Source organism: Hydractinia symbiolongicarpus, chromosome 7 (genome assembly GCF_029227915.1).
Source record: "Hydractinia symbiolongicarpus strain clone_291-10 chromosome 7, HSymV2.1, whole genome shotgun sequence".
Lineage (NCBI taxonomy): Eukaryota > Metazoa > Cnidaria > Hydrozoa > Anthoathecata > Hydractiniidae > Hydractinia > Hydractinia symbiolongicarpus.
The window spans coordinates 5,675,852-5,747,940 of NC_079881.1; the positions used below are offsets into that span (position 1 = coordinate 5,675,852).

General features: G+C 33.2%; 4 protein-coding genes across 5 annotated transcripts; 3 read left to right on the forward strand and 1 right to left on the reverse strand.

Moving 5' to 3' along the window:
* Positions 1–6,598: 6,598 nt before the first annotated feature.
* Positions 6,599–11,844, forward strand: LOC130649303 (mucin-2-like). Its single transcript, XM_057455562.1, has 10 exons — positions 6,599–6,684; positions 7,268–7,405; positions 7,593–7,728; positions 8,320–8,405; positions 8,657–8,761; positions 9,278–9,324; positions 9,435–10,596; positions 10,730–10,909; positions 11,075–11,173; positions 11,320–11,844. Exons 3-10 carry the CDS (start codon positions 7,643–7,645, stop codon positions 11,490–11,492), a joined length of 1,938 nt encoding a protein of 645 aa, XP_057311545.1. The 5' UTR covers positions 6,599–6,684; positions 7,268–7,405; positions 7,593–7,642; the 3' UTR covers positions 11,493–11,844.
* A 4,019-nt stretch (positions 11,845–15,863) lies between these two features.
* Positions 15,864–25,695, reverse strand: LOC130649228 (uncharacterized). 2 transcript variants are annotated; one of them, XM_057455479.1, is made up of 4 exons: positions 25,313–25,695; positions 24,553–25,071; positions 20,090–21,004; positions 15,864–18,453 (listed from the first exon to the last, which is right to left on the reverse strand). In XM_057455479.1, exons 3-4 carry the CDS (start codon positions 20,970–20,972, stop codon positions 16,112–16,114), a joined length of 3,225 nt encoding a protein of 1,074 aa, XP_057311462.1. In that variant the 5' UTR covers positions 20,973–21,004; positions 24,553–25,071; positions 25,313–25,695; the 3' UTR covers positions 15,864–16,111. The 2 variants fall into 2 exon arrangements, with proteins under 2 accessions (XP_057311462.1, XP_057311463.1); XM_057455480.1 differs by lacking the exon at positions 24,553–25,071.
* Positions 25,696–35,046: 9,351 nt separating this feature from the next.
* On the forward strand, positions 35,047–38,258 carry LOC130648439 (uncharacterized). Its single transcript, XM_057454491.1, has 5 exons — positions 35,047–35,424; positions 35,842–36,053; positions 36,955–37,066; positions 37,481–37,610; positions 37,727–38,258. Exons 1-5 carry the CDS (start codon positions 35,058–35,060, stop codon positions 38,256–38,258), a joined length of 1,353 nt encoding a protein of 450 aa, XP_057310474.1. The 5' UTR covers positions 35,047–35,057.
* A 9,304-nt stretch (positions 38,259–47,562) lies between these two features.
* LOC130649202 (cAMP-regulated phosphoprotein 21-like) lies at positions 47,563–51,309 on the forward strand. Its single transcript, XM_057455448.1, has 4 exons — positions 47,563–48,329; positions 48,716–48,830; positions 50,203–50,413; positions 50,663–51,309. The coding sequence occupies exons 1-4, from the start codon at positions 48,279–48,281 to the stop codon at positions 51,216–51,218; spliced, it is 933 nt and encodes a 310-aa protein (XP_057311431.1). The 5' UTR covers positions 47,563–48,278; the 3' UTR covers positions 51,219–51,309.
* Positions 51,310–72,089: the final 20,780 nt, after the last annotated feature.

Here is a 72,089-nt window from a genome sequence, read left to right on the forward strand (position 1 = left end):
TGCCCTCTGCTCTAAAATCGCAGATTTTAATAAATATTACTTGAATTTAATTACAGAGATTATTTTCCTTAGGGTATTTACAATGTTTAGTCTAGTCTATCCTCGCCTAACAAGAAACCGTCACCTAAATCACTCACTTTTGACCCTGCAACCTCTCCTTTAACTACTAGGTTCATCACAAAGAATTGTCTAGGTTTTTTTTCATACTGTTACACCAACGTTTGTGATTTATGGGGTAAATAGTTCTTCCACTATATTTTAACACAGAGCTTTTCACTTTCAGCACTTTCTTTTGTTAGACTTCTTTGTAAGCGGAGTCAGAAGCAACATACCTAGTTGAATTATTTTGCCACTACCGATAATTATGTGCTCTGTTGTAAGAGCTTGTTCAACTATTCCAAGGAGACTCCTGCTGCTTTGTCTTATAAAATTCATGACGTTTCAAACGTTGGTTTAGACAAGACCTAAACATCAGCATTTTTTTTAAATTCCCGTTGTTTAGAACAATTTGAAACGGTAAAGCTGGGAATGACGGAACAAGATAAAAACCTTGAAAAATAAAAAGATATCCCTATCTTAACTTATATTACGACTTATCTGTTCAGTCGATAATGTTACACCAGGATATGTCGCAATCAACGTGAAATGTCGCAATAAACAGTAAATGTCGCAACGTCGCCGGTAAATTTTGTGTATCGAACATTGAAATCAACAGTAAATGTCGCACAGAAATTCACAATTAACAGTAAATGTCGCAATTGTCGCATGCTTTCAAACTTTTGATTAAATAACATTAATTTAAATATCACTTGACTAAGAAAGAATAAACCACCTGCAATATATTTGCTTTTTTGTGGCATCATATTATCTTTACTATTTAATCACTGATTTTCTTGTTGTTTTTTTTTTGAAAAACACGGAAAATATTGGGAAATACATCTTTCAAGGCACAAATCTCAGAATCAACTTCTTAAAGTTCTAAAAAACTTTGTACTAAAGTTAAATATGTATTTGCAATGTCAGCTGCTGTAAGAGTGTTAAAAACAAATAACAGAACAAAACCGCATGAAGTTATTTATCTACTAAGGTTATTTTAAAATACCAAATTACGCTATTTTTGTTAAACCAACGCCCCTTAAATTTCATTGATTGTTCTATCAACGTCTTTATAATGTTTGATTGTGCTTCTGCTGTACGACATGAACACCTTGTTTTTTTTAAAAATATTCTTTACATAGCCACGACTTGTTCACAAATTTTTTTTTGCTAAGGACATCGCTTGCATCGTTATTTAGGTTCGTAATCCTTACTTTTAAACCTCTAAAGTACTTTCTTCAGGCTTCCTTCCGGGCTTGGAAACGGTCTTGATTAATCAATCATACCAGCTTGAAGGCTTTCTTTTCACTTCCAATCAGGTCTTCACCTTCTACTGCAACCCTAAACGCACCTACAAATTCTGAAGTTGGTAATATACTCTCTTGACTTACTAGCTTTTGCTACCCAACGAAGTCAACCAATCTAAGCAATATTCGAGATCTTTTTACTGAATAATGGGAACGCTATGTTTTTATCTGATCAAATATTCTCTGGTGAGCTATATTGATACTAAATTTTATGTATGTTAGTAAGAGTGAAGGTAGAATGATAACATCGGTACATGCATTCGTTATTTTCTTTTCTGGCGGTATCAAATCGACGTTTTTAAGGATGTGGTTTAAGTAAAACCTGCATTTTTATCCTGTGTAAATTTGTAATTTTGAGTTATTATATTACGTTCATAAATTTATTCTGATGACATTTTGAAATTAAAAATTACCATTGTGACGACCTCAAACAATTATTGAAAATCTTGAAGGTATTTTCCGAATGATTCAACAATGGATTTACTGCACTTCATGGCGTAATCGACAAATTAACCTTTATTGGTTTGCCAATTACAACGTAAAGACGGAAAATTTAAATACGTCATTGCAACACGCGATCTTAGTGGTTGACTTTTATCCTTGTCCATAGTTACAATGTCATGATCTACTACATATTTTTGCTACATCATAGAAATTGCTATGATAAATAGAAATTTAATACTATGATGTTCTGTGGCAATTATCAGTCACTGTGCCAGCATGATTTCATGACAAAGAGTTTAGCAAAGTTGGAGTTTTGATGCCTCACGTAGCCACCGATAAGAAGGCTACAATGGTGGACAAAAAGTAACATGGCCAATAGAATCAAATGGTCAATGTGCACACTTAAGCCGAGCGTTTAATGTCTTCTGGTGGAATTCTCTAGCGCTCCCACACGACGAAGTTATCCACTTCGGGACCCAAGATGGTAACGAAATTAGAAAAAATAGGTCTAACGTCAGCAACATTTAGCACATTTTAAGAGCATGGATTTAATCAAACATCCGCTGTAAACATTGGCAAGTGAACTTTTAAAAATTCAAAATTCTCCACTCTAACATAGAAACAGCCATGTAATCACTTGAGTTAATAGTGAGTTGCAATGATGTGTTTCACATTGTTACCCAACATATCGACAATACCTCCCAACATATAGGTAGAAAATTAACTATGTTTTAATCTCACCCTATAGTGATGACTCTTACTACTTAACTTGAGGAACAACACACATTCCACATACGCATAATGATACTCAACTGTATTTTCCTGTTAAACAAATCTGTTGACAGTCAATATATGACAGCAGATGATCCGGATGTAGTAAATTCAAGCAATACTACTGTGACGTTGCAACTTTGTAATTAAGAGCTGGATTCGATTAGAGGCACGACTGATGAATTTTTTTTGTGTAAGTGATATCCCCTTGAGAATTAAAAAATGGACATTCGAACGTTATTTCCCGAAACCTGAATTTTAAATGCTCATAATGTTCATATAAATATCATGTTCTGGTAAACTTATTGCATAAACAGATCAAATTCAGCATGGTTTAATTAAAATTTATTTTAATGTAACAACACGTTTACAGGAAGCAAATTGATTGGTGCAGAATGTTAAACACGTGACTTTCATCTTTAAAAATGTTAAGCGCATGATATTACAATTAAAGTCAGGATGTTATCAAATGAAGACTATTTTTATTTCAAAAGCATTATAAGTTTGATAAACAAAGATGGCACCATTGTTGTCGGAACAATCTAAAAATAAAGTTGGTCGTGTCTACATAATTATTTTCAAAAATCCGGAATGTACTGTAACATTTGTACCATCGGAACCTTTTTTTAAATAAATCTATTGAAGTTACGTTTGCATATTTTTCCATTAAATTTCTGTTTTACCCGCTATAGAATCTAAGACCTGGGATATGAAAATTATTTTTCTATTGCGCAGTAACTAATATTTTTTGAAGATTTTAAGAACTGTTGCAAAATCAAAAAAATAACTTTGCCAATAATCTTTGACAACTGTCATCAGGGCCTTAGCTTGAAATTAACTAGTGCTTCATTGTTTATATTTTTCTTTCTATTTTTCTTTCTAATTTTCTTTCATTGCTATATACTTGTGTTTATCATTATTTGCATATCTTATTAACTAATTACCATGCTATATTAACTATTATTTATACATGTTATAAATATTTATACAGGATAGCCATTTCAGTGTTGGAAACACTGTTATCAATGCGGGTCCTGTGTTTGGAATGTATACATTAGATTAACACCGCCACTCCTTTCCCAATTTCCCTTACACAGCACTTGCTAAACATGGTCGTGCTGTGGACCGGACCACGGAACTTGTGATTACGAAGCGAAATCCATAACCATAAGGCCACACGACACAAAGAGTTTTACTGTAATTGTTAATAGTAATAATCGAATCTAATAATCTCCCTTTTTATGCCTCTATTCTAGACCAGAATAATAATTGAATTTAGTCGTATCTGCTGTAAAAATGCAGGGAGATTTAAAAATAACACGTCGCAAATATTAAATTTTTTGCCTTGAAAACTTGTTCGTTTCGGGACCTACAGCTATGCACTGTGACTAATTTAGGTGAAGGTAATTTGCTTATGCAAAATTTATTTGAAGAACATGCAAGAATGACGGGGGGAGGGGGGGGGAGGTGGAGTTTGGGATATAAAGAAACTACTTTTAGACTGCTTTTTTCGCCTACCCAATATGCTCAAACACTTCTCATTTTCGAGGCTACCAACGAGAATACACACCTTTGTTCAGTACAGTTACCTTCTCAACAGCCTTAATTGCGTCGTAATTAGACGATACAAGACAGGAAAGTCGTGGGAATTCTCAATGGCTATACGCCACAGTACCGTTTACTGCTTTTTTTATACCAGTCATAATATATTTAGAGCAAAAAAAGGATTTAATAATTGACATGCATGTATCTAAGATTTTTTTTAATTTAGCATCCTCCAGATGGAATTCTAAGAAAGTTTTCCATGTGTTTTAAATACATAAAAATTGCTCCAGGTGGATGTTCAAGGAATGAGAAAATGGAGATTATAATTAGAAAAAATACAAGGGCGCAAAACCTATAAGTTTAAATTGGAATTCGATAAAAGGACCAATTTCCTAATTCCATAATTTATACAAAACGTACAACGAATAGTCCCAATAAAATTTTTATTGCTAAGCAACCGTACTGTGTTGCACTGTGATTGGTCACATTAGTAACAAAAAACCAACTGTTTCCTTACGTAACCCTATTGAGAATAGTTAAAATCAGAATAATTTCGACACAGTTTGCAAAGTCAAAACTAATTCACCATCATTAAAACATATCCATCAAAGCAAATTTCCGGTGCGGTTATTAAAGTATCTCATTTTTTGAAATTCAATGACGATTTTTAAATTCCCGCAATCATCAAAAAATGCGCCATCATTCCCCTAAAAAGGTCATGCTTAATTCCTCCTTAAAATAATTTTTGAGTCATACAGGATAATAAATATGAAAAGCTTCTGTGGATTCTATCATTGATTGTATTACCTCGTTTTAGTGGTGTGTTAACGAAGTTCCTCCTTACAGTTATGACACCGTGGTAGACCTTATAAACGGAGTTGATTTTATGACTTTCGGATAGCTTCTGTGGCAGCACGTTTGTGATTTTTTAAAAATTCTGTAAGGATACTTGTATCTGCGTAAAGCATTGTAAACGTTTTAATGTAAGAATGTTTGTGTTAGTCTTCTGGTACTATTTAAAGTGTTTGTACTATAGAAAAACTTCAAAAAAGAAACACGTATGAGGAGTTTAATTTATATGCATTGTTCTGAAATCATTTGGTTCAGATGGTAACTTTATAAAAATAAAGTTTTATTAAAAATGACAGCTTCAGTGTAGTAATTTGTCCTGTTAATTTTTCTTTTTTAGTTGAATAATAATGTTCTTAAAAATTGTAACCTTGCTTTGTCTGGCTTTAGTCCATGACATTAAATGTTATTCGCAGGGAGCGACTAAATCCGAAGCAACAGGTATATTAATTGTTTTTATTTGTTTGTGTTTCCAAATACCTATTCAGTGAGTGACATAAATAAACACTAGAAACTGCTTCACTAGCTAGTTCATCTTCCTTCATTCTTTCATTTCCTAACTTTCTATCGATTTCTTAATTTTCCGGGTTTTTTATTGTGCAATGATCATCAAACTTAAGTTGCAAATCAGTTGTGCAAGGATCCTCTTTGAACATTTTGCAACACAGTTTTACAAACAAACGTTCAAAATCCCTAAGGCTGTTAAAACAAGGCCATTACAAAAGAATTGGAAATTATTCTTATATTACTTGAGATACTACTTACTACTACTTACTTTTGATACTAAAAATATGATGTGTGACAAATATTGCAATTATAAGAATTCTAAATGCAAAATTTATTATGCTTACATATTGTTTGGTTGTCATGGCAAGAAGAAGTTAATTAAAACAACATTTTGTATCAAGGCATAAGCCCATGCGGTAATGCGATTGAATTAACGTACCATATGTGCTGTAAAAAATAAGATGACTCAAATGAAACGTTTGCGTCAATCGGTAATTAACAAGCATTAAAATGATTCATCTAAACCTTGCAAAATGAATAATGTTACTTCTTCTAAAAGGTTTCTTGACACTTTTTCCTCTTTGTGTACTGTTTAAATGATGAAGCGTAGGAAGCAGAAACGAAAAATGGATTAATTTGCGATGTCGGAAATGACGGAAATGACAAAAGTGAAGTTGTGTCTCCATATCAGGTCAAGAGGGCGTTTGACAGTAGATATACAATAATTTCTTTAACTTAAGACGCATGTAATTAAGGCGATGATTAACATCTTTTATTCGAAACCCCCTGATTAAATCAAAAAAAGTCCTGCGTTGGAAGATTCGTTTTTAACATATTCGAACCATCCTTCATTCCAACATGATGGCAAATCAACTACGAATCAGTTAAACTTTGGGAGTAAAAAAAGCGTGCCTTGGTATCATGTTGATTTAGTCTTCGTGTCAAGAATATTTGTCAATGGCTTATCATCTGTCTAGTATTAGCTGACGTCAAATACGGTACAGCCGTTGTTGAAAAATTGCCAGCGTCTTATGAATTATTTTGAAGTTCTAGACAGTCCTTGTAATCTAGTAAAAAAATGTTTGGTTGCATAAAATTTTCTTTTCCACAGACTTCCAAAGACCGCTCTCCTCACTCTCCGAAGAAGAAATCAATGACCGGAATGGTAAATTACTTGATAAATTTATTTATAACCCTATTCCTGTCAGTGTTTTGACTGTAAATCTTATGGAGTTAATTAATTTGTTTGATTTTTTCCTCCTAAAATCTAATTAGCAAAAGTAATCCAAAAAATATCTTAACAATATAGGATCAATTTTTGACCTTGGATTAAGCTCTTAAATGGCGAAAGTAGGGTCAAGATTTTGAACTCATTTTAAAATTACATCAAGCCAATTATATATCGTTGCTTGCAATCCACTTGGATATTAGGAAAATGACATTTTTTATTCTCAAAAACTAATTCAATTATGTTTAATGAGATTAACTGATCATTTAAAAATTGTTATCTGTTGACCCTCCTCATAAAATTGATGTCGTCAACAGAACGCCTTGTTTGATGTGAATTTATCAATAGATAAAACTACCACAGACATGTAAATTGACTGTGAAATCCAATCTGCATCAGAATTTACATGGGACTCAATATATAAAAATTAACTGGATTTTCAAATATTGTTGACGTACTCTGTTTTGTCAATCTCATTTATACAACTTCGTCAGTTTTATTTATTTAAAAAATATTATAGGATACCATGGAAACGAAGCAGTTTTTGATGACAAATCTGATGGAAAACGACAACGCCGTGGGATAGGACGTGATGTAACACTATGGCCGAAAGATGGAAATGGAGAACTGCATATTCCCTATACAATAGATCCAAGTAGTAAGTTGTTACTTATATTAACACAACAAGCAAACGTCGATTAAGTTAGCACCACACTTAAATCATAAGAGTTTTTATGCACAAATAAAATATGAATCAGATGACACATTTGTATATCAACTCAAAGATTAAAAAAAACCCACTATACTCTTCATACACAATTCTTAATAAGTTATTATATTTTCAGTTACTAGAAATGCACAATACCATACAAGAATTCTCGGCTTCATCAAACAAATGAATTCGTTTATCAAATGCAACTCGGACGTATGGAGACCAAGAACAAACGAACAATCTTATGTCAACTTTCAGATACACGCTGGGTAAGTTTATTGTTTTATATCATTTACGTGTCATTACCCCCTGACTGTATTTAATCATGATTCCAGCTAGATATATGTAGGGCATTTGCTTGTTGGTGGTAATAGTTGATTTGAGGTCATTTAGTCTAAATAGAGTCATAACACCATATTTACAGCGAGATATATAGGATACCTATCGATTTGATTTTAATAACGTTCTTTCCAAATAGGTATAGACCACAAATTTTATAATTTTTATGTTTTTACTAAGGATGCTGTGAAAAGCCTTATTCTCTTTACAAAACATAAGTGCTATTTTTTATATAGGTGTTGCACTATGAACATAGATTTATAAAAAGGAAACATTTTTTTTCTGATTAAATTATACTTGTCCTGGAGAATTAGGCAAATTTAAGTAAAAAGATTAAAAAAATTCAAAGAATAGCAAAAATCTGTACTACAATATTCCAAAGTATCACCCACTTGAATGTAATAACAAGTACAATATTGCAGCATCACTGCCAAAAATGCTTTAATTATCGGAGGTAGAATCACGAATGAATACAAAAAAATAGAACTAACATTGCATTTAAGTATTTCATTAAAATTTAGGTGTTCAAGCTGGGTTGGATTAGTTCACCAGTCTGTCCAACCACAATATCTTCGTCTGTCCGATGGTTGTATAATGTTCAACAACGGTACGTAACTTAAGAGTTAAAATTTACAGTGTAAAAAAATACAAACCTTACCTGAGGAGACCTAATCTGGCAAATATTTTGGAATGTATAACTAAATTCTTAAATAATTTTTGATCATGGCAATACATAATCAGTCTACTGATACTTCAAAAAACTTGTAACATGATCCATCAAAATAAACCAATGATAACAAAGACTAACAAACATCTTTGCTTCATCTCTCTTCGACAAAATGTCATTTTTCTTTTTAGGCAGTGTTCTTCATGAAATGATGCATGCCATGGGTTTTTATCACGAACATGCTAGAGAGGATCGTGATCGATATATTCGTGTCAATACAAATAACATTCGTGATGGTGAGTTCAAAGAATAGATATTCCTCACAGTTTAACGAAGCAGCCGAAGTAATACAGTTTAACCTGTTACCACGGCAAGTCGAGTATCGAGAAAGCAAAACTGTATGATTTCGATGTCCCATTAAATCTAATATCACACATCTCCAGCAATTTTCAAAGTTGAAATATTTTGCATTTCGTTATCCTTTGTCTTAATGCGCAAATTTAAGTCTTTTTATCCGTTTTCTTCGCCTTATCGGAGCGTGTAAATTCTTTTTTTGGCTATCAAAGTGTGTTTTAACGAATATAATAAACGGTAGAGAGATGAAAATATAAACTCTGAATAAACTTTGCTTTAACACCACGCGCAAATATAAATCATTATTTGTACCATTGTAATTAACACATCTGTCGTCTAACAGTAAGAATGACTTAATAAAAGCATTCTCCTTGTCCTTTTTTTGACAATAGATTTATTTCCTCTTCATTTCTTCTGACTGAGTGTATTATTACTAACTTTTTACCTTGTTTATTTAGGTGCATTAGATAATTTTGCAAAACTTGGTACTAATAGTCTTGGATCGGTATGTCTAATCTTAAAATTTCTACACTTGCCTTTTCCTTTTTTCTTTCTGCGACTGTGTTTAAGAAAATACAAGTCATTTTGAATAAAATTATCATGGTTTTTGTTTAGCCTTATGATTACGGCTCAGTAATGCATTATGGTGAATTTACTTTTACAAAAAATAATCTGCCGACGTTAACAAAACTGGATACAAGTGATACACAAAGGATTGGTCAACGTGATGGGCTGTCTGAGCAAGATAAATTGCAAATAAATTTATTGTATAAATGTAATAATGACGAAGTACTGAAAACCACAACATCAACGACAACAAAACGTCCTACAACTACCACGACAACAACAACTCCAACAACAACAATGACAACAACGACAACAACAAAAAGTCCTACAACTACCATGACAACAACAACTCCAACTACCACGACAACAACAACTCCAACAACGACAACAACAAAAAGTCCTACAACTACCACGACAACAACAACAACAACTCCAACAACGACAACAAAACGTCCTACAACTACCACGACAACAACAACTCCGACAACAACGACAACAACGACAACGACAACTCCAACTCCAACGACAACAAAACGTCCTACAACTACCACGACAACAACAACTCCAACAACAACTCCAACAACAACAACTCCAACAACAACATCAACGACAACAAAACTTCCTACAACTACCACGACAACAACAACTCCAACAACGACAACAAAAACTCCTACAACTACCACAACATCCACAACTCCAACAACGACAACAACGACAACTCCAACAACCACTCCAACAACAACAACAACAACGACAACTCCAACAATAACAACAACGACAACGACAACTCTAACGACAACAAGAACTCCAACAACGACGGCAAAAAGTCCTACAGCTACCACGACAACAACAACTCCAACAACGACAACAACAACTCCAACTACCACGACAACAACAACTCCAACAACAACGACAACGACAACTCCAACGACAAAAAAACGTCCTACAGCTACCACGACAACAACAACTCCAGCAACGACAACAACAAAAAGTCCTACAACTACCACGACAACAACAACTCCAACAACAACAACAACAACAAAACGTCGCACAAGTACCACAACATCCACAACTCCAACAATAACGACAACAAAAAGTCCTGCAACTATCACCACTTCAACAACAACGAAAATAACGACAGTAAAAAGTCCTGCAATTACAACTACAACTGTAGTTCCTGTCAAAACTGAAAAGATCCCGTTTATTCAGTGTAAGCTATAACTTCTCTCGAAATCGTTTGCTTGTTGCATCCTTTCTTTATCACATGTCTTATTTTGTGTGCAAAAGGAGGATAAACCCGTTCCTTATTACGAAATGAATTTAGTTTTCTTTTTATGGTGTAGGTCGAGGAAATATTATTGCTGACGCAGTATGTGAGAAAAACGGACCAGGTCTGATGGCTTTTCCAACTGACAATGGTTATTTTATCAACTGTGTTGGAAAAATGGCTTGGTCGTGTCAAATGTGTCCAGGAGGAACCGTGTTTAGTAACAAATGTGAAAGATGCGTCGATGTATTTGATGGTAAGTATCACTTAATATTTGCTTGATAGCATTTGATATTTCAATCCAGGACAAAAAAGTCAATAATCAAAATAATATTTTATTCAACATTTTTAAATTGCCAACTTCAACATTATATTCTCGCTTGTTCAAACTTAATCTAAAATTTATTTACAATATATTCAGTTGATTGCCCGGTTGTTCCTAAATCTACCACCACCACCACCAAAACATCAACGACTACAACTTCGACAACAACAACAACGACAAAATCACCACCAGTTTGTAAGTATATCCTTCAATTCTACCTACTCAGGGACGTGTAAAATTATATAGCATTTTACTCCAGAAAAAAATCCTTTTACTTACAGAATTTGCACTTTTCACAAGCTAGTATACTAAATACTCAAATGCGCTATTTTGCCTTCCAGGTCCAACAAATCTATGCAAAGCTGACAGCAAAGTGAGAACGGCGAATCCAAACAACAGTCACCAATTTATTATTTGCTTATCTGGCATATCCTTTGGATGTCAAATGTGTCCACACAATTTAGTCTTTAACGATAGGATTGGTGTGTGCGATTTCTCAAGTAACGTTTTGTAAAAAATGTCTATTGGGCGGCTTGCAAGTAATTTAGACATCTACAGTGTTGTGAAAACGCACTGTGGTACACCCACAATAATAACCTGAAGTTTCTTATTGAGGTTTCGAATTCTGGTTACCTACTTTTTTTCTATGAAATTCAATCAACACTTCTTTTCCACATAGTTTTTTCTCCTGTTTATCGTTTTGGCATTCCTGTTCGACGGGTAATTTTGTCTTCTTATTCAAAAGCTTCATAATCCGTCTTTTAATGATTAATTGTTGTTTTCACAAGAAGGATATGTTACTTTGTATATAGTTTATTTTTGGTTTTGTTTTTTTATTATTTGAAGAAATATATTTATTTATAAGACACTTTTTATTTTTTTACTTCTTTGGATTCCTTAAAAAGTTATAAAATATTAACTTTTCTGTTTAATTTAGCCTAACTTTTTACAGCCTACAGTCATACAATCGCCGCTTTGTTTACCATTCTGCAAATTAAGGGACTGTGTTCTCAAGGCATTTACCGAGAGGAAATAGTGATGGGCGTAAATAGCTGAGTTAAGTTGGATCACTTGGATCTTATAATACGTAAAAAACACGTATAATACGTGAAAAACACGTATAATACGTGTTTTTTCTAAAAAATCTAGCTAGAATGGCATCTAGTTATTTATTGTTGAGACCTGTTAACGCAATTGGCAAATATTAACAATTAACTTTCTCAAATTTTAGTTTCTTAAACATTGTTTGTGCCAGAAATTTTCAATTCTTATGCCGCTAAAGTTAAGTGTTCTCAGCCTCCAACAGTGATAGTAGCACAAATTTTGCGTGTTCGTGTAAGTACAGTGGTAGAACAACAGTGGTAGAATATGAGCACCCGGCTCTTATATATTATTCAGTAGGTGAAACAATATCTCTGGAGGAAGATATAACTTAGACCGAGCGGGATTTAAACCAGCGACCATCTGGATTGCGCGCCACTGTTCTGCAAACTGAATTATAAATCAATAAATAATTGGACGTAAAAAAGGTCTTAAAGGGTCAAGCCAAACAAACAACTTTCATAATGGCTGTCCTCCATCTACAGTCGACGCTCAACATATGGAACTCTCAGAAGACTGACCAAAAAGTTTAAGATATTGAAAGTGCAAGATAAAGGATAGTCGAGATATCGAGCGTCGAAGGCCTTTAAAGTTAGAGATAGCGTAATACCCGTACCTTTTTATGAAAGTTTACGTTTTTATTAGGTTTTTTAGCTGAAAACGAGGAACAGAAAAAAAGACAGAATATATGGATAATAATATGTATGTGTTTCTAAATTTATAACATTACATTTCTCAGCCAACGTTCTCACCTTCATAGCCATTTTTGACATAAAGAGGATTTCAAGAATCGCTAATTGTGAACATTGCAAAGATTGTAAAGTCTGTTTTATGTATCACCGAATTTTATATAATTGAATGTTTTTGTTCGAAATATAGGGGAAAAGATCGAGCTAACTTGAGAAGACGGAGTCGAAGATATGGAACCAACAGATTGCAATGGCTGAGGATACGGGAAAAAGTTGGAGACAACAAAAGTTCGAAAAAACGGGTATTCAAGATATTGAGCTTCGATTGTATTCACAAAATAAATATGTTGGTTAAAGAATGCTGATTAGTTACTTTATAATAGTCTTCTCCGTGATTGTTTTATTATCTGCACGTTGTTAAATTAAATTCATTAAGTCGCGACTGGATCTTTGAAAAAAATCAGCTAACAACAACCTCGTCCCCAGGGCATCATGTATTTTTTGTGACATCTGGAAGGCGATACGAACATGGTAATGGCGGAGGCTGATGCGATATGAAACCTGATTGGCGTGGATGTGTGACATAATTATTACCTCACAAAAAACGTTCAGCGAGGCGTCGGAGCGGCGAGTCAGGGTCGAACAGAAAAGCTGTTTGTAATAATATTGCAGAAGAGCTGTAGCATGTTTTTTTCCAAAGTAAAATGTAGCTAGCTAAGACACTTACCTAGCAAACTATCAAGATGAGACTAAATGGAACTTGTAGAGTTCTATTTAGTCTCATCTTGTAATAGAACTTGCTTCCAAGTGCTGAGGTTTAATTTGCAGCTTTATGCAGAGAATGACATTAGAAAAAATTACTAGTTGAGAGACCTAATCTCGCCCATGTCTTTTATACACAAAATAATTTTTGACAAAAAGTCGAAAATTTTTTATACAAAATATGTATCACATGTTTTAATGTATTTATATCTGCTTGTGGTTAGCAAGCATGTTTTATTACTTTATATGTTTGGTTGCCATAAAAAATATAAAAAGCCAGTTGGTTAACCGTCAGAGCCATTTTATCATTAAAGGCACATTCATCCTGCTTAATTTAAGAATTTTAAAAGTGCAATAACTTCATTAAAAAAATAAAGTTATTGACTTGAAACATAAAATAAGACATAAAAGTAATTTTATATTAGGCATAAAAATATTACACAGGTATTTTAAGGAAGAGTAAAAACCTATAAATTTTAAGCATGTAATGAAAAATAAAAAACGATTTTTGGTAAAATGATTCTTGCTTGGTATTTGGACACGCTTTAAAGAAATCTTAGACAAATTGATCACAATCATATTTTAAGTCGCTCTTTGATTGTGCACTCAACCTGGCATCTGGTTCAATCCAGGATCCACTAACAATAGTGGTAGAAATTGAACAGCTCACCACTGTGATAGATCATTTTAAGACTCTTAATTTTAATTACAAGGCAGTAAGCATCAAGAAATCACAAAATAAGTCTAAAACGAGTAGTATAGCGTTCTTTTCGTTTGTGAGAGCATAATAATTTTGAGTAAGATACAGGTTCAGATATTGTAACCTTACAAATAGGTCAGATAAAATTCACCTAAGTTTGTGCCAGTCAATTATGTCACTAAACAAAAACTTTGCTGCTGGTACGGTTGTTTGCCAATACTTTTTAAACTATAAAATTCATGATTTATTTGACAAATTAAATTCCGTCAGTCATTTGGTGGATTTTTGGGAATGTCAAGGCCACAAAATGTAAAAGCAAAGATGAGAAGTCTCCTAAAGTAAATACCTTTTTGAGGCCATTTTTTCACCAACATAAAAGATTTCCTCCAGCTTTTTGGACTCTATAGCAGTTGTTAAATGTAACTGCAAGCAGTGAGTTCACAATACGCCAATTTACAGTTTCAGTTAACCACTGTTTAAAAAAAATCATTCCTTTGTTACAAAGCTTTTATTTAGAATTGAAAAAAGAAAGAAAACTGTTATGATGAATTAAAAAAATATTTTTTATATAAAGAATTAGCCAAGATACTAAACCGTCTTTACTTTCTAAGGGGCAACTTTGAGGTTCATTCAACAAAATCTTGAAAATTTTTGAGTTTGAAAATGTTTGAGTTTGAGCCTTAATGAAGTTGGTTACATAAATTTTAAATATCTATTTACTAATAGCCGTATTTTTCTGCCTGTTTAAAAGGGATACGGATATTCGTGTTATATTTCCGCATTTTTTTTTTTAGAAAACTGGGCGTTGTTTAATTAAAAACCTCATTATTTGTTAAAAAAAATTATAAAAAAATTTAATTATGTAAATTTATTAATTTCATCATAATAAATAAACTTAGTGATTAAAATAAATGCATTATTATTTTAATACGCCATTTCTAACATGTGAAAATTATAAAAGGGTGATCCAGCTCCTTGAAGAAGAATTAATGTAAATAGTGGAATTTAATCTCTTGAAAAAAAATTACAAAAGATTTGGAATCAGAAAGTATAGAGATTTTAAAGAACGAAAAATCGTGATGAATTTGCGGACACTATTTCTAAAACTATTTAAAGGAGATACGAAGTTTCGCTAATATCTAAAGAAAACCATCTTAATTTGCCAGACAATTTGCAATACAACAAACAACGCCTTTTAAAATTGGATGATAATTTGGAAGAATTATTTTAACGAAAACCGAATAAAAAAGATTTAAAAAATGTGAAAATCACCCAACTCAATTTATCACATAGCAAACTTTAGTGGACAGGTCCTAAGTCTCTCTCTAATATAAATTATTCAATTGGCCTAGAAATATCAGCAAAATATTGGTAAATATATGTTTGTACGAATATGTGACACAGCTGTTGAAATGCAAACGGACTGGTACTGTTAGAAAGTCTATGAGTATCAAGCGAACGCGGTCGTTTATCGAGAACTACATAGGCTTAGGTAATTTAACATGGTGTACCTGGAGAATGTCTTCATACAAACAGATGCTCATCCATTAAACTTAGTGCCTGTATAGAAAATTGCGTTTAAAGATGTGCAAAAAACAAAATAATACTGTTATTGGAGTCAAAAGTGACGACATTGTGCTGGATTGATATTTTCATATACTTTCTTCAAAACTTTATTCCTTAGATCCACATCTCTGCTTATCAACATGACTACAAGTTAACGAAGAGATGTGTAATAAGTAGCTATACAACCGATGAAATATATTTCAACACTGTTACATAGATGTCAGCATTTTCTTTAAAAAATAAATAAATAACTGTTTAATGTGTGCTTCACAAATCACGTAAATAATTCCTTGGGCCATTCAAGTACCAATTGAATTAGGTTAAAAGACAAAAAGGAAACTTTTCATTGATTTCATTAATCAATCGGTTCATTTCTCTTTTTTTGACCTGAGAGGAAGTTAACATTGATTTAAATTCTATACTGTCAACACCATACTTCCACTTGTTTTCTTTCGTAGATGTAAGCAAAATATCATACTTTAAAGCACAATCAAAAATCATTTCGTGACAAGATATTCGTGCATCGTTATTAATCTTTACCAGTTCTTTAAACGCTTCGTTTAATCTATTTAAAAGCAATAAAATCAACCCTTTTAAAAAAATGGGAATATGTAAGAGATCACTCTTCGATTCTCCAGCTACATCAATTGCAATATTAATTTCTTTTAAAGCATTTTTATAGTCTCCTTTAACAATGTAAATTCTTCCAATGTTCATCAAAATACAAACTCTTTGATAATTCAGATTATACTCTGTAGCAATTTTGTTACTTTTAACAAGTACATTGAGACTCTCCTCGTAGTTTTTCTGACACCAAAAAATGCGTGCTTTAAGAAGAGTATAGTTGATATACAAGACGTTGGACTGTTTTATATTCATTTCTTTGATAAGAGTTTCTATCTCAACCTCTATACTAGAAGCTCGAGTACTGTTTTTTAGTTTACATGATATGTCAGCTTTGACAGTTAAGATGTCCAGAAGAAATGCTTTTCGGGCGTCAGTAGATTCTCTCGCAATTCGTTCTAATTTTTTAATAATGTCTAAAGCAGCTGTGAATTCTCCTAGCAGATCTAATATCTTCATTCTCCTCATTAAAATATCAACATACTTAAATCCATCCTGTTCAAGCTTATAACTTGCCATATCTTCTTCGATGCTTCTAAACATATTTTCACCTTTTTTCTTATCACCACATTTCAAATGGATTTCAGCATAATTTAACTTCCAAACAAGCACAAGAAGTTTCTTTTTTTTCAACACCCTCTTGAAATTAATTAATCCTTGTTCTAATAAATCAATAGCAGCTTTTTTGTTACCATCGAAAAAAAAATTACACTTAATTTGGTTCAGCAATAATAAGCTAAAAACATCTTTAATGTCACGGGTATATTCTGGTGAAAGAATAACGCTAACCAATTCTTTTAAAAATTTATATTCTCCGCGATTTTTTGCAACGTTGAAAACGATTAGGAGATCAAAGAATACACCTTGATTCCACAAATGTTTCACGTGTATGAACCAGATGTTTTCTTCATCGTTATCCCATGGAAATGAATTTTCGGATGCTTTCTCCAAAATATTACATAAATGTTTTTGAACAACTGCACTGTTTTTATTTGACTGTTCTTTTTCAGAATAAAATTTTAATACTTTTTGAACCAATTTATGCATAGTAACAACGGTAGCTTGAGTTACATCACTTTTCTTCTTCGATATGAGAGAATATTCACACAACATTTCCACAATCTCATTCAAATCAATTTCATCCTCTATATTTTCATCGAATAAAAATGTTTTTGTATTAATAAATGTTCCATCCATATGAGACATCATATTAATAACATCTTTTGCCATTTCATGTTTATACAACTTCAGCTTTTCCAAAGCCATCTGCCATACTGTTAACAATGTTTTGTCATAAATCGCTTCCCCACATTTTGTCAAGTTAACATTTAAAAGCTGTGTTCTGTTTTTCCTAAACGCATCGAGGTATGTTTTTGTAGAGACGGAATTTCTTTTTATATAGCTTACAGCTTGCTGCATTGCTAAAGGAAGATGTTGTAGTTCGGTAATAAGGTCTTCTACAACTTCATTCTCCGACTCGTCAACAAATTGAAAAAAATTAACAGCCTCCTCTAATGTGAATACATCTATATCAATTTGTTGAATTCCTAATCCAGACCACTGACTAAACTGAGATGTAATAATCATGTGAGGCTTTTTATTTAAGTTCAAGTTTTTAAGCACTGGTTGAATAGAATCCATGCATTCAACATTGTCAAAAACGAACAAGCAATTTGTGTTTATTAACGATTTGCAAATTACAGGTAGGAGAACTTCAATTGATCTATTGCCTGGATCAATGTTTAAGATGTGGGACAACTTAAGCAAAGAAGATTCCATTGAATCAGCATGAATCCAAAATACATTGTCGTAATATTTTTTGCCATAAATATGAGCATATCTTGCAGCTGTTTCTGTTTTACCAATACCGCCTAAGCCAGTTAAAGCAACTGCACTGTAACTATAGTTTGTTGGAGTGTTCAAGTTTGTTGGAGTGTTTAACTTTCTGTAGAGTTCATCCAATACACTTTCCCTTCCAGTGAAATTAGATACGTTTTGATGGACGTTCCAAAAATGCTTTTCATCAGCTTCACCTAGCGAAAACAAAAAATTCAGTTTCTAAAATTTTTGATTTTGCAAAAACATCCTTTTAACCTACAACTGACATTCAGGCATGGGTAGGGACAATTACAAACATAAATACACAATCATTTCGTCACTTTCAAAGTATAAAAATCTCGGTAGATCTTGAAATAATGAATTAGTTGTGTGCAGTAACATAATCATTTATCAACAAATGACACATTATAATTTCCTCCTTTTTGAATTCGCGCTTTACGATGGAGTAAAATTTTGGATGCCTATCAAATGTCTTTAAAAAAATTAAAAATACGGTGATATGTTATATCACCTTCAAATCCAGTATTTGCAGTAAAACACACTCTTGCTGTAGTTTCTCTGTCTTAAAGATGTTAGGTTTAAAAAGTAGATAGTTTACGTACCAAATATATTGATGAAGATGTTTTTTAATGATTTTTCAAATTACATCGTGTCTCATAAAGACGTATAGACAATATTGGTAAGGAAGTAACTGGTTCTCATTATTTTTGTTTTGCTTCTATTTATGTTATGGAAATAAAATAAATTCGCGTAACTAAATTTATTTGTTAGTACTTTACAGAAGATTTGCGAAAGAAAAATTCCTAATGCCGCAAAAACTTTTATTTGATACCTGAGACACGTTGTCCGTCTATTTGTAAGGTTTCTTTCAGCAGAGTGAGAATTAAAGAGATGAGTGATATAAGCAATTCACAAGCATAAAACGAAGCGGAAATTTGGATAGTACAAGCATATTGAGTCTTAGCTCATAATGCACTGTTATTATGATGACTTTATTTTTTTTCTGATTTTTCATTTGGTTTGTTGTACACCCCCGTCCTTTTGTATATTTATCTGATTTGGAGGCCATGCGTGTCAGAGAAAACGTAAAAGTTCCATTAAACCAGTGATGTAGGCGTTTTATTATTCCTGTCCATTCGCAGCTTGTCTAATTCAATTTTTGTTTTTGGGCAGGAACATATATTCCATTATTACCCGCGTAACATGGCGGCATTGATAACTTCTGGCGCAAAGTAATTACATAATTATATCAAAGGAGGGGTCTCCTGTTTGTTCTTTGCCGTGTTGAAAGTGTAAATATGCAAAACAGAAGTAAACAATACTGTAATGCAGAATTTTCTAACAACGCTTTTGAATGTTATGTATGTTTCAAAACCGTTTTATTTAGAGAACATTTCTTGTGTTAATGATAAACCCATTATCGAACATACCTCCTTCAATATGTCGTAAATCGTTCTTAACCGTTGAAGATATTTTACTCGCCCAAATGCTGGCAATAATTTTCTGCAAAAGTTGAACAACTCAAAAAAAGTTTCAGATTACGGTGGTCCTTAAACGATATAGTTTTTATTAAGAAATTGCTTCTATATACTGTTCCATAATTCTGTTTTCTTTGGATAATAAAGCAAACGTGCGTATAATGCATTAAATGTTATTTGGGACAGAATTTATCCTTGCCATGTATTACGGTATTACCCACTTAAACATTTATTCTGCGGCTAAATATATTGTTTTATTTTTCCAATTGGTAGTTCACCAAACAATAAATCACACCAGAAAATTTATAATGAAGTGGGAAGAAGCACGCGTCGAGAGTAATAAATATATTACCTATTTCAAGCTCAGCTAATCTTTTCTCATGGTCTTCATATTTTTCTTCTAGGGTGGCAAGTCTGCTGTTCATTTCTTCAATTTCTTTATAATACTTATTGCATAAAAGATGCAGTCTTTTATATATATCATCTATAGCCTGGTTAACTTCTTGATTTTCAGAGCTTTTTTCGATATCCTCTTTAATGCCTGATATATTCTCTTTCATCTCAATAACTTCCCTAGCTAAGTCTGAAAGGTTAGATATATCAGTTGTATGTTCATCAACTAGTTGCTGTAATTGATTTTGCCCATATTGCAGATGATTCAACAACAGCCTAAAATAGTCCATTCTTTCTGGATCAAGTGACTTGTGCTTTAGGGTTTCTGTATCGATGACATATTCAAGGCCTTTTAAAATCTGATCACCTTCCAGCCAGATTGTAGTAAATTCTGACTCTTTTAAAGTGCATGGGTTGCTATAATGGGCAATCTTGTTTCTAAATTTACGAGCACGTAGAACAAATGCACCAACACTCATATCTTTTTTAGATAGACATTTTTGTCTCCATCCTCCGTTTGGAGAAGGCAAGGCTGTGCAATTTATAACTAACGATATAATTAAGGTAGTATCAAACTTTGCAGAATCGGTTTGTTGATTATCAGGAAACAAAAGCAACCATTGATCATCGTTAATAATCTTTTCACTCTTTAACTTAATTAATGTTGCATGATGGTTTCGCAGTTCGTTATATAATCTTCTTGGATCGGAAGGTAAACCTATGTAAGTACTTTTATTAGTCACGTTATGTAATATATTTAACAATGCTTTTTTCATAAAGTTCTCAACATATAAGGATAACTTCAACCAGAATTCGCAAAGTGAAATGATATTTGGTGCCATGGTTTGACTTTTTTATTAACAAGGCTTTCAATCTAAAGATAAAACCATTAATAAGTTACAAGGGAAAAAATGCAAAACTAACCAATATAAAGAAAATTTATATCAGGGTATAATGACAAATGACAATTGTCTAACAGTTACACCATGACATCTTAATACTTTTCCGATCTCTTACTTTTGAAAAAAGTGTTGCCATGGGAACGTTTTGAACGCTCTGGAGCATATTTATATCTCCTGCTACAATCAGATGTAACCGTACTTTGTTAAACGACAAATTTGTTTTAAAAGTATTTGTAGGACGTAAGATATATTTGTGGTTATTTTTGACCAAGTTAATATTCGTGCCAGTTAACCGTCTGGATTTTGCAAGAGGGCAATACGGGTTTTTAGGCATTCTGATTGGCTTAGCGCTCTTGACGACGGGCCGATATGGAGCGGTATTGCCCATCGTCAAGAAAATGGTAGTCTTTGTTGACAAGCCCGAAAAACAAGTTACAAGAAGCTTTATTACAACTTTACTACAACTTTTTATAAAAATCTTTTAACGTTGTTTGCTTGGCGATGGGCAAGGACTCCAAATTCCATGTAAACTTCATTTTATTAAAAATGCCAATTTAATTGATAAATTGAAGGAAATTTTGCCACCATTGATGCAATAAAAATGAATAAAAATGAAAACATTTTTTTTTATTTTCCTATAAGATTTTATTTATCGATACACAAATTTTCGAATTAACGAGCACAATGTAGCCTTGGGACTAAAAAATTGTTCGAATTAGTGGAGTTCGAATTAAGCAGCTCAAAATATAAGACTTTATTAAACCAAACTCAAGGGACTTGGCAATTTGTTCGAAATAACGGAAAGTTCGAATTAAGCGGCATTCGAATTTACGTCTACTGTATATAATTCCTACAATACAATTATCAATAAAACATTTTCATAGGATAGAAACAGCCACAATTAACGGACGTCTACTGTATATAACTCCTACAATACAATTATGGATAAAACATTTTCATAGGATAGAAACAGCCACAATTTCTAGTTTGACTGTTAAAATAACCATATTCAGCAACATTCTGGCTGGATGCTTCTTCAACATGACTAGTTAACTAGCTAGCTACATTGTCCATAAAAACGATGATCTGATATTCAGTTTTATCAATAATACTAAATACAGGACGAAAAAATTATAACAAATACGTCTCCTGTGATTTTCAGACTTGTTCCTTCAGCTTTTTGGTTACTCAGCCAATATAAAACTCGTTGAAACCCATGTTATTCTTGGCTGGTTGGGTTAATTCGATTTGTTTCAAATTTTGACCTCAAGTGTAAACGAAAGTAGTACTAGTGGATTATATTTTTTTAAGAACATTAAACCGAAATTCTTATTTTTTATTTTCATCTAACTAAGACGGTTAACAAATACAATACTAAACGATTACGGCGGGCTGTACCGCAAAATATCGCCCGAGGTCTGAAACAATACAGCAGTACGAATCTTACAATCTGCATTATTATATAAATGACCAAAAAATTGGTGTCCAACAACTGCGGTATGTGATATTTAAAATCTAAATCTACTAAATTTACTTGCTCTGAAAATTATTTGGAAGGAAAAAGAAGTTTACCAAAGTATTTCAAATTACATCTCACCCATCAAATTTAAATCACTCAAAACGTCACACAAAAAATAAGCTGATTAATGTCAAACACAAATCTCTTTCATTGGTAAAATCAGTTAGTTTATTACAAACCCAGCCAAAGGTTGTCACAAAATGTGAAAGATAAACAATAAATTGTTCCTCTGACAGAAGTTTTTTATCTAAGGTGCCAAAAAAATCGATTGCAAGGATAAATTATAATGCAACAAAACGTTTTTGATATATTGCATATGGTCCTTCTTCTCTAAACTTTGAACAAAATGTAAAAAAAAAACGGTTTTTAAACCCAAAATTAATAAAAACCAGTCCTTTTAGCAACTGGCATGCTGTTTTGCCATCAATAAAGTTTAACACAAAATTTTAAATCTCACATAGGATTCAAATGTTTACATAAAATATGTATTGGCAGAAATTTTTTTTGGCTAATTAGTCAAATTAGAAATGCAAAAAAAAAGTCGTAATGACTCATGTTAAAACAACAATAATCAATCTAACAGTTCATTTTATGTCAATATTTACAGCAAATTTGCAACACAAAGTACGAATTCTAAATAATACTAAATTTGCTTATTTTGGTCTGTTGCATATCCATGATATGCCACAAAAGTTGGTAAGTAAAAGATTAGGGGTTAACGACAAAATCAAAGTTTGCAAAATTTAATTTTCTTGCTACTATAGTATCTATTGCATATGCCCTCTAACACAATATTTTAATCCCTAATGCCAAAGAAAAACAGTTTGCAACAAAAATCAGTTGTTTTGGTGATACAGCATACGCTCTTTCCCCACAAAAGCTATACAACGTGTAAAAAGAAAGAATGGTTGTAGGGAGTATTTCTGATTCAACAAAAATCAGTTTTTTTTACATTTTGTATATTGTCCTTACCCATTAAATCATACACAAAATATTTAAAAAAAAGGATTTGGAACGCATCAAATTTAAATTGAGAAGGATCACTATCTCCTCCCTAGTAAGAACTTATACACAAAATATAGAAAAACACTGCTCGCAAGGTGTAAAGTCAAATTCTACAAAAATTAGTTTTCTCGGTATATATTGCATGATTCTTTTGCCACAAAAGTAAAAATAAAAAATAAATAATCAAAAACTCATGTAAACTGCAACAAAATCAAAAAATGTGAAACATTTACGTAAATTTTCCCCATAATGTCAAAAACACAGGATTTTCAGTGTTAAAAAAACACAGGTTTTTCAGTGTTAGCATGTAGTACTCCCTCAAAAGAGTTTAGACTTTCCTTAAATAACACAAAATGTTATAAACAAAAACATTTGAGTCAGAGCATCTAGAACAGCAAAAATCACCACACTTAAGCTACCTGAATTACTACATGGTAACTAAAAATGCCTTTGTCGCATTGCATGCAACCGATGTAAGTTTAGTTACACAAAATGTGAAAAATACATTATATATACAGAGCCGATCGCGAGTAAATATACACTAGTATTAAACTACGGGTACGAGTAATTTCTTCTGTGGATATTTCACGAGTACGCGACAAGTATGCTGCGCGTATGAGTACACCAACAATACTTGCACATTTATGCTACTGTACTCACACAGTACTCGCTAGATTGCACGTTAGGCAAACGGTATAACTAAACGAAAAACTTTCCAATATTTTCTAAAAATGTATTTCGGTGTTTACGCTAATTTTTCTTTCATTTTTTTAATGATATTTTGTTACTATCAAAGATTTCTTTTATGTTTTAGTTATTTTGGAATTTTATTTCTTTGAAAGACGATTATAAATATATAAAGCTTAAATATATAAAATCACAAAAACCCGACTGAACTGAAGATATAAATATTTGCCGTTTTCCTTTAACAAATGACACAAGTTATAGTAAAAGTTCTTTAAAAGAACCCAATACATATGACCGTACTTCACTTACTTGCTTTATTTTCAGGGTTCGAAGTAACGCTATAAAGTGATTCGTGATAATTTATTGATTTGGTTAGGACAATGACTCTGTAGGCGGAAATATAGGTGTTTAGATTGGGAGAAAATGCACTTGTGGCCAATTTATGTTGGTGTTGGATTTACTGAAAAACATCATTTTTACAGTGTTACTTTCTTCTTTCGTTTGTTTTTTATGTTCCACAGCGAGTTGAAGATGTCATTGAGATTACATGCTAACACTTTAAGCACTGGCGTTTCGTTGATTTACTATCGAATCAGCAGTCCCATTTAGAACTATGCCACAGGGACCTGAAACTCCGAAGAGCCAGACGAGTCTGAACTGATTCGCGTTATATTCAACTCAACTGCGGGAAAGTGCGCACCAACGCAAGTTATATATGATAGCCAGAACGAGGAAGAACCTCAATTGCCTCACGACAAAGTCGTAACTTTCAAGCTCTCTTTAGACATACATTGCGCTCATCGTGGTTGTTGACTCAGGTTTATTCAGCTATATTAAAAAATATTCGATGTAAACAGAAAAAGTTTTTTTTATTTTACCTTCCATCGAGGTTATAATGTTAAAATGATTGACGAGTTATTTAAGATTGGAGAAGCATTAAAGAGAGCAAGCACTCGTGTTTGTAGATTGGAGTATCTGGTTGGTTAATCGGTAATTTAATAAATTTTTCAAACGTTGTATGGCTATTAATTTTTATTTACCTGGGATAAGTTGAAAAAAAAAACTTTACCTCTAAGCGATAGTGTTGTTTTTCTTTTTCTTCTTCCCTACAGTTAATAAAATGAATAATTTTTGTCTTGAATTGATTTATTTTCTTAAATAATACATTATTAAGTAGTTTCATATTTATATCAATCTTCGTTCAACGTTTTCATTGGTTATAAATATTGAATGCACTGAATAAACCTTAAATGAAAATCATCGGTACCCTATTGGTTTCTTGCAAATATGAAGGTCTGCATTCCAATATATTTTCCAATCGTATTTAGTCATTTCTAGCGGTTTTATGTGTTTCAGGTGGTGTTGGTATACTGTTTTTATTAGTTTGTCTACAGTTTTGACGAAAGTCACTACACCATCGTCTCCGCGGTAGGGGATTGTTTTGTATTTTGTTAGACCTTCAACGTGGATGCAAAATCCGCATGGCTTTTGATGTTGCTACGTTTTTGTGTATGAGCCCTCCCTATTCATTTTTTAATTCGATTCAATATTCTGTGTGATGGAGTCAAAGTCAGCATATATCACATAAGGTACTCGCGTCGATCTATTAGAGTTAGTAAACACTAGCTTTTAATAGGACTTCGGCATATCTACCACAACAAACCCTTTGTCTGCAATTTTTGAACGTGTCTATTATATGCAGATTCTAACTGAAAAGGATTGATGCAATGCTTACATACAAATTTTGCAATGTCGTGGTGATTTATCTGTGATAATACTAGTCTTGGAAAGGTCTTTATCTGACAATAATGACTGGTTTGTCCATCGGATAGTAGTAGAAGGTTTATTGCTTCTTTGTGGTCTGTAACTCATATGAGGTAGATCATTTTTTCATAACCGAACCCGTTAAACTTTATATTGTTCTGTTACTCAAATTTAGTTATGTCTTTAATGGTTACCAAAAATTCAATGTTGTTGAAGTTGAGATCGTTGACGCATTCTTGTGTTTTGTTTGTCTCTTTGCATTCTTTTGTGGATGAAGTATTGCATTAGTATTGTGTACATAAAACATTTATTTTCATCATTTTAACGTTTATTACGGCTTTTTTTGCCTTTAATTTTTGTGGTCGGTCGATATAAGTTGATCCTCTTACATCCATTTATTCAGCTTAAAATTTTTTTAACTCTTCAAATATCAGTGGAATTGTCCTGTAAAGTCATCATTTCAAGAAAAATGTTTGCAATTCCGCATAATTAAATCTTTTTACAAACGTTGGCGAAAGGATTTTTGCAAGTAGTAGTTAATAGTTTCTTGAACCTTTTTATCTATATTATAATGCCCGTATACGTCTGTCTGTCTGTCTGTCTGTCACGCAAAATGGTAGCTTAGCTGCGCATAGCTGCTTCCCTCTAACCACGCCTGAGCAATGCTAAAACAATCATAGTATTTGTTTTTTTCGTAACCTTTGTATCGTCCTACCAACCTTTTTATGCATCTTTTTAAAGTCACGTCACTTTTTACCACGAATTTCGATACTGCAAAAAGTCGACATTTTAGACCTAGCCACCCCTACCATTCCTCTGGACCATTAATACGGAGTATTAAGCCTTTCTGCGCCGGACTTTAATTTCATTAACCAATCAGAAACCTTATTCGTTTCACGTGTTTACGCAACCTTGCGTTTAAGTTTTGGCCGGGGCGTCCATGAGATCACCAGAATATCGCAACCACGAGGTCACGAGGACGGATTGGTTTTACATTGGTTTTACACACTTAATCTTTTCCCCATCTTTTCCCATTTTCTGTAAAGCACTTAGCTACACCTTAACGTTTCACCCCTTTATATTTTTTAAATTCTTGCAAAAGAATGCCAGGGTTAACGCATTCTCATGTAAATATATTATCACGTTCTCTAGCCATGTATAAATCTTAAACAAACCAATTTTAGGATTTTAGCTAGGAACGTAGATTTCGTGGCAGTATTCTGCTGAAGCTAGCTAGCTGTATTTATTCCCATTCTTTTAAAGTTTTTATTCAGTTTGGTATATCAATATTTATTGTATGTAGCTAGCTAGCTCTTTTGAGCTACCTCTGGCTAAAAAGTGAAAGTAGCCAAATGCAGTTTTTAGCTAGATACAACAAATTTCTTATTTAATAATTTTTATGATGCTAAATATAGTTAGGTAACTACACATTTTATTACTGTCATGAAAACTTATTCCGCAAAGTAATTTTTTTAGCTGGACAGAGTAACGATGGGCTTTTTCCTGTGTTTTTAATTAAACCGTTGTGTTAAAGTTTTTTTGAAAAATGGTATTACGCCTATTACTTATGTGTTTACCTGTAATAAGCGTTCAACCTGGTATTAACAACGGGCTGTTTTGTGTGTTTTTTATTTAAATTGAAATTGTAATAAGTTTTTTTGGGAAAGGCCTATTACGCCTATACGCATTTGTGACACTGTTTACCTGTACTAAGCGCCCAGTCCGGTGTCATGAATGCTCCTAATGATGATTTGGCTAATGAACGGGCTAAACACCAATTTGACATAACGGCTACCATTTTTATATGGATAAATCAATGTCGTGAAAAACCATCACATTCACGAACGGACAAGGCAATTAAAAGTGTCCTTATATTGGAAAAGTCCTCAACATCAATTTCTTACAAAGAGAACCAGGATGAGGCAATGCTTGCTTCAATTTATCCTGGGGTCAGTACCGATTCCATTCGATCAAAAATAAAAAGCACAGAAAATTTTAAAAATGCAGTTAATTTCTTAGCTGAAAGCAGTTTAAAAACGCCTTTTTTTCCACAAGATATTGTAGCTCTTTTCCAAATAAAAAACATTTGGAGAATAAGCGATTACAAATTGATGAAGATCGCCCAATCATGGTTGCAAAGTTGAGATATAGCTTCTCTATTTAGATAAGGCATTATTGGGTGTGGATTTCGTTATGTTTAGTATATATATACGTGTTTATAACATTTTACATAACTTTAGTCGAGCGATACCATAAATCTGCTAGTCAGAGTCATTAATTTGTTCACAGTTTTATTTAAATCACAAAAACACTGGGAAGTTGCCTAAAGCTGGATTACATGTACTGTTTTAAAGCTGACACTCAAATTACAGTACGATATGTCATCTCTGATTTACAGGGACAAACACATGTAACATTGTAATTCTTATTTTGATGTATATCTATTGTTATATTATCTATATTATAATACCCGTATACGTCTGTCTGTCTGTCTGTCACGCAAAATGGTAGCTTAGCTGCGCAAGTAGCGAGGCGCACGCAATGTGGTATAAAAGGGAAGGGCGAACCCGTGGATTTTTCCACGGGCCACCGACTAGTATTTACTTTTTACATTGAAAACAACTAATAAATATGGCTCACTATATTATAATACCCGTATACGTCTGTCGGTCTGTCTGTCACGCAAAATGGTAGCTTAGCTGCGCAAGTAGCGATGCGCACACAATGTGGTATAAAAGGGAAGGGCGAACCCGTGGATTTTTCCACGGGCCACCGACTAGTATTTACTTTTTACATTGAAAACAACTAATAAATATGGCTCAAATTTCTAATGAAAACTTAAATCTTATAAAATTAAAAAATACTAACAAAATCAAAGTTTGTGAGTTTAGAAGCAGTCCAACTAATGAAGGTGCCGTGGAAAGGAATTTATCCAAAGTTCAGTTGCCAGAAGCGACTGTCGCGACAAAAAAAGGAATGGAATTTAAAATAGTGTTTCTTTACTAAAACTGTCCACAGGAGATGCTGTCATGATTGAATTCCTGGATGGCAGCACAAAAGAGAAAAAGTTTTAAGCACATAATATGCTTCTTGAGCAATACATAAATAAAAATGCTGGCACTTGCAATGGCCAAATCAGCCTGCTCTTCAGGGTCACATAACAACACCACCATTGTCAGAAGAACATTACAACCCTCGACCCCACATTGCACCCCGCAAAAGTTAGATGCTGCACTTAATGCATTGACACCCTCTGCACCAATTGAAACAGCATCAACTGATATTGACGAAAACACCTGTCAATTATGTCGAGTCAAACACGACACAGAAAAAGATCTAGATTCGGCTTGGATTGGTTGCAGTGTAAGTATTGGGTGCATACTCTATGTTTAGGTTTTACCTGTCATAAGATAGATAACTTTGGAAATTTTTGGTGTCTGACAGGCATGTTGCTTCAACCAGAAGAAAATTAAAACACTAACACTTTAAAAAAAAGAAAAAGAAAACTTTATTTTGTTAACCATGTTACTTTTGTTAACTTTTTGTGATCGATAAACAGATTATTTCGTTACTTGTATAGTCCTCTTATGTAAATATGTGCATATATTATGTTGTTAGGGTAGTTATATATTTATAATAGTTTATCATCACTAAATTCATCAACGTCCTTTTCTGTATAGGTCTGTAAAAATTCATGATTAATTTTTGAAAGCTTCACCAAGGATGTTAAATATGCTTTCTGTTTTATCTAAAAACTAGGAATGCCGTAAAAATGCTTTTCATTCAGTAATTTCGTCACGTAAAAGATGTTTCTAGATCTCGAGTCATCCTTTAGGCTTAGCAAGTTTTCGCACTTGAGGAGAATAAATAGCTTTATTCAGCAAATCACCCTACTCAATTTCACGATAAAAGGGATAATTAAAACCAGAAACAACACAATAATTTAAAACATTCAGATATGAAAAAAAGAAACAAACAAAGCGATAAAACCAAAAAATAATAAGATTCCATTGTAACCAGTGCGCATAAAGGGAAAAAGAAGAAAAAACAATAACAGATGCATTAATTCGCTTACAATAAAACATCTTTACACAAAAAGTCACTTCACAGATACTAGACTAGGACGACATGTTTCCCAAAATTTCTGAGCAAGTCGTCAACAAGAATAAGTTAAAAAGTAACACGCACCAAAAAGTAACACACTAACAGCACTATATAGATATACAGATATACTAACATTTAATATCTGGTTGATAAAATGTGCAATTTGTTGTTTGTACATTTATACAATTTGAATGTCTTCTTCATCACTTCCGCCATCAAGATCGATCAAATTTATTTCCTCTGCCGCATCTTCTTCGTCAGAATCTGTGATGCTGGCAAATGGGTTAGAAATGTCTTCTTGTAACAAGACAGAAAGTTGCGATTTGAGTAACTCTCTTCCTGCCTAACAGCGTTTCCCTTTTTAAAGCAATGGATTCTTCCATCCTCTGACCCGTCAGATTCCAAGTTCAAGTCACAACACTTAAAAGAATTAATAATACTCTCCTTTGAAAGTCTAGACCACGCTTCGAGAATCCACTCAACAAGCTTTTTTCTCGATGGTGCCTTCATATTTCTGGCTTCAGTATATTGATGCACTCCATCGCTTAACCATTGATCATAGAGTTTTGTGACTTTAGCTTTAAAGGATTTGTTCCAACATACACATCTGGCGCCTGCACATACTTAGTAGATCCACCGGGTATAATGACTTGATCGACCTTCGTTTCATTAAGCTCTTTCTTCACAGAATACGTCATATGACATTCATACGAATCCTATGCAAGAAGACGACAAATAAACGAAAATGACCCAATAACTCTTTGCGATTTAGACCAAAAATCGCGAAAGTTTCTTTAACAAAAAGTTTCTTCCTTTTAAGTAGTTGAAGTTAAAGAAGCTGAAGTTAAAAGTATGTATACATTGGATGGAAAAATTAGTGTAAATTGTTTTCTAAAAAGAAAAAAAAACTAATTTTGCGAGAATTAATTTCTGCTAATTTAAGATTTTTTTAAACTATTTGTTATGTTCTTTCGCTTAGTTTTATTTGATTTATTATCCCCGTACTTTAAGCATTACTTTTTTATGTTGACGTCTGCAAGATAAATGTTCCGGAATTTCTTATTCTTCTTGGACTTAATGTGGATGTTAACTTAACCCTAATACTGCTGGGCTACTGTGCCGCTCCTCCATGTCGGGGACAGGTTGTTTTACCTTCTGTAAATCTCAAAGTTGTTATCTATTAGATGTGAAACTTGTCACAACCGTGCGCTTGAGTTGAGAAAAAAATAGTTTAAATTAGAGTAAAAGATATTTGTATAGTTGCGTTATATTTACTCACGCTAATGTGACAAACAAAATATAACATAGCAATATATACTAAGAAGCCCCCCAAAGCTCATAAATAACATTTTTTTAAACTTTTTCACAAAGCTCCAAAAAAGGGTTGTCATGGCAACACTACTCAATTGTTATTAAACTTGTTATGACCTATTCTGCATTGCTTAAGCACTATAGTAAACTCTTTATGGCTATAGAGCTATAAATTCTGATGCAATGTTCATAAATTTAAAAAACAAAACAAGAATAGGTTGGCAGAGCTATGTAATAGAGGATTTTATGTATTACGGATATACTTAGTGCAGTGCATGATCTACATCTTTAGTACATTTGTTAAGATGCGTTACAAGGGGTGAGGGGGTGGTAAAAAATGGCAAATTTAATTGTTACGTAAATATTGAATGGCCCTTTAGCACAAGGATACACTTGGTTTGCAGTGAAACATCTCAATTGATATAATTTTGTTAAATGGAATGCGTAAATCAGTTTGTTTTATTTTTATCAAACAAATTAACTCTTGATTTGAAAGTGGAATATATATCAGTATTAGGATATGATAGGGAAATGAAATCATAGAAAATATTTTTCAAAATAAATAAATTTTTGAGAATATCATAGAATTCACACTACATGCGGAATCTGTTGGACGGATAAGTAGATCGGACGCATTCAAAAAACGCAATATCAAAGAGACTGAGTTCGAAAATTTGCAAGGCCAAAGGAGAGACGTTTGAACGTTTTTAACATTTTACATACATCACTATCTGTTTGAGTAGCGATATTTACAACAGGGCGTAACATGTTAACTGTAATCTGAATGAACAGCTGATTGCATGCTGAAATAAAGTAGTGTTGACTTCCGCATCTTAAATGTATATTCTGTATGACTGTGAGTATGGATTACTAAATTTATGCTCGACATTTGTGGTGTCAAATTCAAAACTGACGTGATGTAAATCTCTTTTACCATCATCACTTGCAAACTGCGATTTTTTGTAGCATTAGTTACATCTTCAAGTAAGTGACTTATTTTTAATATATAAATGTGTTCTTAGATTTTAAACGCTAAAACCCGCATATTTCCAATGCATTTTAAAAATCTTATGTTCTTGCAAATTAGTTCCTGAAGCTTCTATGTTCCAATTATGCAGTCATTAAACTCCTTTGAATGAAAAAAATTAAAATATGTCCTGGTTTGCGTCTGCCATTGAATGTTATTTTTACTTTTCAAAACCAGTCTGTCAATGAATTAACATAATTAAATATTATAGTTGATTTCTAGGAAATACTTTGTACAAGGTATAATAGAAAAGTCAACGGAAATTTGGATGACTCATCATATCCTGTCTTTTGTGAAGGATAATAACAGTTAATTAATGAATTAAGTAGTTATTGTAACAGGTGATGTCCCAGACTTTTCTTGATACTTTCGAAACAAGATTTTAAATGGTTGAAGAAAAATACCATTTCTAACTTCATAAATTACTATTTAGACGATGGAAAATTAACCTTTTCATTTTAAAATGATTATTTTTTTTAATATAGTAACGATTTTACTTGTTCCATAGAACATTATATTTGTTTTAGATCCGATGACAAAAACAATTGTAATAAAAATGTCGGAATAAATAGGTTTACAGAAAGTATTTAAAACTTAACACTGCACAGCTATATGGTTGGTACATCAAAATTTTCAATACTTTAAGTAAATTTAATTTTCTTGTTTTATTTTAGTAAATAAACCGCCATGAAACAACGGCTTTAAACAAGAAAAAACAGTAAGAACTAGTCGATAAAGCCCGTGGAAAGTTCCACATAGGCAGACGAAATATTTGAACTTTGATGACGTCTGCAGTGGGCCGTCAATGTTACAATTCTTTTTATCCTTTAGCAATGTGAGCGCTTGAGACGCTGATCAAGAAAATGTAAGGCATCATGTACTTTTGACGAATTGTTACAAAGATATGAATTGTTACAGAGGGGTATAAATGTTTGTTGTTGACGTCATCAACCGGTCTGTTTCGAAACGGGTGGGTTGACCTATCTTCAAAAAATTGGTCCCATATTGAGCCCTAGTTACCAACGCAGGAGATGACGTCAGTTATTACCAAGTTATGCGGCTTCACACCTATAAGTGCATTGTAATGGCGTCGTTAATTTAAATTAAGCTATTGACGTTAAATTAATGTTATTGTCATCGTGACATTTTTTTTGTTGATTAACATTTGAGAGAAGATGTAACTTTTAAGAAAAATGAACACATCCACTCTGCCTGTCACAGACACAGCGTATGAACCACAAACTCTAAAAAAAGAGAGAAATGGCTGTATTATAAGTTCCGTAGCTAGCTATAGCTAAGCATGCTAATAATTTTATTGGTACTACTCAACCTCGTTCCCAGGGCTTTTTGTCTCTCATTGGCGCTGCGCTTGATATTCAAAAAGAGACAACTTGTCCTGGGATCGAGGTTGGGTACTACTCTAGCTAAACTTTTAACTATTGAATATTATGATCAAATGATAAAGATATGTAGATCAAAAGAAGAAACTGTTTTGACAACTGTTGAGCTGTTTGTATATATAGAATCTTGTCTTGCTTAATAAAAAATTCACATCGTTTCTTTAACAATAAAGTTTGGAAAGGCAAGAAAGTAAACAGTGTCCTTTTTGCCCCTCGAACCTGGAAAATCGGAAATATCTAACTTTTTATAAAAAATTTCCTTTTATTTGTGGCTAGCCTTGAAATACTCTCCCTAGGTAGCTCATAGAATATTTGCAAGAAAGTATGGAAAAGCAGAAAAGGTAAAATACATCTAAATTAAAACCGATTTAAATAAAAGTATAACAGCAACCTACTACTTACAGAGCGGAACAAACTTTTCAACGTTTGTTTTGATTGTCAATGTAAACTCGAAAATTTCCGCAAATAAAATCGCTTTTAAACACGTGATTGTATTCGGCAAATAAAATCTCTTCATTTTCATCACGTGATTGCAAAATGTAAAAAACAAAACTCGCGGCTTTTCTCGACAAAGAAGACTTTCGGCTACGGCTATTGTTTGAAGTAAAATGAACACATCGCGTTTGCCTGTTACAAACCGATAGACGGAAGTACCCTAATGACAGCTAATACGGGTAATTTTTATCATTTCCTACTGTCTTTTAATATACATTTTCAACACTTTATAAAATGGCTTCAACTTCGTATTTGTGCTTATTAGTAACAGAAATAAATATTTTCATGTTGAAGTGTTGAAACTAATTCTTCTCTTTTAACAAATCTGAGAGATTTTAGTTACCTATTATGTTCGACAACTTAAGATTCGACAACTTAAGATATACGAATACAGTAAGAAATAATCAAAATGTTTCAGTGCCATAGCTACCTCAATATCTTAAATAATAAAACCTTATTTTAAAATTTCCTTTATACATACATTCGCCAATCTTTTGAGTGCTGTATTTCTTATCAAAATTTACTTGAGGCGCAACAAAACGCTTATTAAAAAACGTGTTTATTGGATCTGCTGTGTTTGTAGCGTATAAAGAGCAAATGTGATATAATTAACGTGACAATCCATGCCACTTATTAATTTAATTATGTCGAAGTTACTGCTTAGCGAAAGTGCTTACTCATTCTAATAAATTGAAAGGGAAATTTTTTATTTTATGTGTTTTTACTTTGGAAGTATAAAATTGCATATTAAAACAACAAAATGCAGCAATATAGATACAGTATCAAATCCTAAAGTTAATCAGCATACATCACAAACATTTTTAAGAATGTTTTTAATTTTGTTAGTATCGCTAGTGAGTAGCGTTGGTTCAATTGAGGTTTTTGTAACTCGTTTAACGTTTGGTGACGACCAAATTACATATGGTGTGTCAGATTCTGGTATTTGTTCGAAAGTTGGAGCCACTGTTTACTTGACCAGTAGTCAAGGAGTAACATGTGAATGTCCATCAAGAACAACATTTTACAGCAATGAAATAAGTGAAACGCCATCTTGTCGCAGTGATGATGGGGCGGATCTAGGTGGGTTAAAATACTATGTTTTGAATTATTTGTATTATACGTTGAAGTTAACATTTTTAATTTATTGCATACTTCCTTGACTTGATAAAATAAGATTTTTTCATAAACTAAAATATATAAAACTCAACAAAGAACAGACACTTTTTGTTTTTAAAAATTGTCTATCGAATAACTGTATAGTTTTGTGCAGTTGATTTTAATCCGTTTTTATTGAAAAAGTGTATATGTGTGTACATGTTGCGGGTAAAAAGGATCAACTGAAAATTATGCAAATTCCTGTATGTATTAGGATTTGGGCTATTGTTATTATGCATACCAGTGATCACTATCCTCGTAACATATATAATTTAGTTTGCCCAAAATATAATGCTCAAAATTGCCTGAATGTTCTTGATATTTTTCTGAATTTTATTTAAGGTTGTCCTAAATGTACTGGGAGTTGCATTAAAACTATATCAACCGCTGGATTCTCCAGATATAGTTCTGGAAGCCATTATACATGCTCATCCAACTATGGCAGTTATACAATTAAAACATGGAACGGTAATAGTTGGGTTCAGTTCTCACGGACTAACGATTTCACAGTTCAGTATACCAGAGTAGGACTCCAAACAGGGGTTGTGTTTCAGGTAAGTTTTTAAAGTTATTTGAAGTAATCATTTTGTTAATGATATGTTGTGATTTATTTTTCCTTTTCTCCCTTTACAGTGCTTTTGTACACTTACACAATAAGATATCTGACTTTTTGTGAGGGGATTGAAAAATAAACATACTCGGACGTGAAGACGGTTCTTGCAGCAATGGTTATTGTAGTTTGTAGTAAAAAGACATGAAAAACAAAAAGAAAGGAGCCATAGCTAAATAAACGAAAGGGCTTTGTATTTCAAGCCTAGCTGGTGTGTGAAGTGCGTTAAAAATAATTATATATACAACAATGAGAAACAGGATGCCATAAAATTTGCTATAACCATGTTATTTGCACATTCTTGATTTTCCCATTACGCAAATCGTATAGCCAAGGACATATAAAATATGCTTAAAGTTTCATTTTTCGCTCAAATGCCAGATTTAGATCTCCAAATTGTGATTGTGTAAAAACCTTATGATTAATCATAGAAAGTTAAACATATGTGCAACATGCATTAACCCTTTCAAAATTTCAAAAAATTTCAGTTCACATAAACCCCAACCTTGTCCCTAGGGTCGTTCTTCATCAACAAGGCAAAATACACTGGGAACAAGGTTGACATAAACTATTTTTAGATGTCTGCACAGTGTTTAATTAGTTAAATATTGTAATCATATTGTAAAGGCATTGTAACCAAGTTGAAGTAACGCTACTTTGTTCATCATTATTATTCTGTCTGCCAGTGCAATGCGACCTGTGGTTCAAAAAATCGTAGATAAACCCCCTACTCTACACGCATTGTACAGTGCATTGTATTTAAACAAATCATAAGGATCATGATAATTGATGACGGCCATCGCATCATTGCATCATTTAAATGTTTTTTTTCTCCTTATTTTTAGTGGAAGAACAGCTTTTCGTATTCACAGTACTCTGGCTTGTTCCTTATAACACCTTACTGCGGGAATAAACCGCTTTCTTGCTTTCTGGCAAAAGCTTCATCATTTAAAAAATGTAAGTTAGTAGTAGTATATAACGTTTTAAGAATCTTGGAATCCTGCGCAGTTTAGTGTAATAATGGTTATTCGCATGGGAATACAAAATGTGTGTATTCCCTAAATCGCATAAACCTCCTTACTGTTTGATAAAACTATTTGATGAATGACCTCTCCACTATTTGCCTGTTGAATGATAAAACTAATCATTAGTCCGTGTAAAACTTCCAGACAGTTTATCTTTTGCTACTTGTATCTACTATCTTTTGCTACCGACCATTAACCGGCATTTTAAGCAAGATATAAATCATTTTCTTTAATATAAAGACTTAAAACACGCTAAAAGAAGCTGAATATATTTTTGAGTTCTCGACCTCCAGCCTTAAAATTGCAAGCATTTAAAGCTGTGCTATTCTCCTATGTTAACTTTTAGATACGACAATAGGTGACGCAAAGAAAACAGAGAGTATAGATTCAAAAACGGCAGTTTCAGCCAGTGTTTCATCTGGCGTCGTTGTGCTGCTGCTTCTTCTTGTGATTGCTTACATTTGCTACAAACGAAGGTTAGTCACTCGATAGAAAAACGGGGTTATATTGATTGTTTCTCTTCTTTCTCTTGTTTTTTTATACGATAATAATATTTATTTAATATTATCAAAGGATGGTTTAATTTGTTTAGGTATCTAAAAACAAAAATGGAGGCATTGAGAAAAAAGCAACAAAACAAAACAGAAAAAACAGAGAATGTGCCAACAGCACCTACAATAAATCCTGCATTTGTTCTTTCATCTGAAACACAGGTGATGCAGCTGCCAGTTAATTCATCGTATAACAATGGAGGCTCGTCTATGCAAGTACAACACACCACTTTCAGTCCTAATCCGGTGTTCTCTACGCCATCAAACGGAAACTTCAGGCAACCTCATTTTTCACAACAGTCACATTCACAAACACCATTTGGGTATTACCCTCCACGCTCTCACCCTGTGACCAATTTGCAACAGCAATCTTTTATGCCAGCCAATAATATAAACCAAGCTCCATCATACCTTGTAATGCAACCGAGCACTACAGCTCTTGTGGCCGGACAACCACAAGCTCAACCACAGACACAGGCAAACTCAGAAAATCGTTCAACGCGAAACGAACTTTTGTCTACTATCGTAGGTGGGATCACAACTGGTATAATCGATTCTTTTAATGAGGAATGAAGAAAGGTAAAGTTTATTTAGGTGTATTTATTTCAAAAAGTGAGCATTCGGAAATTATAAAACTGGAAAGTTTGTGTTATAAACTTTTGCTTATTTATTGGCCACAAATTCCCTTTTCCTGCTAGAAGTCGTTTGTTTACATCACAATACGTTCAGCTCAATGTCTACATGATAGTGTACAGTTAAATAGGAAAGAAGGCAGGGGTAAAAATAATGCAGAAAAGTTTCGAGAACTATGGTTATAATGAAAAAACAATTAGAAACTCTCTTGAACCTAATTTTTAAAGTTTGTAAACTTTGAGAGATCAGAAACATTTTGAAAAACATTCTTTCTGTTTCATCTTCGTAACAAGTATTTTAGTAAAATATTGTCAATTTATCTAATATAAATGACTATTTGTAATTGTTATTAGAAGATGTGGACTGAATAAAAAAAAGAATGAATAAGTAAATGAATAAATGAATGAATGAATGAATGAATGAATGAATGAATGAATGAATGAATGAATGAATGAATGAATGAATGAATGAATGAATGAATGAATGAATGAATGAATGAATGAATGAATGAATGAATGAATGAATGTTTCACAATATGAAACAATGGAAGCTCTAGGATAAAACAAAACGTCACAGGGCCAAAAATGACTATCCTTAATTGGGTATACTTAGAGAATTTTTTCAAATAATTAAACATCACAAATCATTTTTTTTAATCAAATATCAGATATCACAACGTTTTGTTGTAGATTGGCACATTTGTATTATTTGACTTGTTGCATAGCTCAAACATTAGATGTAATTCTGATATTTGTACGGGAATCATTAAAAAAAATTGCGATTTATTTATTGTCTATTCCATTAACAACATTTTGCACTATTTAGATATTTAAAAAAATGGAACCACTAAGATGCATGAAGCCAAATTATTTAGTCCCTTTAATATCAATAGCAACAAATCTATTCTTTGGTTTATCCACATATAAGACACAAACGATGCAGCCTCCACCTTTACATCAGCCATACTCGCAACTGCATGGTGTATGTAGATCATCTTTTCGCCTCCATTTTGTTATTCTAAAGGAGAGTACAGTTGCACCGAAATTGCATAATTAGGCGACGCCACAAAATGTTCCGCATATAGAATTCATGTCTATAATACTTTTTTACGTTGCTCCGCTGGCATAAAAATAATTGTTGCCATTTTCCACATTTTCTCGCCATTTGTTCACCAACTATTTTTTTTTCAATAAACTTAACGACAGTGAGAAACTCTCTTAGGTCAGAAAAGACGGCGGCAACAAGAGGTGATTCTTTAAGATCATTTTTATTCTCTAATTATTTTTCCAAAGTTTGCATTGTTTCATCGCATTGCTTAGAAGGGGACTTCTTGCAGCAAGGTTGATAAGCATGGCGACGCAATCGTTGCCGAGAACCAGTTTTAAGATCGCTTCGCACACTTATAAACCACACTTATAAAGCACACTTATAAACCCGACAGTCACTTATATATATTTTGTACTAAATACTAACTATTCTTGAGAATTACAAGAACAAGAAGTGGTAGTAAAAGAAATATTAAAAATTACGCCCATGTCAATAAAAACATTAGGCTTAACTTTTTGTTATAAGAAACCTCGAATAACGTAACAAGGTGCGGACTGTATTTTTTCACGTCTTTTTACGTCTCCTCATTTTGCATCTATTTTACCAATCTCATCATCATGGCCAAATTTTTCGTTTTTATGTCATTAAAAATATGACATTAAGAAAAATGAAAAGGGTCCTGGCGACGAGGTTGCTTTACACACTTTTTACTAGAATCGTACTTTTCAGTTTGGGCATCTCTTGTTGTTTAGAAAACATGGTTAAACAAAAAAATTTAAAAAAAAGCCAATGTATCGCATATTTTCATAATATTCACGGCTAGTTACACTACAAAAATCTATATCTTCTGCTCCGTAAATGTCTTTAAGAGCAGCCTCGTTCCCAACGCCTTTTTTCTTACTGTCCTGATAAAAAAAATTAACTACTGCGCTGAGAAAGATGTTGCTTCGAGAGAAATGCAATGCAAAAATTCTGATTATTTGAACTTCACATAATATGGTGTTTCATTATCGAGCCTCAACATTAATTTTACAATGAGATTTCGGAAATTGAGCCTTAATTTTTGTTACAAAAAGAACTCAAAAGAGTATACTTTATTTTTAAAAACTTCGCTGAACTTAAATGTCAATGATAAGGGCGTTTGTGGTTCACTAAAATCATTAAATCTACTATTATTGTCAAACGCCAGTTATCTTTTTTATCATTAGCCTTATTCATGTCGCGGGGGAATGGTGACGAATAAGGCACTTGTCGGGGAAAAAATAAACATAATGGCTGTTCTCGAAAGTAAATAAAGGCAAAACTTGAAGGAAATCAAGGTCAATGTTGTTATTTTAAAGAAATATTCTGGGTAAAAAGGTTTTAATAAAGCAGAAAAAGTATTACAGACAATAGTTAAATGGTTTTGTTCCTCAGCGTTGTGCTTTAATACTTATAACTCAACAGATTCAAATAACGAGCCTCTAAAATACTATCGTTTACCTCGTGATCCAGAAATACAAACAAAGTACAAACAAATGGCATAAACATGTGGCATAAATTTTATGAAAGGACATATTTGTGCTGCTCGTTGGAGTTCTGGAAAACGAATGGTATCCTCTGATTTACCAGACGTCGCAGTTCCAGAAGAACAGTATGAGAAGTTACGTCAAAAATTAATAAATGCAAAGGACTTGCTATCTTTTTATAAAAATCTTTCTTAGAAAATTAAAAATTTAATTTCAACAACACTTTTGCAATTTTTTTAATAAAGGTCCTCACAGGTTTTAGCATCTGAAAGTTTGGAATATTTCCAACAATCGCCTTTCTAAATTATTGTAAGACATCTACGTGAACCCATTCTAATATTTGCACACCATCATAAATGCAATCTATTATCTGAACAACAATTTCCATTAGTGTATTGTTTCGTTTTATGAGAAAAAAAATTGAAGTGGCAGTTTCACGATGGTATGACTGCAAGTTACAAAACTCAGCATTAGTACAACTCATTTGTAGTTGGCATTGGACAAAGTACTGTGGAAACTTTGCGATTAGTAAGTAAGTAAGTAAGTAACGGGAAGTCTTAACGTCCTTGGGGATTCCATCCTAACGGTTGGCTCTTTCTCCCCTCCGACTGTAACTATGTTACATTACCGCCAGAGATACGTATAGCATTGCTCTAACTTGCTTGCCTGCCACACAAGCCGGTTAGCGGTCAGTAGATGGCACCAAATGGGCTGACAACACTGCATTTAAAGAGCGCCGGAGTGGGGACTCGAACCTTATGATTACAAGTCGAATGCGCTACCACTACACCATCTCCGCAATTGATGTTTATCGCTATTTTTTGCTCTTATTTTTACTTTTAGTAATATACCAAGAGGTCCCAGAGCATTATTGGGTGATTTGAAAAGTCCAATTTGAAAGATTGCCTAATTAAATCAGTTACAAATGTTTTCCCATATAAACTAAGTAAGTCATAGCAAGATAAAATAGAAACGAAAGATGTTACTTTTTTGGAGGATTTAACAGCTACTTTTTTACTGTACAACATAAACTTAAAAACCGCTTTAATTATTACTCAGACTGATATCCTGAATAAATTTCTTGGAGATGAAATGTTTTACTTTGGTTTTTAATCTTTATTTGTCAAGCAAAACCACATAATAACATTGTGAAAGTTTTTTATGATCTCAATTATGATATTGTCATCCAAATCAATTTTTGTTGTGCAACATTGGTTACACCCTTATTTGAAATTAAGATTTGTGACGCGCAATTATATCTTCCTTCGCAAACAAATTACAGCGCAGATCTAAGTATCTGAAATAGTGGGTGTTAGTTTCAGCAAGACGGTCACCTACAGATCAGCGGTCAGTAATTGTTTTACAACGAAGCTTGGAAAGGGAAACTTCCCTGCAGGCCATCCATTTAAAAAGAAATACAGGAAACAGTCCGTCCTTACCCTGTCCGGTTAAAAAAGTACTTAGCAATTTTATTTTGCGGAACAAGTTTTCATAACCTAACTGCATTTAGCATAAGAATTATATATTAAGAATTTTGTTGTGGCCAAACTGTATTTCGCTACTTTCATTTTTTAGTCAGAGGTACCTAAAGAGCTAGCTAAATAGCCACGACCCCTATTACAAATAAATAATAATATACCAAACTAAACAAAAACTTCAAAAGAATAGAAATATATAAGGCTAGCCAGTTAGCTAGCTGCTTTTTATGCTCCCTTATAATCTACGTTTGTAGCCAAATCATAAAACTGGTATGTCTAAGATTTATATAAGGCTAGAAAACGTTACAATATATTAATCTTAACTTGTAGAAACATATAAATAACAAAGAAAACTAATACAAAGCTTTAGGTGGCTGGGTAGCTAGCTAGCTATAGCTTGTCTATTAGGAAAACAAAAATGAAACAGAAAAAATGCCTAGAAAGTATTTTAAAAAAAACTGCAATCTTATTAAAATGCGAATAGAAGCATCGCTAAGAAAAAAAATAAAGCAGACAGTTAAGGAATTTTCCTTTCTCCATTGCTTTTGAGGGAGCGTAAAAATTGTTGCAAAGGAATCAAAAGAGCTTCAGTTTCTAATTGGTCATTTATCTAAAACTCCGCTCCTGATTGGACCTTTATTTTAGCAGGAACTCGTCCCTGTGCCAGCGGGGCCCCGACGGGTTTCTCGCTTTTGACGCACGAACAGACGGACGACGGCTATTGTTAAAGAGACTAGTTTGTTTACCCGTGGAAAAATCCACGGGGTTCTCCAACCTTTATATATCTCATTTTTTGTTTCCGTAGCACGACTTTTCAACACTGTCTTCAAGACTTTTCAACAATGTCTATCAAAATAAGAAATGTATGTGCAAACCAAGCCCGTAAAAATCGGGTTCCGTGGGATCCCGAAATAAGGCTGCAGCTCTGCGGGAATTCGTTAAATAAATTTGCGGAGCAACCCTTTTTAACATACAAAATACGGCTATTATTAAAGAGAAAGATGTTATTATAATTTTAAGTTAACACCCGGAAAAATAATATTTTTGCACAAACATAATAAAAAAGAATTTTGGATACTTCTTACCTGTTTGAGCAGCATCAAAACAGTATCAAAGATCCATGGAGTTACATTTCTAATACCACTACAATATTGTATTTTTGTATCCATATTCTGAACACTAATTTCTTAGAATTCATATAGATTTCTTAGAATTCATATAGATGTACTTATGGTTTTCTTATAATTAAGTTTATAAAAATTGTTTTTTCCTTCTTTTAATAATTATATTTAGTGTTCAACAAACCAGAAAATAAGTATTCTTTCTTTATTATTTTATGCAATTCAGTTACATTCACACCTCACAAGTTTTAATTCTTTGAAGGAGTGTCAATTTTGAAGCAGTAGGTAAGTTTTGTCATTGAGGCCTAAATTCCATTAATTTTTTTTGACTCGATTGAATCGGGACTCACTTCACCAGAAAGCTTCCATTATCAAGTTATAGATGTTTACAAAATTATAAACCACTTTCAGCATTACTTATGTGGTCTAGGTTTGATAAAGTGTCCCATACTTATGAGCTCAGGAGAGAAGTCAGTGTTAGAATCCCTAAGGTCCAAACTCTTGTCAGTGTCCATAAAAAATGCGTCCTCTTTGAATATGTTTAAAGCATTGATACGAAACACAAGAATATATTGTCAGTGTTCGATTTGCCAGTAACAATGTGTTATGAATGTTTTATAATTTTTATTTTTTTATTTTTTAATAGTTGGTGTAAATTAATTTTTTTACTATACATGTAAAGCAACTGTAAATAAAAGGAATAAATAAATAAAAAAATGTTTAAGTTTTTTCTTCATGGGTAATATTAGCTGAATATCGTAAATAGTGTGACGCCCTATTAACGCCCTAATTTCCCACAACCTTGTGCAGGACCGCCTCCTTGTGATGTGGCGCCACTTCATTATACAACCTTGATCCACCCTGGGTATAAAAAGCATATATTCAAACTCATATCAAACTTTAGTTTCTGCAGAAATTATCTAGCTATGTTATTATCATTTTCGTGACAAGATTTACGTGATTTGTGTTGACAACAAAATATTTTAAGATGGTCATTATACCCCGCTAAGTATCTTAGAATGCATAAATATAGTTTATGAGTCATTAAAAGAAAATCAAAAGGTCGTTTATCGTCTCCACATTCTCATTAAGTTAATTCGTTGTCTAATTTTTACATAATTGCGATTTTATTTTTCAATCAAAACAAGCGTCCCAAGTTATCGGATGTAGTTATCCATTTCTGAGAAATAGATAAGAAGAAATTGAGATGACACAACAAGTAAATTTAGTAACAGTATATGTTATTGTTTATCATCGTGGCCAGTAACATCAAATAGGACACTAATCCAATAAACATATAAAATTCCTGAGCGGTGGATTTTATTAACCTTTAACCATTTCCGGGTAGCAAGGATGCATCAATTGGCTTACTTTCTGAATAATTTTAGACCAGTTAACCAAACTTCCTTGAAAAATTTCAAGCTGTTATGTCACGCCCATTGTTAAAGGCTGGCTGTCAAATAGTTTACGTTATTTTTTCCTCACATCCATACGCAATGATGGTAAAAATTTATCCAAATGTCCACCCATTTACGCCTTATATTAATTTTAATGCGTTTTTTTAGCTTTTTCACTTCTCATTTTCCATAAAATGCACACAATGAAATCCAATCCTAACTAGCAGCAAATATGTATTTTTCCAAGTGAAATATGTATTTACCATGTGGAAGTTTTTGACTAATTGGGCGCGTTATTGAGTTATAAAATAAATAGTTATAATATCATTAAATTGTCAAAATAAAAGATTTATGAAAACTGGAGTTTTAACAAAAATTCTGATGTCAGAAAAAATTACTTTTCGCAGTCATGAATTTGGGCATAATTTTCATGTGTCGGACATTATTATTACTGCCAAGTTTTATGATATATATCTCAACAAAAAGGAAGTAGGCAGACCCCCCCCCCCTTCTACCTGGAACTCCACCTTACACCCTATAACCCCGTATAAACATTGATGTTCTTGGCTGACACTTTTTGCCCGCTTTTTGCCCTTAAAAGCTAACATTATCGTCATTATTTCATTTTTAGACCTTTGTATTAACCCTTTTAAGGACGGATTCTGCAAATATTCAGTTGGACTGGGTTGTCATAAAAAGTGTCTAGAAAGAGGATAAGTCGGGCTACCCGACGGTACCCACCATGATGGGCTACCCAACGGTACCCAACATAAACTGTCTAGGTCTTGTTCCTCAGCCGCCAACCGCATCTTCAGTGTTGAGAGCGTGATTATTTGTTAACCAAAGAAAGGGGTCTTTTCATTCAACAAGGAGCCGTCCTTCAAGGACTAAGAAGTTAACGTATAATGAAGCCTTCGATAATTTGAAAAAGTTGTTTTCCTAAACATTAACAGATTCCAATTTTCTAATTGCCTAATTGAAATTTCCTGCCCAATTTAAATTAGTTTAAATCAATGCGATTCTTTCGCGTGGTGTTGAGTGTGATTACCTCTTAAAAATAAGTAGACGGTAATTTTCAGTTTTTATACTTTGAAGGAAGTATAAGAAAACGTATACCATACCATAAAAGGACAGTGAATATTAACAATAACAATGCGGTATATATAGTTAGTGTGATCAGAAATTACTTAGTACCAAAATCTGAAGTAAATCATACGGCACAAACATCTTCAAACATGTTTTTAATTTTATTGATATCTCTATTAAGATGCGTTTGTTCAATTAAAGTTATTGTAGGTCGTGCAGAACACATTAATGACCAAATTACGTATGGAGGATTAGGTTCTGAAATTTGTTTAAAAATAGGAGCTAGTGTTTTTTCTAAATCAAGTGATGGAGTAGTATGTAGTTGTTCTGCAGCTAACACTTATTACAGTACAAGCGTAACTGACAATCCATCTTGTCGTAGTGATGATGGGCGGGATTTAGGTGAGTGGAAATATGTCCTGTATTATTTAATTAAATTTAAACATATTTTGTTATTTTTGAATGTGTATATCAAAAATTTATATCGATTTTCTTTTATCCTGAACACACACAAAATCTAGTGGAAAACATATTTTAACTCTCATTATTTTTTTTATGCAAAAGGTGATTGTTTTCTAAAGCGTCTTATATCTCGAAAAAGCTTTGTCTGGTGCGCAGTCATTGTCTATAAAAAAACCTAAAAAAAAATATTCTGAAAAAATTAGCGCGGTTTCAAACAGGGTGAGTTTCCATTAAAAAAATGTACACTGGCAATTTTGACCTACTTGTCTTTTGTTACAAGAAACACAATGTTTCTTAGCTTAAGGCTGAGATTATAGGTACTTTCAACTGCGAACTCGCAAATTTACTTTCAACTGCGAACTTGCAAATTATTGAGAAAATTAAAAAATCAAATTAATTATCAGGGATTTTCCTAAAAATAATTTTAAGGGTACAAAATAGGGATCTGATTTCACAGATGTTCAGCCAATCTCTCTTATTTTTTTTTATACTTTTTGGGTTCCACCTGGATGTTGAATCCAAAAATTTAAGTCAAAGTTGGAAACACCAAGACTAAAGTAAAAAAGACATACATCTTTGTTTGTATACTATAAAATAATTACCTAAGTTTTATTTTAGGTTGCCCCAGATGTACTGGAAGTTGCATTAAATACATATCAGCCTCTGGATTCTCCAGATATAGTCCTGGAAGCCATTATACATGCTCAAATACCTATCGCAGTTATACAATTAAAACATGGAACGGTAATAGTTGGGTTCAGTTCTCACGGACTAACGATTTCACAGTTCAGTTTACCAGAGTAGGACTCCAAACAGGGGTTGTTTTTCGGGTAGGTTTTAAAGTTATTTGAAGTAATCATTTTGTTAAGGACATGTTGTGATTTCTTTTTCATTCTTCTCCTTTACAGTGTTTTCTTCTTGAAATTTTACACAAAAGCGATATCCAAAGTTAGTTTTAATTTTAACGCTGCAGGTTTTTTTTGATTAGCTACAAAATATCTCTCTAGTTCAAATCTTGTGGAACGAAATAATTATCAAATTAGAGATTACAATTAGAAATCAAATTTTGGTAATTTGACTTTTTTTTATTCAAACTATTAAGTAGAAACAAATATAAGAATCATTTCTTTATTTACATTGCCGGTAGATATCCCTTGATATGTTCGACTCCTGAGCGTTAAGATAACAGTTTAAATTATCAAAACGTCAATATTTGATAAAAAATATAATGGGCAGTTTACACGCATTCACTTGATACATAGGAATTGAAACTATAGAGAAAAATTTTTTGAAAGGACTTGTATGGAAGATTTTGAATTAGAGAGATTTGAATAGTTGTGTACTTTGAGCCCATATTTCTTTATTATTAATATTTTTTTTGTTTTGTTTTTAGTTTTTGTCACTTACATATTGTGTTATTTTTAATATATATATTTTTATGCTTCACTGTCTTTCTTATTTCTATTCCGTTAAGATGTAGAGGGTGGGAGTTATAATTACTATTTAATACAACTTTCTTCAGCAAAAAAAACTTAAAAAAATATATATAACTTCACTTTTATAAGGAAATGTTTTATGCGAATATCAGGCGGGGATTTTGTGCTAAAAATAAGTCTGTTGTTTAGAACAATAGAGAAATAAGAATAATGACCTGCCAGATTAGAATTTTAATATTCTTATAATATTATAAAAAAGCGTGTAGCGAAAACCGTAAGAAAATTCACCTAAGTGAGTAAAAAGACAAATTTATGAATCTAAAGTAAATGTCAAATCTCAACAACTTAAAGCCACATGTTTATGTAAATTAAAAAAATTCTGTTATGTGCTTAGAACAAAGTTACAAGGTATTATTGCCAATTTCATGGAGACAACGCTTGTGAGCATCGTTCATTGGAAGAAGTGGCATTTCTATGTAATACCAAATGCGCTTACTTTACCTGGAACACACTCTATCAGTGAACACACTTCGTCAGTGATAAATGAATTTTCATAAAATAAAACAACATATCTTTTATACAATAACATATCGTTTCTATAATATAATATAATATAATATAATATAATATAATATAATATAATATAATATAATATAATATAATATAATATAATATAATATAATATAATATAATATAATATAATATAATATAAAATAATATAATATAATATAATATAATATAATATAATATAATATAATATAATATAATATAATATAATATAATATAATATAATATAATATAATATAATATAATATAATATAATATATCCTCCCCCTTCACTTTTTTATCCCTTTTGTTTTAGGCAAAGGCTAGTGCTTCGTTATGGCAGTACGATGGACAGTTGTTTCTTATAACACCTTACTGTGGAAGTAAACCACTTCCTTGCTTTTTGGCAAAAGCTGCAGGATTCCAAACTTGTAAGTTTTTGTCTTTCCCAATTTTGGGGGTTTTTAACTAAGCAACTGTAAAAATCTGAGACAATGATACACTGTAAGTTTTACTGTAAATTATACTGTAAATTATACTGTAGTATATTATACTGTAGTATATTATACTGTAGTATATTATACTGTAGTATATTATACTGTAGTATATTATACTGTAGTATATTATACTGTAGTATATTATACTGTAAATTATACTGTAAATTATACTGTAAATTATACTGTAAATTATACTGTAAATTATACTGTAAATTATACTGTAAATTATACTGTAAATTATACTGTAAATTATACTGTAAATTATACTGTAAATTATACCGTAAATTATAATTTAAATTATACTGTAAATTATACCGTAAATTCTACCGTAAATTATATTGTACATTATATGTAAATTATACTGTAAATTATACTGTAAATCATACTGTAAATTATACTGTAAGTTTTACTGTAAGTTTTACTGTAAGTTTTACTGTAAATTATACTGTAAATTATAATGTAAATTATACTGTAAATTATACCGTAAATTATAATGTAAATTATACTGTAAATTATACTGCAAATTATAATGTAAATTATACTGTAAATTATACCGTAAATTATAATGTAAATTATACTGTAAATTATACTGTAAATTATACTGTAAATTATACTATAAATTATACTGTAAGTTTTACTGTAAGTTTTACTGTAAATTATACTGTAAATTATACTGTAAATTATAATGTAAATTATACTGTAAATTATACCGTAAATTATAATGTAAATTATACTGTAAATTATACTGTAAATTATACTGTAAATTATACTATAAATTATACTGTAAGTTTTACTGTAAGTTTTACTGTAAATTATACTGTAAATTATACTGTAAATTATACTGTAAATTATACTGTGAATTATACTGTAAATTATAATGTAAATTATACTGGAAATTTTACTGGAAATTATACTGGAAATTATGCTGGAAATTATACTGTAAGTTTTACTGTAAATTATACTGTAAATTATAATGTAAATTATACTGTAAATTATAATGTAAATTATACTGTAAATTATACTGTAAATTATACTGTAAATTATACTGTAAATTATACTGTAAATTATACTGTAAGTTTTACTGTTAGTTTTAATGTAAATTATACTGTAAATTATACTGTAAATTATACTGTAAATTATACTGTAAATTATACTGTAAATTATACTGTAAATTATACTGTAAATTATACTGTAAATTATACTGTAAATTATACTGTAAATTATATTTTAAATTATACTGTGAATTATACTGTAAATTATAATGTAAGGTTTACTGTAGCGACAGCTTATTTGTTTTTACTTTTAGATACAACGATAGGCAGTGGAGACACCAACGAAGGTGGCGAGGACGATAAAGGTGACGGTGGAAATGGTTTCAAAATACCAACAAGGCGAAGAAGAGTTACTGCGAAAAAAACAAGCAGCAAAAAAAAATCCAAGGCAGCGGCTCCAGCAGGTGGTGCAGCTGCCTTCATAATTCTGATCGTTATTATCGTATTTATTTACTACAAGCGAAGGTTCGTAAGTACATTCTTGCAACCAAAAAAATATTTCTGTATCCTGTTTTTTGTTCGTCTATAAAAAATAGTAGTATGAAAACAAAATAGTAGTCATGGATAAAAGCAGTAACAGTATCTGTCGTAGTGTCAGTTCAAGAGCTATTAGATTAAAAAGGGGTTCACACTTTCATTTTATTCTTGCATGAAAGAAAACAAGAATCCTTTCCTGTGCCACGAACGATTTTAATAAATTTTATCTTTGTCTAGATCTATTACAGCAGCAATAGCAACGTTAAGTTTGAAACAACAAAGTGATAATAACGAAAATACGAATGTACCAGCAGCGCCCAAAGTTAATCCAGCTTTTGTTCTTGGTACATCTGGAATGTCTCAGCCACCCCCATATATGCCAAATAATGCCGAAGGATTGACAATGCAATTACAGCACACAGCTTTACCTGCCGGTGTAGTACTGCCTCCACCAAATTCAACGCAATCACCCTATCCACAATCGCTAGTTTCACAGCCACCACCTATGCAGCCACCGGTTGCATATTATCCTACAGTTCCCTACCCTATACAGCAGCAGCAGCAGCAGCAGCAGCAGCAGCAACCTTTTATGGCAGCGAATAATATACACCATGCTCAATCATACCCTGCGGTATCAACACAATCCTCGGGTTATGTTAGTGCACCGTCACAAGCTTCATTACAGACACAAACAAACTCACGAAATCGTTCGAAAGGAAATAAAATTTTGTCCAGTGTGGTGAGCGGAATCACCAGCGGTTTTATTGATTCTCTCGCAAATGATGAGGAATAAATACTATTTTGATATTATGTATCCAAATTTGAGAACATTTTTAAGCCTTCATTGTAACGTTGTTGTTTTTTAAAAAAATAGAAAATGTTTGACGCGAGATTTGTTTATTTATCTTTTTATTTGACATTTTTCTTTAAATTTCATTGTAGAAAAAACAACATTAATTTTTAAACGTATAATTTAAAATGGGATCCGGGAGAGAACAAAGAACAAAAAGAACCAAAAAAATGAAGCCATATTGTTGTTGTTATTTTTCTGACTTTGAAACGTTGATGACTCAGAACGGAAGTTATTATTTATTTTTGATCTGTTTAATTGGACGGAAACCCCACCTGATTAGTCGTTGAACTATTTAATACAAACATGCAAAGGTAACAAAGCATGCCTTGGTGGTAGGGCTATAAAAAGCACTTTTTTGGAAAGACCTATAAAAACATCATTTTGGTGTTTCGAAATGGTGGGGTAAATAATGCAGACAAATTTTCAGGAACATTTTTTTTTATTATTTTAAAGGTATTCCATAATGGCGGAAAAAATGACCTAAATATGACGAAATAAATGAAATGTTTGTGACAACATAACTAAAGTTAGCAACAATATTAATAAAAAACCTTTGGCAGTCTTACAAAACATTATAATATACTTCATTTAACAGATGGAATTTTTATATATTCAAATATTTCAAAAAATATTGTGATTTGTCCTGATTAAGTCAAATTTCCAACTTTCAAGCACTAAACAACTTCACTCTTACAATATTAATTTCAGTTAAAAGAAGTTGTACAAAAGATCCATCTGTCAAATGAAGTACATATACATTGCAGACACACCCTGAAAATTTGAAGTCAAAAGCTTTATGCAATCTCAAATAATCATGTTTTGAATTTTCGGATTTAGTTGAAAAACGCAATCGTTAGAATATCACAAAACAAAAATAAGTTTTATAAATATTACATGAAAAGTATATATTATGTTAATATGCACCAGCTTGATAAGCTCTTTTTCTTTCATATCATCTGTGTAACCTTTCTTCCTGGCTCTTAACCTCTTTCTTTGCTTTTTATTTTGGTCGGTTGATCTCCTATTCATACGAGCTATGCGTGAATCATCTATCTTTTCTGCCATAATTTGGGAAATTGCACCTTTTAAACCAAAATGACTCAAAACTTGCAGCAATCCTTTTTTACCATCATTGTAATGAATGACAGGAGAGTGAACACCCATTTCAATGGTTTCCCTGCCAACGAAAGTGGATTTTGGTACCCAAGACCATATAATACTGTTCAACGCATTCAACTCATTAGCATTTTGCGTTTTTCCTGCATGCATTTCTGTAATAATTCTTCAGACATTAGGTCTTTGAATATTGGTTGAAGCAAGTTTTTAATAAATACAGGTATAGTTTTGACCAGTACTTACACCAGCTGCTATTATAACGGGGACAGAACTGGTGACATGTCGCAAAATCATCAAAATCTGTAAAATGAAAAAGTATGGCATAAACTGCTTTTTTCATTGCATACAGGTTTCCAATGTTATTTCTTATGGCCATACCATAATAATTCTGCATTGAATCAATGCATTTATTTGTTAACTTTCCTTTACCAGATAAAGGAGTTTTGGTACCCTAGTGAGATTTCACAAGGTTACGTAAACGTGTTCCAAGGCGTTTCTGAACATGTCCAACACATTCCAGTTTAATTGGTGTAATGCCATGCTTCTCATAGGGATTTGACTTAACCACATCATTAAATGATGAAGTATCTCCATCCCCTAAATATTCCTTGTAAATTAGATTACGTGTGGCAATCGAACGATTAAATATGTCAATAGCACCCGCAGACTCCATTGCGCCTGATGATTTATCATGGTTTATTTGACAGTTATGTTCAAGCTTCCAAATTTCATACTCTGGGGTGTCTTTTTTATTCTCCCACATTTTACATCCAAAGCAATGTCTTGATTTCACTTCAATGTCTATACATTTGTCTACAGAGATAGATGTTACAACCCCATGTAATGAGGAATGTCCTCTTTTTTGCCATGAGCCATCAATTGAAACGCGCGTACAAGATATGTCATTGACAAAATCAATTTTTGGAACTTCTTTTGCTGCAGCTTCCATACTGCTTTCTGCTGCACTTTTATATGCAATCATTGCTTTTTTATTCAGCTGTTTAAACGGAAATGATGACAAGCATTTGACATTCATGACTGATGAAAATGTCTCCATGGCTGAAAATCCACATCATATTTCCCGAAATCCAATAACCGCCCTAGTGTTCACATCAAATGCTCTACGACCTTGAGTGTTTTTGTTTGTAGTGCTTTCAGGAGATGTATGACTTCATCCAGCCACACTGCAAGCAACTGATATTTAAGGAATGAGCAAAACCTCGTCGTTTTAATTTGTCATCAGAAATACTCACTTCACCAGCACAATTCGGACAGGCAAGTTCTCCACATATATTTTTGAGCACGTTAAGATGAATGATAATAAATAAGTCATTATCAATATCTTCTAAAGACATATCAGAAGTTATTTTGTTACCATTATCACGCTTAGATGCTGAAGATAACTTTCTTTCACTGGAACTGGAGTTAGAAGTTGAGCTTGAAGGTGTATCAACAGCACCAGCAACGATCACATTTGACACTTCGGAAGATAAAGTTTTTGGGACAAAACCGTTCCATTTTCTTTTTCTTTTTCGACTATAGTTCTGTTTATTGCTACTTTTAGTAATTTTGCTAGTATCCTGTTCGTTATCTGTATTATTTTTGCGAAGCAATTGAGCTTTGCGAGCGAAGCGAGCGAAGCGAAATTGTGGAGCACGTTTGCTACACGCGAGGTATACCAAGAGAATTATTGAGATTCTCAAAATTTCGATAGAAAAAAAATCATATAAAATCAGCGTAAAGAAATAGGACTGATATTTTTGCACATAAAGCTAGGGTATTTTTTTTTCTAATAAAACAAATAAGTTTGGACCGAGGGGTTAAAGTATAAGTTTAGTAAAAAATGCAATAAGTACGGCTCGTACCCCCCCACCCCCGGATTTTGACCCCCCCCCCCCCGTCTTTTGGTCCGGATTATACGTCCGCCGAACTTGAACACACAAGGAGGAATACGCCGTGAACAAGAAACGGTAGTCGGCATTTTAGACACCTATATTTTACAGACCCAAAATATGCCCTATTTCTTTCTATTATAGCTAATTATTGTATAAATAATTAATTAATTATTTTGCAATTTTGCTTCTAATACTATTATAGTTGTATTTTAATGAAACATAATAGTATTAAAACGGTTTTCCTCTTTTGAAAAAATTTATTGCTAGTCCTGTTTCTAGTCGACTTTACTTGTGTATTTTAAGCTTTTTTGTTGCTGTGCTTTTTCTGGAGATTTTAGTTAATAATAATAATAATAATAATAAATATTTAAAGTGGCTAGCCCAGAAAATCACAAAAACCTATAGTTAGTGGATTGTTTCCACTGGGGGCCACTAGAACAAAAAAGAAACAAAAAATGATAAACCTTAGACTGCCTCAGCTCAATCAAACATAGTAACATTTATAATCTGTGAAAATTGAAAAGAAAAAGAATAAAAAACAAAAATTAAAAAATTCAAAAGTGATCTCCATTAGAATTTGCCAAATACATTAGAGATGGAAGTCTTAAACGAAAGCAGACTTCCATCACAGGTCACTTGGTCTGGAAGATTATTCCACACTTTTGCAGCTCTAAATGGGAAGGCTTTTTTGCCAAATTCCGTGTTGACCAAGGGAAGTGTGAACCTGTTTTTTGAAGCTCCTCTTGTTTGATGATTATGACAGTTTTTTGTCAAAAGGAATTTTGAGCGCATGTAATCAGGAGCAATGTGATTCATGGCTTTAAAAACTAATATGGCATCGTTTTTGATGAGTAAATTATTCATTGAATATTCCCTCTCTTTCCCAAGAAAGGTACGGACACATTTTAATCGTTTTTCTAGTTTTCCCAATCTACCTTGGGTGGCACAAGCCCATGCCGAGGAGCAGTAGTTGAAATATGGCATGACAAGTGCATTAATTAAAAGGTTTTTTGTGTGAGGTGTTAAACAGGATGCAATGGTTCTAATTTTAGAATATTTAATTAGTATTTTTTATTTATGTCATTAATGTGCTTTTCCCATTGCATTTTTTGATCAAATGTTACCCCAAGATATTTAACTTTTTCGCTCCTCTTCAAAGGAATACCCATATAGTTGATAGTTTTGTTCTCAACTTTTTTTAACTGGCTGTGGTTGCCGAAAAAGATTGTTTCAGTTTTGTCCGTATTAATAGTCATTTTGTTATTATTCAGCCAGAGGTCGACTTGCAAAAGTTCTAACTCGACCTGGGAGACAAGGGTATCCAAGTTTTTATGAGACGAAATAATTATTGTATCATCCGCATATAGATGGTGGTAGTTTGAATTGATGACAGATTTTAAGTCATCAATATACAAAAGAAAGAGCAGGGGCCCCAACACAGATCCCTGCGGCACCCCAAAAGCGTCTTCATGAAGCAGATCTGATCCTGTGTCGTTTACAAGAGTCATCTGCATTCGGTCCGTTAAGTAGGACTCGAACCAGTCAAAGGCAGCATCTCTGATGCCAAAACACCATAGTTTTTTTAACAAAATTTTATGATCAACAGTGTCAAAAGCTTTTTTAAGGTCAATGAGCACAGCACAAACAAAGTTATGTTGGTCGAGCTCAGTAAGAATAAAATCAGAGACATCGACTACTGCAGTTTCTGTGGAAAAGAGTTTTCGAAATCCGGACTGTCTGTCATTCAGGAAGTTGTGCTCAGAAATAAAATGAGACATTTGCTCATGCACTAACTTTTCAAAAATTTTCATAGGAATTGGCAAAATGGAGATAGGCCGATAATTAGTAGGATCTGTTTTATTGCCACTTTTAAAAATAGGCGAGACCCTTTTAGTCTTCCAACATTTAGGTACATAACCAGTAAATAAAGATTTGTTGAAAAGACTTGATAAATAAATACTTAAAACTGACGAACCTGCTTTTAGCAGTCGTGAACCAATTCCGTCCAAGCCTGTAGCTTTATTAAGTTTTAGTGATCTAATTATTTTTTCGACACTTTTGGTCTCAATACGAGCCCACCGAAAATCGTGTCTGCTAACAGGTGGATTAACATTAGTAGTGTCAGAAGAAAATTTAGAGGCTAGTTTTGCACCAACACTGACAAAAAATGAATTGAATGTGTTGGAAATTTCTTTTGGGTGAGAAGTTTCTGTACCATCGTTTTGGACTACTCGTTTTATCGAGGTAGTATTGCCTGACTTATCAGGAACCAGTTTTTTTAGGGTTTTCCAAAGTTGTTTTGGCCGTTTTTGAAAGTCCTGCAAAACGTCATTATAGTACTCGTTTTTGAGTCGATTTTTGAGACCTATTACCTGGTTCCTTTTTTGTTTGAAAGCTTCCCAGTCTATGATGGATTTTGTTTTTGATGCTTTCCGTTTCAAGAAGTCTCTTTCTTTGATGGCTATTATTAATTCATCAGTGACCCATGCCTCAACACGGCCAGAAAATCTATGTGTTTTGAAAGGGGCATGTTTGTCAGCCACTGTTTTAACATTTTTATTCAGTTTCTCACATGCTTTATCAAGGTCATCATAATTATTAAAATATGACCAGTCTAAATTCCTGAGGTCTTTCAGAAAAGCCTCTTCACTGAAGTTCTTGTAGCTACGAACCTTGCATGTTTTAGGTTCAAATTTTGGCCTTTTGAATTTTCTGATCACATAAACTAAATTGTGATCACTGATGCCTAAATCCATGACACCAGTTTTAGAAATACAAGAACTGTTAGAAAGTATCAAGTCTATAAGAGTGCTACTATTTTCAGTAACACGAGTTGACTCCGTAATATGTTTGTTGGATTGGAAAGCTCCTGTGTAAGGTACCCTTTCCTAAAGAAAAATTGAAGTAATTTGTACAATTATAACGCGCCGAGCTGTCTTTTATTTTATTGTTTCTAAGAGGATGTAAAAATACAATATTATCAATTTTAATCGGTTTTATCCAAATCAAGGTAAGGCTTAATCACACGAAAGGTAGCTAGCTAGCTAGAGCTCAGTTTTGTATAAAAGAATTGAAAGTAATTTGTAGAATACATATGGAGAAGCTGTATTACTACCTAACTGATAGCCAGATATAGGAAAACCTGTAGCTAGGGCGCAGACAAAACAAATAGCTCTGGGCGCTAGAGTGAGCTGACCAACCGTTTTTATCATTTTTTATTATTATATAAGTAACCTGTTTCAGTAATTAAAAAAATATCCACTTTTGCTATCAAACCAACAGCAATGTAATTGTCAATAGGAATTAGTTTTCTGTACACCCTCCCTGAGAACAAGGTTTAAAACGACATTAAAACATTAAAACTGTCATTAAACAGAACTTCAAGGATGCCCAAGCCGCACCACGTCCTCTAAACGGCGTGGGCATCTTCGAAACTGCTTGTAATTTTAGAACAAGGGTGCTGATAAGCTGCATACGCCGTATAATGTGCAGGTGTTTTTGGGCAAGTTTAGCGTTTTGCAAAAAAGTTGAAGTATTCACCCAAAAAAACCTGCATAGACCATAAAGTAAACTATGTGGTAGTGAAGTTCTTAAAATAACTGTTTTTGATGGTTTTTGATAAAATTTACTTGATAACTAACTTTTAATTTTTATTAACTTCTTTCTCTTAAAGCATCTTTTTCCAACTATCGTCCACAAGGTATGTTACAAGGAATTGAATTTTGAAAATGCTCCAGGCAAGTTCGGGAAAGTGCGGGCGGTTTTGGAAGACAATCACTAATTTAATTGGAAAAGTTGCCCGAACTCGCCCTTATATATGTGGCTGTTTGCAGCTTATTGACACCCTCTTATTTTAGAATATTCTCAGGAATAATAGACCAAGAGAAATTACATCACAGTTTTTTGTCCACCGCCCACGTGTGTTTGAGAACAACCCACATAACAAAGTTCATTATTTTTTAAATTATTTGTGTAAAAATTACTATTTCATTCACGATAAACCATTTGTCAGTCATTTTATTCGCCCAACAAAGAATCCTATCCAAGGTGCTTTTCTATTAGTGCTGAATTTAATAATTGACATGGTTCAGCATAGTTGCAAAATATGATTGCCAAAGTTCAGCACTTGTAATATTTGTGTATTTGTGTACTCAGCTTCTAAAACACACACAAGAGACATTATAATTTCCTCTGGGTGATTACATTAATGTTGGTTGAAAAAAAAACGAATGATGAGAAGCATATGTTTTTAAATGGGTCTAGGACAATAAACTTTAATTTCCCTTGGCCTTGCATCAATCAAATTCTGAAAAAATAAACACTTTTAAAATTATTTTGTCAGATTTGGAAACTGTTGGTATGGTTGGAACTTTGCGTATAAAATTAGTAAAGTTGCCAAATTATTTAGTTTTTTTCTTTTATACTTTTCCGAATTAGCCTTAATTATTTATAAGATGAAAAACAGTGCTTTCAATTCCATTGACTTGGCCATCCCTTAAAGGCACTGGAAGCTTCACTATATGAAAATGTTTTCTTTTCCTTTTATATTGTGTACAATGGGAGTGAGTGATGTAATCTTCTAATGCGTGTGGTGAAAAGAAGGCGAATCCGTTATTGTTTTTCTGCCCAAATTTGAAGCTATTTAATAAATCTTGATAAAGTTAAAAAACTGTTTTGATTTGTTTGTTTTTGTTTTAATTGTTTCCTGTGAGTTTTCGAAATTCGTTCCAGCAGATTCTGTGGCTTCTACTGCCGGTATTTTTACGTGAAAAAAATACTGTTTTGTTGTGAGGTCATTTACGAAATCGTTAACGTTAGGACCAACTTCTGCGTGTAGTACAACTCGATGTATCACATATCTTTCGGAATACTGCTAAAAGTGTAATTTTGTATTGCGCTCTTTACTTTTACCATTCTGTGGGAAAAGGCGGTACAAAATTTTAACACGCGTTATTCGTTTTTGTTAGTTTCGCGTAATCTAATTTTCTCGCACATTTTGAAAAGAATATCCCACGCACATCAAATACTCGCGCAGTCTATTCGCAAAAAAACTGTTTTTGAGCAACGAATTGTTCCGCAGAGCGTTCATTTTCCTACCTCGTCCCCAGGGTTCTTCTATATGATATTCAATTTTGATGTATTTCGGAAGATGTTAGCGCCAATTAAACAAGAAGCGCTAGGGACAAAGTATTGGATAGTTTAATTTTGCTTGCAACTTGCGAAATGCTTCGCAACCTTTTTTTTAATTTCTAGTTTATCCATACTGACAACGTTATTTCGATAGAAAAAAAATCATATAAAATCAGCATAAAGAAATAGGACTGATATTTTTGCACATAGTGCTAGGGTATTTTTTTCTAATAAAACAAATAAGTTTGGACCGAGTGGTTAAAGTATAAGTCTAGTAAAAAGGGCAATAAGTACCCCCCCCCCCCCCCCCCCCCCCCGTCTTTTGGTCCTGATTATACGTCCGCCGAACTTGAACACGCAGAGAGGAATATGCTGTGAACAAGAAACGGTAGTCGGCATATTAGACACGTATATTTTACAGACCTAAAATATGCCTTATTTCTTTGTATTATAGCTAATTATTGTATAAATAATTAATTAATTATTTTGCAATATTGCTTCTAATACTATTATAGTTGTATTTTAATAAAAAATAATAGTATTGAAACTGTTTTCTTCTTTTAAAATAATTTATTGCTAGTCCTGTTTCTAATCGACTTTACTTGTGTATTTTAAGCTTTTTTGTTGCTGTGCTTTTTCTGGAAATTTGAGTTGGATTGGAAAGCTCCTGTGTAAGCTACCCTTTTCTAAAGAAAGATTGAAGTAATTTGTACAATTATAACGCACCGAGCTGTGTTTTATTTTATTGCTTCTAAGAAGATGTAAGAATACAATATTATCAATTTTAATTGGTTTTATCCAAATCAAGGTAAGGCTTAAACACACAATAGGTATAGCTAGCTAGCTCTGTTTTGTATAAAAGAATTGAAAGTAATTTGTAGAATACATATGGAAAAGCTGTATTACTACCTGACTGATAGCCAGCTATAGGAAAACCTGTAGCTAGGGCGCAGACAAAACAAATAGCTCTGAGTGAGCCGACCAACCGTTTAGGTTACAGTAATTAAAAAAACTAGTCGATAGCCCGTGGATACATCCACGGGTTCGCCGTTGTTTATTTGCCGCATTTTGTTTGTCTCGCTAATGCGGTTACCGTTTTGCGTGACAGACAGACAGACGTATACAGGTATTATAATATAGATATCCAGTTTTGCTATCAAACCAACAGCAATGTAATTGTCAATAGGAATTAGTTGTCCTTACGCTCACCCTGAGGACAAGGTTTAAAACAACATTAAAACTGTCATTTAAACAGAACTCCAAGGATGCCCAAGCCGCACACATCCTCTAAAGGTGTGGGCATTTTCGAAACTGCATGTAATTTTAGAATATTCTCAGGAATAATAGACCAAGAGAAATGACATCATAGTTTCTTGTCCACCACCCACGTGTGTTTGAGAACCAACATAAAAAAGTTCATTATTTTAAAAATTATTTGTGTAAAAATTACCATTTTATTTACGATGAACCATTTGATAAACACAGAATCCTACTCAAGGTGCTATTCTATAGCGATGAACTTAATAAAAGAGATCATTCAGCATAGTTTTCAAAATGGTCTGATTGTAAAATATGATTGACAAAGTTCAGCACTTGTAATATTTTTGTATTTGTGTACTTAGCTTCTAAAACTTTGTGTTGCGCATTGATTTAAGCAAACTGGATGACACAGGCAAGAGACATTATAATTTCCTCTGGGTGATTGCATTAATGTTGGTTGTAAAAAAAAACGAATGATGAGAAGCATGTGTTTTTGAATGTGTCTAGGACGATAAACTTATTTAATTTCCCTTGGCCTTGCATCAATCAAATCCTGAAAAAAAACACTTTTAGAATGATTTTGTCAGATTTGGAAACTGTTGGTATGGTTGGAACTTTGCATCTAAAATTAGTAAAGTTGCCAAATTGTTTAGTTTTTTCTTTCATACTTTACCAAACTTGCCTTAATTATTTATGAGATGAAAAACAGTGCTTTCAATTCCATTGACTTGGCCATCCCTTAAAGGCACTGGAAACTTCACTATATGAAAATGTTTTCTTTTTCTTTTAGATTGTGTACAATGGGAGTGAGTGATGTAATCTTCCAATGCGTGTGGTCAAAAGAAAGCGAAACCGTTATTGTTTTTTTTCTGCCCAAAATTGAAGCTATTTAATAAATCTTGATCAAGTTAAAAAACTGTTTTGATTTGTTTGTTTTTGTTTTAATTGTTTCCCGTGAGTTTTCGAAATTCGTTCCAACAGATTCTGTGGCTTCTAGTGCCAGTATTTTTACGTTTGTTGTAAGGTCATCTTCGAAATCGTTAACGTTAAGACCAACTTTTTTCAGAATACTGCAAAAAGTGTAATTTTGTATTGCGCTCTTTAGTTTTATCATTCTGTGGGAAAAGGTGGTACAAAATTTTAACACTCGTTATTCGTTTTTGTTAGTTTCGCGTAATCTAATTTTCTCGCACATTTTGAAAAGAAATATCCCACGCACATCAAATACTCGCGCAGTCTATTCGCAAAAAAAAAAAAACTGTTTTTGCGCAACGAATTGATCTGCGCAGAGCGTTCATTTCCCTACCTCGTCCCCAGGGTTCTTCTACGCTATCAATTTTGATGTATTTCGGAAGATGCTAGCGCCAGAGAAACAAAAAGCACTAGGGACAAAATATTGAATAGTTTAATTTTGCTTGCAACTAGCGAAATGCTTCGCAACCTTTTTTTTAATTTCTAGTACAGTTTTTTCACAACACAATCTTTGGCAAAAAAAGTAGCTGGCTAACTTCACTTCAAATGGGATTTGTGATTTCAAAATGTGGGTTTTAGACCGGCAAAATAATCAGAAAGCAAAGCAGATACGTCAATATCTCTTCCAGATCAGTGTCTCTAAATTTGGGGCAATAAAGGGAGAGGTAAACTTGGGTAAAACTTCTTGTTGTGGTAACTATGGGCGTTGCTAAGGAACGTTTTTGCTATAAACGAGTTTCTAAAGCCTCAAAAAGCACAAAAAGTATCAGTTTATCATTATTATTGATTGGTAATGGCAAGTAGACATATTATATAGTCAGATTCCAAAAAAAAAAAATTGTAATTTTTAGCGTTTTAAGGTATTTTTTATAGCCCTACCACCACGTACAAAATGTTTTTCAGAAATATCTGACAGGAAAACAATTTCACAGTGTAAATAACACACCTCTTTCCGATAGAGTGTTTGTCTCCAGTGCGGAAGGTGGTGGATTTAATCCCCGACTGAGACATGCCAGAGTCTATAGAAGTGTCGCTTGATCTTTTCTGCTTAACGTTCAGCAAAAGAATAAGATTAGGAGGTTGTCTAGTTAACAGGTTATTGTTCTTACACAACTTTTGTAGGTAAAATGAAAGTTGTAAATGCACTAGGATTCCCTTCGCAGGACTGTAATTGATAACAGTACCATTGGGAACTGGAGAGGCTATTCCGGGTGGTAATAATAATAATTTGGTACCGTTGAGTAGCCCAATTCATCCTCTTTCTAAAATAGGAGTACTGTTTATGACAACTTAGAATTTGATTTTGTAGTCCGGATATTTTCGGGGCCCGTGCTTTAAGAGTTAACGAAGGATCGGGCAAGAATTCAGAGTGCTCGAAACGAGTTAGTTGGACGAAGTTTCAACCTAACATCAAGTTTATTCTCAATCTTTCAATATCGCAGTTATCTAATCAGAAGGGTGTTTTGTTTTATACAATATTCTCCTCAATTAACGAACACTTAATTAAGGTGGTACCCCTAGAAAAAAACTATATCGCAGAGGATTGTCTTTTCTGAAGATACTTGATGAGGATATCATAATATGTGACAGTACGACAAAATTAAGTCAAAAATTTCATTGGTTGGTTGCCATGGTTACCCGTTGCTGGGAAAAGTATAGGCAAAATATGACATTTTGCTGCTCGAGGCCTAACCAAATAACTGAATAACATGCTTTATTTCAAGCGACTTTTTGGCCGCGTATGTTCCTCAAGGGTCACGTGTATGGATTGAGTGAAGCGCATTTTCGCAAGGCTGACTCGTCTTACAGAGAACTGATGCGGTATTTTTTGGACGAAAGAAAAGCTAAAACAGGGCGAAACAGGCAATATTTCGATAAAATAACTGAAAGACAAAACTTCGATTTAAAAATCGGTTTCATTTAAACACTAGGTGGCACTAATGCCTGCAATGACAGAAGAAATTGTAATGCGTGTGTGCTTCGATCTTGAGAATTCTTGTTTCGCGTGGATTCCGAACTTAAACGGCAAAAAACTTGTTTAAAGATTATTTTATGGACATTCTTGACTTGTGGATCGGCAAGGTGTACGGCAGCACTATTTTGATCTTAAGTCGAATTGATGACGAGTAAACTCTGACGAGTTCACTTCGCAGGGTGCATCGTTAAGACAGCTTTCTGACTGCATGTGTAACACCTCATTTAATATTCAGAACTGTCATATATTGCCTTAGAAGGCCCCAAAGTATCATCGAGCTATTGCAAAGAATTAAACATAGACGGAGGGCCAAAAAGCTGTCTAAAAATGTGAAAATGGTTGCTATGGGCGTTGCTATGCAGTTATATTTGCGGTTGGTTGGAAAAAGTGCCAGAATGCGCAATAAAAACCTAAATTTGTCATAAGCACTACTTGCCGCGGTATTCTAAGATGAATTTGCCGTCAGAAAACAGGTAAAAGACAATTCTTGAAATTTAGACATTTTTTCTAGGGGAACCACCTTAACGGACCCTAATTAGCGGACAATTTTCAACTTTTTTTTTCCGCTTGCTTTTTTGAGCCAATCAAAATTCGTTATTTAATTTTAAATTATAAACAACGTGAGGAGAAAAAACAGCTGCGGTTGAGAAAAAAACAAAATGGCTGACCCGATAGCTTTATGCAATTGTAAATTGAGATCTCTAGTTGCCAAATAGTGCAAAGTGATGCAGAGACGTAGTCAGCAGGCGTAGTCGTGGCACGCCTGGTCCCGGATTTAAAAATAAATGAAGATACCCAGGACAGCAAGAGTTCAAATTTCTCTGGACACATTCTTAAATTTCTGTAAAAATAATCGTGGTCAAACAAATATAGATCTCGAACTAAATGCTGGAATTCACCCTTCTCTTCTCTGTCTTTAAAAATTTGTCGTACCCAAAATCGCTTTTTCCTTTCTTCCTTCTCTTTTTTTTGTTTCTACGCCGGTGCAACAACATTAACAGTAAGTTTGCTTGCAAAGTTAGTAACTTGTTAACTCTTGCCATCTTTGTTTATATTCTAGTTTTTGGCGCGCATTTTATAAGCGCTTTTTATGCGTGCTTTTTATATGCGCACACAATGGAAATGATATGATTTTGTCCGCCAATTTCGCTCCGTCCGCTACGCTTGCACAAAGATCGCTAAATGGAAACCCTGCTTTAGACGCTCATTACGCGCTACTTAAACGCCTGTTAGAGATCGATTTTAAAATCAAAATTTATACGCCTGCTTTCTGCCTCGTCTAATTTAATTAAATTAAATCCAGCAAATGTTTGACACAGCAAATGAGTTAAACGCCGAATTTAATGTTTTAGCATGTCTGATTCAATTCTTCATTTTTCGCTTTTAGCCTTCCCGTCGTAAGAACAAAAATTTAAGAAAGAAATGTGGTAAAATTTTTGCTCCCAAAGTATTTTATGCGTTAAAGAAAAAGTCACATATTGCGACTGCAAATCTTACGATATCTGAAAGTACAGCGGAGAGACCAACAGTAACAAATAACGATTTTTAGGCTCTCATCCAACAGTGCATAAATAATTATCATAAACTAATGGATAGCGAAACAAGAACACGTATACGTTCTTGCAGGAAATTTATGCGGGATGAAGGTTGGTGGAAAACGGTAAATATTTCACATATCGAGGAAAGATTCAATTAAACATCCAAAGTTCCCAGACAAACTTGTAACTATATATTGGGGTAAATACGGCCAGCAATTTTTTGTTCTAGTTTAAAAAACTTATCTATCTTCATCATCAATGTTTGTTTCCACTTATTTTCTTTATTTGTTGTTTTAATTGTTTTTCTTTAAGTTTTTTTTGTTTTTTGGGGGTTTTTCAGCTTCTATGTTTTCTTTCTATTTTTCCGCCGAAACTTTTTTGGGATTAATGTATCGTAATGTAGCCATTAAATTATCGATTCATTCCAGCTTTTGACGCACATCTCAATCTTTCTTTGCAATAAAATATTTTTTTTAAAACATCGTCAAAAACAAAAAAATAACAAGCACCCATGTTATTTACTCTTTTTTACACAGCTATCAAGAAAATATACAAGCAAAAAATAATTATTCGGGAAAAAAATTCTCGTTGTACAATTCAATGGATACAAACACAAAAAACGTTTAAAATGAGTCTCTCTTTTCACATCCCCCTATTAAATATAGTCGACCATTATTAGCAGCCCACACTGTCCTTCAATTGCAGCTCCTGTTGTCACTCTCTCGCTACTAACTGACGTTTTGTCGTGCAATTCAATCTCATTTGGTTGAACATGGATAACTTAGTATCAGCTATTACAACAGTATCACAAAACCAACATTTCTCGCTTGAAAATTACAATCAATTCAGAAGCAAGAACCACAAGCATGGTACCCTACAACCAACTTGCTGATATTACCATTTCTCCATCAACTTCGGGATGCAAGTACGCCATCTTTAATAAATATGATAAACATTTAGATATTATGTCTAGTTGTGTATGCACAGGTGAAACTGACGAAGTTTGTTCAAATAGGATGTCGATATCGTCTTCAGTAAAGTGGACTAACAGGTTACTCGATCTCACACAACATCGTTTGAATCTCTTCGAATATATAACTTCCTAAGAATATCTGGTAACGATGTTTTAACGACTTTCACCAATATCTTGTAAAAACTACACCACCATGGAGCAGCAGATACGAACAGAGAGCATAACTCTCCTCACTTTAATCAATTTAAACAAAGTTGTAACTCACGATGATATGTGGACGCCCTTTTCGCGAAATACAACGTTTTGAAGGACGAATAAACGCGAGAAATTGTATGATTGTGTAACCAAGTCGAGATGAACTGCTTGACTGTAAGCACATGCTAGTAGCAAAATATAGAGCTTAGAGCTGTTTATATTATATAGTTCCTACGAATATAAAGGTCCTGTGTGATCCAATCCAACGATTTAAAACATATCTGACAAGTTATTCAATTGGAATCATGATAAGTCAGCCATTGGGGAGGTAATAAAGTCTTCCATTTTAACGTTGGCAAACAATATATGTCCATAGAATCTCTTTCGCTGTCTTCTGTTTTAAATACAAATCTTCTTTTGTATCTTTCGCAATGTTTCGCAATGTTTCGCAACGTTTCTATTATATGATATCTTCTAACCAATTTTGTGAAGAAACTTTACCACTGCGAAGGAGAACACCATAAACTCTAAATCTTTCCTGAAGCGTGATAGCTAAAATTATTATTTTCTGTAAATAGTTTAACGATCATTTTCATTTCTTGAATCTCTTACAATGTTGTATATGTTAGATCCATTTGAAGCACGCGTCAGCATTATTCTCCGATTGTTAAAGTCTGTTTAATTGTTTGAGAGATTTAGGTATGCTGTCCAATGTTTATTTTTCGTAAGTCTTCCAAAAATCGAAATCAGTAGCTAGCTGTAAGCAGTTTCTTTTATGAATTATACCTTCTAAGATCAATGACACTACATAGATTAAATGCGCATGACAGTGACCCAACGTTTTCTGTAGTAACCAAGTATAGCATACTCAATCGCACAATTTAGAATCTCATCTCCCACCCTGGATAACCCTTCATTGTTTTGGACTCTACTATGCGTCAACAAATTTTAGTTCTTCCGGCATTATGATTTTTAGTCCTAACTTTAGAAGAACGTGAAAATTTTAGACATTTACACCTGGGAAACAATATCTTAATGTCAAATGTTGTTAAATTCATAGGATTAATCCCACATAGTAATAGTTAACGTTTTAATGAAGCATTTTATTAATTATAGGTGCTACAAAACTTTTGTCTCGACTGACGTCACTACATGTAAGCACAATATATAGAACAGTAAACTTGAGTCAAACTGTCACAAAATTCAAAGGTAGCAACTCAACACACCTCATACACAGGTACTGTAGTGAACACTAACAACTATCTATAAGTTCTTTCTCAATAGGCTGTCATTAACTAGTCAATCACACTGTCATTTAAGAAGTACATGAGGAAATGTTTTAACCAGAGAGGTGACATGGGCGATAAACTATTTTAAGCACAATTAGTTCAGAAATGGCTAAACAAATACAGAAAATATTCTCATGTTCGGCCACGCTCAAAGAACCTGAAATCAGAAATTTTACATCATTTTAGAAAATCTAAAATAATTTGCATAAGTTTTAATATATTCGCACATTCTACCAGCATAGGTTTGTACCGGTTAAATTCTCATAAAAAGATTTCGTGGATCGTAAAAAAGTGGAAAAAAAAGAAATGTGCGCAGTAAATATAAGAAAGTAAGTCAAAATGATTTTTTGTTCTTAAATCTCTATTGTTTGAAACAAAACCTAAAATCCAAGCCTGATATTTTCAAACAACATTTTTTCATCAAAAAATAAACGAGTCACTTGTATGAGGGCAAGACTTCACCCTCAAAGTAATAGGCGATTCCAAATAAGAGGCAATAGCCAACAATTTAGGCACTTTTAAATTGTTAATAAAATATAATGGGTATCCCAAGAAAAGAACGGAGGCGTTGTCTCTCCTCCTTAGAACTTCGGCCCGGATCTTCTATTACGGATTGTCTGTTCGTGCAAAACTAGGTTAAAGAGATTCAACTACTAAAAAACAGTATCATTCGCAAAAAAAAAAATAGCAAACCGTGTCAAAATTAAACAGCTTAATACATCGGTTGAAAACATCGATGAAATGGAAAGGTTGAGTGGTCAGATGAAAGTTTTTGAGGAGACAAAAGAAGATCTTTTTATCAATAGTTTTATACCGAGACTTTAAAATTGCCTGAGACTTAAGTAACCACGCAAGTACCGCGCAGCGGCAAAATTAACGGATAGCACATCTGAGGAAGGATTCTGAGAGATATGTAATTAATATGTAGGTGGTGCCGCAGCGGGGGGCGCCGGTATATATAAGAGGTATGCGTACTACTCAAATGTTGATGCACATAGTGAGAGAGAGTTTATTTTGTTCCCATTTATGCGATGGCGCGATGGGGAGGTTAATATGTCAAAGAATGTTTTTTATTAAAAATCATTATAGTATTTTTAATATCAACAATTCCAAAATCTGTCATGAAAACCTCAAGAAAGAATTACATAAAATTGTGAAAGTAAAAAATGGAAAAAGATTAGGAAACTAAAAATAAGCTCACTAAAAATAATGTACACAAAATTACATGGCTTAGATTCTCAATGATGTTTATAATTCTGCAAGAAAGTTCTGACGTTTATATCTTTCTTGGAGGTTGTTTCAAAACAATTAATTTCAGAGCTGTCACGTTGAAAATATTTCAAAACTTCAAAAATTTTATATAAATATTATAAAAAGAGTGTTCACAATAAACTATCGATATTGGTAGAAAAAGGTATCAACAATTTCCTTAGGTAAATTTGATTTTTAAGTTGCTAGAAATCAAACTAAAAATTTTTTGGTGGATGTACATTTGTATTGAGTCATGCAGTCTTCTCAGGAGGGAAATACCACGACAGTGAAGGAGAATGTTTCGATCCAGAAAACTACGAAAAAGACCTCAGAGAACTTGTTAGAGCGTTCGGAAAAGCTGGAGAAATCCTCTTCCACTCGGGATGCAAAAACAAAAGCAAGTTCCATGCTCATGCAATCATCTCCTGGCGATCAGATGAACAAGGTAAGCGACTTATCGATAGAAGAGTCATCAATCGGGCCTTCTTTAATCGACTTGGAACAGCAAATTGCCAAGGTTGTCGACAAATTCAGAAAACAGGCAACTCAAATAAATGTAAAACCTGTGAGTGTGAAATCTACCAAATTATGGTCAAAAATCGGGAACACCTCGACAATCTCAGAGCCTACCTTAAACGAAGACAAGCAGAAAAAGAGCAACGAGACTTTGACCAAGAAGAGAATTCACAAAGAAAATGCACAAAAAGACACAGAAATCCCGAAGAAGAAGAGAAATGTAACACCTGTTACAAAAAAAGATGCACCGATGAACTACTCCAATAGAATCTTGGATGAAGACGAATTACGTGAAGCTTATGCTGAAGAACAACGAATTTTGCATGAATATGAAGAAGACGAATACATGGCAACATTGGGAGAACAACGAGAATTCAAAAAGAGAAACGATAAAGCAAGTGCATTGTGGTTAAAATTGCAACGTGATTATGATGTTAAACAAACAGCAGAAGATAATGATGTCTACAAATCTATGGACGGACGATGGATCTGCGAACATTGTAAAGGACGATGTAATATTCAAGGATTGCATTGGGATATGGACGCACAAGACTTCAAAAGAAAGTTATGCTGCACTGAAGACAATAAAGATGATGAAGATGAACCAGAAAGACGACAAACACTAACGATTGTAAACGAGATGAGACATGAAGACGATGAATTGGTGGAACGAGACGGTATATTTAATTATGATTATAGTCCTGAGCTCATTTATATAATACGAGGCTTTGTACAACATATTTTAAAAAACTGAAATATATTTAGATTGGATGAATTATGCTATATTTACTGCTCCCAGCGACAGCACTGGCGAACCTAATAAGAATATTGGATTTCAAACAGTACGACAACAATTAACTACAATCTTAACTAACGAAGGAGTACGAAATGAAAAACACTTTCAAACAATACTTGCGACAAACGATAGACTTGTAAACGCCGTAACGAAAATGCAACCGGGAATCGTCGAAGCTCTGAAAAAACACATATATCAGATAAACAGACAAAAGGTAGAACAGTTAACGTACAAAGACGCGATTAACCGAATACCGGACTTTGACTGTACATGTAAAAAGATTAAGATATGTGACGAATGTGTAACGGACGAAGACTTAATAATAGCTGCGGGAACCGTGTGTCAGTTCATAGACTCTGTTGCGAAGGAGAACGAGCTCGACTTTATGGAACTGATGGAATCCTTCTATACAGTGTTGGATGGCAAAGGTGGAAAAAAGAATACGCTGATATTCATTGGTTCTAGTGATAGTGGAAAAACAACGTTAATGGATCTACTATTAACACCGTACGAAGCCTATGAAATCGGTAACTTCAAAACACCGTTAAGAAACTCAAGTAATACATTCTGGTTAGAGAATCTGCCGGGATCCGACATTTACAGATGTGAAGAGTGCTTGATGGAAACAGAGGATGTTATACAAATATTAAAAGCGTTGTTTGAAGGGAATGCTAATCTGGAATCTGACGTAAAATATAAAACACCTATACCGATACCGAAAAGACCAGTTGTGGTAACTATGAATGGAAGAACAACGGATGTGGTTATACATCACAGCAAAGAATTCAACGCAATAAACAACAGAGCAATGATAATAAAGATGAATATCCCGTTAACGATGAGGATTAAAGAAGGCAACATCGTACTAATGAAGAAACATGGGAGGCATATCGCAAAGGTATTGTACGAAAAATACGGGAATTTCAACGCAGAAGAGAATGCAATTATAACTACATCATACTGTAATAAGATTGTAAATTCTTTTCTTTAAAGAAATATATACAAAAATCTTTAATGTCTTAGTCTGTATCGTCAACATCTACTTGTTCTTCTTCTTCGGGAACATCATCTTGGGTATCACCAAGTATAACACTGGTTGTAGTGTAAATATAAGGATTGTAAACAGCAAAAGGGCGAAACTGGGCGGTCTGACGACGATCTGAACCGAGTTGATTGATAACGAGTTTATCGCCGGATGTGTAGTAAACGGCTTCTTCGCCGAACATAATCGGGGGTTGCTGATTAGTACGGCCAACTTCACAAGGCCACCAATTATCCGAATTATTTGAATGAAACATGTGATTCTTAAGAATCTCGATAGTATGCGTAACTTGAATCTCGCCATAAATTCGGTACGGTTGAACACTATCACCTTTCATAAATCGGCTAAACGTGAATAAAATCGGCTTCATAGGATTAACATCGTAAACTGGTACAGGATTCAAACCATCAAAAACTTTACAACTATTTCCCCAGTCAGTGTGGATTGTAGTCAAATCTTTATAAGACATACAATTACCAACTTTATCAAACTTTTTGTGGTCCTTAGATAATAAGGATTGTAGTAAGCTGTTACTAGGTAACTTGTTAGTAATGCAAATAGGAGTAGCCCATTTCATGCCATCTAAACCAGTACCATGAAACGGAGGGTCAAGTAAACCACCAAGATAATCACAACGAATGATATTAGTAAAGGTATCAGTCTCTGGGGCAGTACCAAGCTTTTTACGGCAACAACGACCAAATTCTAATAAATCAGTACGATGACGCCAATAATTAACAGATGGCTTGTAGTGAAAATCATATTGCTCTCCTTCTGTAATATTCTTACGTACCCAAACGTTAGTATCGTATTCAATGTCCTTAGACTTGGAACCACAAAAAGCTCTAACATTAGTAGTAGGC

Bases quoted from the DNA above. Each gene is read 5' to 3' on its own strand.
- LOC130649303 (XM_057455562.1), top strand. From the start codon at position 7,643: ATGAATTCGTTTATCAAATGCAACTCGGACGTATGGAGACCAAGAACA. The intron at 7,729-8,319 runs GTAAGTTTATTG...ATTAAAATTTAG, and splicing joins AACTTTCAGATACACGCTGG to GTGTTCAAGCTGGGTTGGAT. The intron at 8,406-8,656 runs GTACGTAACTTA...TTTTCTTTTTAG, and splicing joins TTGTATAATGTTCAACAACG to GCAGTGTTCTTCATGAAATG.
- LOC130649228 (XM_057455480.1), bottom strand. From the start codon at position 20,972: ATGGCACCAAATATCATTTCACTTTGCGAATTCTGGTTGAAGTTATCC. The intron at 18,454-20,089 runs GTAATATATTTA...TGTTTTCGCTAG, and splicing joins ATTAGCTGAGCTTGAAATAG to GTGAAGCTGATGAAAAGCAT.
- LOC130648439 (XM_057454491.1), top strand. From the start codon at position 35,058: ATGTGTTTTTACTTTGGAAGTATAAAATTGCATATTAAAACAACAAAA. The intron at 36,054-36,954 runs GTAAGTTTTTAA...CCTTATTTTTAG, and splicing joins AAACAGGGGTTGTGTTTCAG to TGGAAGAACAGCTTTTCGTA. The intron at 37,611-37,726 runs GTTAGTCACTCG...TAATTTGTTTAG, and splicing joins TACATTTGCTACAAACGAAG to GTATCTAAAAACAAAAATGG.
- LOC130649202 (XM_057455448.1), top strand. From the start codon at position 48,279: ATGGAGACAACGCTTGTGAGCATCGTTCATTGGAAGAAGTGGCATTTC. The intron at 48,330-48,715 runs GTAATACCAAAT...CTTTTGTTTTAG, and splicing joins GGAAGAAGTGGCATTTCTAT to GCAAAGGCTAGTGCTTCGTT. The intron at 50,414-50,662 runs GTTCGTAAGTAC...ATCTTTGTCTAG, and splicing joins TTTATTTACTACAAGCGAAG to ATCTATTACAGCAGCAATAG.